Here is a 72,089-nt window from a genome sequence, read left to right on the forward strand (position 1 = left end):
TTATATCTCTCACTCATGCTCTTTAGATTATCCTGAATCTTTTGCCAAATAGATGACAAAGACGAGGAGAATCTGTCCTCATCAGGTAAACCAGAAGACCCCTCTCCCGAGAATTTCCCAAACTGCAGATGAAACCCATATGCACCAAAAAATGGTGACTTATCAGAGGACTCCTGACGACGGTTATTTAAAGCAAACTCAGCAAGGGACAAAAAAGAACACCAATCCTCCTGATTCTCCGCCACAAAACAGCGCAGATATGTCTCCAGATTCTGATTGACGCGCTCTGTCTGGCCATTCGACTGCGGGTGGAAAGCAGAAGAGAATGACAACCGAACCCCCAAGCGAGAACAGAAAGCCTTCCAGAATCTGGAAACAAACTGCGTGCCCCTATCAGAGACTATGTCTGAAGGGATACCATGCAATTTGACAATGTGATCAATAAATGCCTGCACCAGCGTCTTAGCATTGGGCAAGCCAGGAAAAGGGATGAAATGCACCATTTTGCTAAAACGGTCCTCCACCACCAGAATCACAGTCTTCCCCGAGGAACGAGGCAGATCCGTTATGAAGTCCATGGACAGATGTGTCCAAGGACGGGAAGGAATGGGTAAGGGAAGGAGAGGACCTGATGGCCGTGAATGAGGGACTTTGGCACGAGCGCAGGTCTCGCAGGCTGCCACAAAACCCTCAACCGACTTACGAAGCGCCGGCCACCAGAATCTCCGAGCGATGAGATCCACTGTGGCTCTTGCCTCTGGGTGCCCAGCAAGGACCGTATGTTGGTGTTCCTTAAAAATCTTGTGTCTTAAAGCGAGAGGCACAAACAACCTCCCAGGAGGACAAAGATCAGGAGCCTCTGACTGGGCTACCTGCACCTCTGCCTCCAATTCAGGATAAAGAGCAGAGACCACCACACCTTCAGCCAAAATGGGACCCGGGTCTTCAAAATTCCCACCTCCCGGAAAACAACGTGACAGGGCATCTGCCTTCACATTCTTAACCCCAGGGCGGAACGTGACAACAAAATTAAACTTTGAAAAGAACAAAGACGATCTGGCCTGTCTCGGGTTCAGACGCTTGGCTGACTCCAAGTAGGCTAGATTTTTATGGTCAGTAAACACGGTAATAGGGTGTCTGGCTCCCTCTAGCCAATAGAGCCATTCCTCAAAAGCCAACTTGATGGACAACAACTCCCTATCTCCCACATCGTAATTTCTCTCTGCGGAGGAGAGTTTCTTCGAGAAAAAGGCACACGGTTGCCATTTGGCAGGAGAGGAACCCTAAGACAAGACCGCACCCACACCCACCTCAGAAGCATCAACCTCAACTATGAAGGGTAGAGAAATATCAGGTTGTACCAAGATGGGAGCGGAAGCAAAACTCTCCTTGATATAAGAAAAGGCCTTACGCGCCTCTACCGACCAGGAAGAAAAATCTACCCCCTTTCTGGTCATATCAGTGAGTGGTTTAACAACAGATGAATAATTCAAAATAAACTTCCTGTAATAATTGGCAAAGCCCAAAAAACGCATCAGCGCCTTCTGATTCTCAGGAAGTTCCCACTCAAGCACAGCGCGGACCTTCTCGGGGTCCATGCGAAAACCAGAAGCGGAGAGAAGAAACCCCAGAAATTGAATTTCTGGAACCGCAAACACACATTTCTCCAGTTTCGCGTATAATTTATTCTCCCGCAGGATGAGCAAGACCTGACGTAAGTGTTCCTTATGAGTTTTGAAATCAGGAGAAAAAATCTAAATGTCATCCAAATACACTAATATAAATTTTCCCATTAAATGATAAAAAATGCTGTTCACTGAAATGCTGAAAAACGGCTGGAGCATTCATCAAACCAAAAGGCATAACCAAATTCTCAAAATGGTCCTCAGGGGTATTGAAGGCCGTCTTCCATTCGTCTCCTAATCTGACCCTGACCAGGTTGTATGCCCCTCTTAGATCTAATTTGGAAAAGACTTTAGCCCCAACAATCTGGTTAAACAGGTCCGGGATCAGAGGAAGCGGATAAGGGTCACGAATTGTGATACTGTTCAGCTCCCTGAAATCCAGACAAGGTCTTAAAGAACCATCTTTTTTCTTAACAAAGAAAAAACCAGAGGCAACAGGTGACTTTGAGGGTCGTATGTGTCTTTTTCTCAGACTCTCAGAGGTATAAGCACGCATAGTGAGCCTTTCAGGTTGGGAGAGATTGTATAAACGAGATTTAGGCAGCTTGGCGCCTGGGATGAGATTAATAGGGCAATCGTACTCCCTGTGCGGGGGCAAATCCTGAACTCCACTCTCAGAGAAGACATCTGAAAATTCTGAGAGAAAAGATGGTACAGTCTTAGTAGAAACCTCAGAAACAGATGTCGTGAGGCAATTCTCTCTGCAAAAGTCACTCCAACCATTTATTTGCCTCGCTTGCCAATCAATGGTGGGGTTATGTTTAGTGAGCCAGGGTAGCCCCAACACTAGAGGAGTAGGCAATCCGCTAAGAACGAAACATGACACATCCTCAACATGAGCATCACTCACAATTAAACGGATATTGTGAACTATGCCCTTTAATGATTTCTGAGAAAGTGGAGCGGAATCAATAGCAAAAGCAGGAATATCCTTTCCCAAAGTGCATACCAGGAAACCATGAGTTATCGCAAATTGATTATCAATGAGATTGACAGCTGCTCCACTATCTACAAAAATCTTACAAAAAAATGTCTTGCTCTCTAGCGCCACCCTGGCAGGCAGGACAAAACGGGAACTACAAGCAAACGAAAAACCTCCAATTTCCGCCTCAACCCTGCCAATGTTAACAGATGGAACATTTTTAAAGGATTTTTTCCTTTTTGTTTCTTTATTACTCCCAAAAAACTGCCTGAATCTCCTAGAGGGACAAACATTTGCCAAATGATTTATACCTCCACAACAAAAACAAACCTTCCCATGTGGGCTGAATCTTCTATTGTCAGAGTCAATCAACCCCAGCTGCATGGGCTCCTGCTCAGAAGGGGTTGACAGTGACTGAGACCCCTGCGCATTGAATGAGACCGCTGCACTGTCCTGGGATTGAGTATGACAGGAAGGAGTGATCTCTCCTCTCTCTCTAAGACGCCTGTCAATACGAACGGCTCGAGACATGGCAGAGTCCAAGGAGATCGGCCTCTCATGAAAGGCAAATGCATCTTTCAATCCCTCTGAAAGACCATGGCAAAATTGACTTCGGAGTGCAGCATCATTCCAACCAGTATCAGCTGCCCATCTCCGAAATTCTGAGCAGTATATCTCTGCGGATTGTTAACCCTGGCATAACAGATGTAGTCTAGACTCAGCCAAAGCTACACGATCCGGATCATCATATATCTGACCCAGGGCTAAAAAGAATTCATCCACTGAACGGAGGGGCCGTGCCCCCACCGGCAGCGAAAAGGCCCAGGACTGAGCGTTATCCCTGAGCAGCGATATAATGATCCCCACCCTCCGTTCCTCATCACCAGAGGAATGGGGAAGTAGACGAAAATGGAGTTTGCAAGCCTCTCTAAAACGAACAAAATTCTCACTATACCCGGAGAACGTATCCGGAAGCGAGATCTTAGGCTCAGAACAAACTCCATGAACATAAGCAGAAATGGTCACCTCAAACTGAGAGTCAGTTTTCCGGAGATCTTCTACCTCCAGTGAAAGACCCTGCATGCGGTCAATCAAGGTTGAAACCGGATTCATGCTTAAGACGGTTTTGGCAGTTTATAATGTCACGGAAGGTGTACAGGAAACAAGACAACACAAAATAAATATACGACTCACTGGATACAAAACTAAGGAACAAAAAGGAGACCCCTGCATCAGACCTGGCTCTCTCTCTTACTGCTTTTTTTTTTTTTTTATTAACAATTTTTATTATTTTTTATTTTCATCGTACAGAAAAAGCGATGGTCATATACAACATAATTATGATCACAATTGTTCTACACTTTTCAGACCGAATAATCCGACATTTCAATCTACGTTGAAATAAGATACAGCCATTGAGTACATAAAAGAAAACAAACCAAAAGACCATAAAAGAAATACACATTAAAACACAAGGTGGGCCGGAAAGGACCCAACAGGATAGGTATAACAACGTTCAAGAATCCTCTACTTAGACGAGCTTTCTATTTAACTCTCGTGATGAGAAACACTGATGTGAAAGTACTTTTAGGCAATTGCAAGTAAGCAGCCGTATACATGACCAAGTGTAAACACAGAATTGAACAGAAATTCCAATATAGTGGGTTAGTTAGCAACAGCTAAACAAATTTTCTATAGTCTCTCCACGGGGCCCAAATCTGTAGAAAGATGTGCCTAGTACGTAACTCCCAATGTGATATCTCTTCCAAACGATAGATTTGGTCTAGCCTACTCTTCCAATGATCAAGGCTAGGGACCGTTGTAGACAGCCAAAGTTTAGGGATTAGTAATCTGGCAGCTACTATCATGAAAGAGAAGAGCATAGTTTTTATGGGATTTAGATCTTCCTATACCAAGGCTGAGCAGTGAGATCTTAGGAGTGCAGGGGAAGGAGGTCTGACATATCTGATTACTGAGTTTAAATACTTCCGACCACCATGGCTGGATTAGCGCGCAGGACCACCAAACATGGAAGAAGGAGCCCCTTTCTTTGCAGCATCTCCAACAGATATCAGTGTATTGCGAATTATAGAGACAGGTCTTATCTGGGGTCTTGTACCAACGCGACAGTATTTTGTAGCTGTTCTCTTGAATTACAATACATCTGGATATTTTATGTGGGGTTATCAAGATCTGTGTTATTTCAGGGGGGGACAGGGTACGTTGTAGATCTGCCTCCCAAAGCCCAATTATAGCAGGTTTAACAACAGAGGGAGGGGATTTAAGTTGTTTGTAGATATTGGATATGGTTTTGTTGGGGTATTGAGAGGCCCCAATCAGCTTATCAAACCAAAGAAGGCTCTGAGCAGGCGAGGTTTCTTTGGCAAAAAGGAGTGATTCCCTTCTGATAAAGTTCAAGAGGAAAGGGTTTTTGATTGTAACCTTAAGAAGGTCACAAATACTGTGATCAGAAAGGATACCTCCATCATAATTAAGGAGTTTCTCTCTCTTACTGCTTAGCCTATGCGATAATCCCAATGGTAGATGATCGCATATCCTCGTACCTCGACTGTATAACACCTGAACGCCCTATAATAGTAAGGGGACACGACCACCGGCTCCCTACACTAGATACGGAGGGAGTCAGGGTCACCTGGGATCCAGCAAACAGAAAAACACAAAAGGATGCACAACACTTATCTTGTAGAAGAGTGGGAAGTAGAATCAGCATGCACACACACTCCAGGAAGAAATATAAACTGCACACTGATGCAGTATGGGGAGGAATTTAAAGGGATGCAATCAGTCCAACTACATGACAGCTGAGAGAGGCTAACAAGATGAGGAACTGAAAGCAAAACAAAGGAAGCTCAAGAAGGAGGTTCTGAAAGGCATCTGTCAGAGCTTCTCAGATGTCTGGTGGTGACATCTATTTTCCTTTTTCCATACGTATACACACTTTTTCCATATACTGTACTTGCTGTGAAATGTTACAACCGTGCCACATCTTGTGTGTCAAGTGTGCATAAAACATTTAATATGCGCAAGGTGAGCGGTAAGGGATGGGGAAGTGTCTGTGATCCTGATAGTTTACGCAGAGGCAGTGGCCCTGGGCGCATTTAAACTGTGCATGCTGCCAGAGCACAAGAAAAACAATCATCCATGATACCTAGCTTCATGTCCTAGTTTGCAGGGTGTCGCAGGACAAAACTCTTGAAGTTAGACCAGTGCGACAAGGTGGTCGGTTAGATTGAAGCAGATAATAATGCTTCCAGTTGGTTAAGCAACACCTTGTCTTCCACCAAGTCCAGTCTCAGTAGCCAAGAGTCTAGTTACCAGAATCCTCCCCCTGATATTTCTTACTCCCACCATGAATAGTCTGGCCAAACAAGTGATCCCACATTTGGAAATTCTACGGAGCTCTTTTTATCGCCATTACTTGATTTGACCCTCTCACCAAGCACGCTTGAAGAGGGGCATGAGATTTTGTGCCCTGATTCCCAACCTCTTGAGCATCCACAGTAAAAAGAACATGACGGTGGGGAACGGCAATTTGTGTTTAATGAGGTGGATGATGATGAGACACAGTTTCCAATGAGTGAACCGCAATTACTGTCTCAAGACGTTGATGAAGAGGATGATACACAGTTGTAAATCACTGAGGTTGTGGTTAGGTCAACAAATCAAGATGATGATCAGAGTGAGGAAGTGAAAGAGGACTTGGTGGACGATGAGCGAAAAACAAGAATGGCACCGGCAGCATCTCACATCACCCAATATTTTTTTGCGACCTCAAGACAAATACAGCAGCAACATTTCGGCTGAAACTCAGCCTTTCTCAAGCCTAATGACATCAACATCAATACACATATATATACCCCACATAAAAACACACCCCTTCCAATCACCAATGTTAATCACTGTTAATTTCAATCGCTTATGGTCATGTGTTATTACCTTGCACCTGATCAGGAACTCAATATGGCGATGTTGGTCATATCGGCGTTGTCCCATGTGAAGTGCGCAGCCGCGCACAGCTGCACTTACTTGATCGGGTGTATCGACCGTGTCCACGGCAACTGACGGCGCTCATTAGCGCAGCCAATCGGCTATCTCCAAATCCACATGACGCACGCGATCATGTGTCATGTCCGCAGACGTCATCAAAACGCGCCCTTGCGCGTCACATGATCGCATCACGCGGACACTTACGTACCGCGTCATTGCAGCGCAACATCATCAGTGCCATGGTAACGGGGACGCATCCGCAGGAATCAGTCCTGTAACTCAAAAAAGACAGATCAACTTAGATCCATTTATCCAATAATAGCATGGGACAGTTCCGATTATTAGCACCGGTAAAACAATCGCATATTCAACATGGCCATATAGCCTGTAAGGCATACATCGCATAAAGCAACCCCGATTATAATAGGGAAAAAGGTACATGATTAAACACAAATGATGTGTACCTCTAGCATACATTATAGATACATTATATAAAAAACTATATTCTTTGAATTATGACATATCAGTGAATTTATAAACATCTGGCTACCCCAAGAGGTAAGGGATGAATCCTCAAGGATTATTTTACATATACCATTATAAAAACAAGATGTCCCGATACCTAGAGGACATACTAGCTTCTCACCCTAGTCAATGGAAGTGACGTTAAATTCTATATTCAGGCCAAATGGTTGAAGGGACCTAAGAGTGTGAATCCATTTTAGCTCCTTTCTTCTCAGGATTCTCTTTCTGTTCCCACCCCGTCTCAAATATCCTACACTGTCAATGGCACGAAATCTTAATTGATTTATGGAATGATTATGTTCAATAAAATGTTTTGCAACCGGTTTATCTAATGCACCCTTTCTTATTGTACTTTTGTGTTTATTAATTCTCTCTCTCAATTCCATCGTGGTCTCCCCCACGTATATCAAACTGCAGGGGGACTGTATTATGTATACCACATCAGTGGATCTACATGTATAGTGTCCTCTGATTTTAAACAGCTTGCCGCTAGAAGGGTGCACAAAACCGTCGCCTTTCATGATGCCACTGCAGTTGCAGCATGAAAGGCAAGGGAAATTGCCACTCTTCAATGGTGCCAATCTCTTCTGTCTCTCCATGTCTTTAACCCTATATCTGCTTTTACAATTCTGTCACGTAAAATCGGACTTTGTTTATAAGCCATCATGGGGGGAGCTGTGAATTCAATGACATTGGGCAATCCTTTATGCAAGATTTGCCATTCTTGTCTAAGGATGGCAGCAATATTTCTGCTGTCTCCCCCATAGATGGACACAAAGGGAATCTGAGGGGTGTCTTGCTTATGGAGCCTCCTTGTAAAGGTGGAGCTACATTCAGTGGTCACAATTTTCTGTCTAGTGCGTTTAATCAATTTTTTAGGGTATCCTCTATTAATGAACTTACTGCATATTTCATCCACCCTATGCTCAAACTGAGTTTCATCAGATACAATGTGCCGTATCATGAGCAATTGACTCCATGGTAGGGAGTTCACCATACTATGAGGATGGCTACTGTCATACATCAATAAGGTATTTTTATCTGTAGGTTTTTGGAACAGATCAGTTTTGATCTTTCCCTCCTGTACAAGAATTCGGACGTCAAGGAACTGCAGCTCACTGACAGATTGTGTCACTGTGAACTGCAGGTCCTGGACTTCAGAATTCTGGTGTGCGTGGAATTCATCAAGTTCCGATGTGGTACCCATCCAGATTAAAAAGATGTCGTCGATGTAGCGCCACCAGCACAGAACTCTCTAAAAAAATCTGGAGCGATACACCAGCCGATCCTCGACCTCTGCCAGAAAGATGTTTGCGTAGGTGGGGGCCACGTTGGACCCCATGGCCACACCCCGCTTTTGCTGGTAGAAGGTGTCCCTGAAGAGGAAATAATTCCTCCTCAGGACCACCTCCAAGAGGGCGAGGATCAGCCGGCACGCCCCAGGGGAGAGATCTGTGCTGGCCAGGGCCACATCGACAACATTAAGACCATAGGTGTGGTCAATAGATGTATAAAGTGATACACATCGAAACTCACCAACACAAAATCAGCCGGTATGTTGAGTGACCTCAACTTGGTTAGGAAATGACCAGTATCCCTGATGTAGGAGGGGGCCGTGGTCGCATGGATCCGCAAAATTTTATCCAGGAAGATAGAGACAGTGTTGAAGATGGAGCCCCTGCCCGACACAATGGGTCGGCCAGGGGGATCCACTAAACTCTTGTGGATCTTAGGTAATACGTATATCACAGGGGTGACAGGGTGGCCCACACGCAAATAGCTATTCAGATCATCATCGATGATTCCTTGACCCTGGAGACTTTTGTAAAGCCTTTGAAGTAATAAACAACAAATACTCTTTTGAATTAATACTATTGAATATAGACTTTTTGCAGAAGGAGGTTGACAATTTAAAGAAGGCATCAGCTGAACTGGATGCCCAGAGCAAAGACCTCATGAGTGTGGAGGATTATACGGTGTACAAAGAAAAAACTACACAACACATTCTGCGACTAGCGTTGATCACGAATATTCGAATTGCGAATTTTAATCGCGAATATCGGCACTTCTAGAATTCGCGAATATTTCGAATATCGCAAAATATATTCGTTATTGCGAATATTCAATTTTTGTGAAAATACCAGTTCATGCGAATTTTCATGCGAAAATTTGTATGCAAACTTTATGCGAATTTTCGCAATCAAGAAAATATTGCCTGGAGATCATGAATTCGCGAAGATATGGCGAATATTCACCCAAATATTCACGAAATATCGTGAATTTGAATATTGCCCCTGCCGCTCATCACTATCTGCGACACAAAATGGAAGTGGAACGCATAAAAAGAGATAAATGGCATAGAGACTTAGACAATTACCAGTCCGGAAAAATATTTAATTGGCAATCGTCTCAGCCCCAAAGGTTCAATAGACGGAGAAGAGGTAAACGTTTTGACCAAGGCAAATTTGGCTTCACTACAGTTGAATCGGATTCAACGGACGAGTCTGGTACATCCAATATTTTCTAGCCCCAAGCAGGAGAAGAGGAGAAGGGGATATCGAAGGGGCGGTAGGAAACATCACCGATCCAACAAAAACCCTCCCCCCGACATCAACGGAGATACCTGCGTACAAGCAGGGGAGAACCACGAGACGCAGCCAGTGAAAACAGTAAATCTTGTGGTGAACATTTCGTCTTTTCAGCTGAATGATGCACAAATTAATATATTAAGCCGGGGCTTGACCTTTTGCCCAACAATGGCACGGGACTGGTTCGAATTGGAGTTAGATCTCCAGAGGTTTTTTAGACGTCTAAGATTGAAGGCTTTTTTCTCAACTAAAGATAATGATGTATCTGCTATACAATCTAATGTGTCCATTAATGCTTTATCATGTAAAAATTTGGAATTGAGGAACAAAAGCCATTTTGTTCCGCCACAAAATAATCATGTGGTTGAAACATATATTGAATTTGTTAGGAAACGTGTTGATCAATTGAGGGCTGAGGAAGCTTATGTGTACAGACAAAATTTGCCTAAAACTGTCACAACCAGACAGCTGAGAAGCTCTGACAGAAGCCTTTCAGAACCTCCTCCTTGAGTTTTCTTTGTTTTGGTTTTCAGTTCCTCATCTCGTTAGCCTCTCTCAGCTGTCATGTAGTTGGACTGATTGCATCCCTTTAAATTCCTCCCCATAATGAATTAGTGTGCGGTTTATACAGCTTCCTGGAGTGTGTGTGCATGCTGATCCTATTTCCCAGTCTTCTACAAGTTAAGTGTTGTACATTCATTTGTGATTTTCTGTTTGCTGGATCCCAGGTGACCCTGACTCCCTCCGTGTCTAGTGTAGGGAGCCGGAGGTCGTGTCCTTTCACTATTGTAGGGTGTTCAGGTGTTATATAGTCGAGGTACGAGGATATGCGATCATCCACCATTGGGATTATCGCATAGGCTGAGCAGTAAGGGAGAGAGCCAGGTCTGATGCAGGGGTCTCCCTTTTTGTTCCTTAGTTTTGGATCCAGTGAGTCATATATTCATTTTGCATTGTCTTGTTTCCTGTACACCTTCCGTGACAAAAACAGAGAGACAGGCTATTTTTGAGCTGGAACATAACAAAAAATTGACAATTAAACCAGCTGACAAGGGGGGGCGCCGTGGTCGTGATGGATACCTGCAAATATGTTGATGAGATCATCACACAGGTAGGAGACAGTGAAGTGTATGAGATGTTAACAAAGGATCACAAATGGGATATAGCGGATATCATAGGGCTGATATTGGATGAAGTCCTGGGTCAAGGACTCATCGATGATGATCTGAATAGTTATTTGCGTGTGGGCCACCCTGTCACCCCTGTGATATACGTATTACCTAAGATCCACAAGAGTTTAGTGGATCCCCCTGGCCGACCCATTGTGTCGGGCAGGGGCTCCATCTTCAACACTGTCTCTATCTTCCTGGATAAAATTTTGCGAATCCATGCGACCACGGCCCCCTCCTACATCAGGGATACTGGTCATTTCCTAACCAAGTTGAGGTCACTCAACATACCGGCTGATTTTGTGTTGGTGAGTTTCGATGTTGTATCACTTTATACATCTATTGACCACACCTATGGTCTTAATGTCGTTGATGTGGCCCTGGCCAGCACAGATCTCTCCCCTGGGGTGCGCCGGCTGATCCTCGCCCTCTTGGAGGTGGTCCTGAGGAGGAAATATTTCCTCTTCAGGGACACCTTCTACCAGCAAAAGTGGGGTGTGGCCATGGGGTCCAACGTGGCCCCCACCTACGCAAACATCTTTCTGGCAGAGGTCGAGGATCGGCTGGTGTATCGCTCCAGATTTTTTGAGAGAGTTCTGTGCTGGTGGCGCTACATCGGTGATAAGTTTTTAATCTGGACGGGTACCACATCGGAACTTGATGAATTCCACTCACACCTGAATTCTGGAGTCCAGGACCTGCAGTTCACAGTGACACAATCTGTCAGTGAGCTGCAGTTCCTTGACGTCTGAATTCTTGTACAGGAGGGAAAGATCAAAACTGATCTGTTCCAAAAACCTACAGATAAAAATACCTTATTGATGTATGACAGTAGCCATCCTCATAGTATGGTGAACTCCGTACCATGGAGTCAATTGCTCAGGGTACGGCGCATTGTATCTGATGAAACTCAGTTTGAGCATAGGGTGGATGAAATGTGCAGTAAGTTCATTAATAGAGGATACCCTAAAAAATTGATTAAACGCACTAGACAGAAAATTGTGACCACTGAATGTAGCTCCACCTTTACAAGGAGGCTCCATAAGCAAGACACCCCTCGGATTCCCTTTGTGTCCATCTATGGGGGAGACAGTGGAAATATTGCTGCCATCCTTAGACAAGAATGGCAAATCTTGCATAAAGGATTGCCCAATGTCATTGAATTCACAGCTCCCCCCATGATGGCTTATAAACAAAGTCTGAATTTACGTGACAGAATTGTAAAAGCAGATATAGGGGGTAAAGACATGGAGAGACAGAAGAGATTGGCACCATTGAAGAGTGGCAATTTCCCTTGCCTTTCATGCTGCAACTGCAGTGACATCATGAAAGGCAACGGTTTTGTGCACCCTTATAGCGGCAAGCTGTTTAAAATCAGAGGACACTATACATGTAGATCCACTGATGTGGTATACATGATACAGTGCCCATGCAGTTTGATATACGTGGGGGAGACCACGATGGAATTGAGAGAGAATTAATAAACACAAAAGTACAATAAGAAAGGGTGCATTAGATAAACCGGTTGCAAAACATTTTATTGAACATAATCATTCCATAAATCAATTAAGATTTCGTGCCATTGACAGTGTAGGATATTTGAGACGGGGTGGGAACAGAAAGAGAATCCTGAGAAGAAAGGAGCTAAAATGGATTCACACTCTTAGGTCCCTTCAACCATTTGGCCTGAATATAGAATTTAACGTCACTTCCATTGACTAGGGTAAGAAGCTAGTATGTCCTCTAGGTATCGGGACATCTTGTTTTTATAATGGTATATGTGAAATAATCCTTGAGGATTCATCCCTTACCTCTTGGGGTAGCCAGATGTTTATAAATTCACTGATATGTTATAATTCTATGAATATGGGTTTTTATATAATGTATCTATAATGTATGATAGAGGTACACATCATTTGTGTTTAATCATGTACTTTTTTCCCTAATATAATCGGGGTTGCTTTATGCGATGTATGCCTTATAGGCTATATGGCCATGTTGAATATGCGATTGTTTTACCGATGCTAATCGGAACTGTCCCATGCGATTATTGGATAAATGGATCTAAGTTGATCTGTCTTTTTTGAGTTACAGGAATGATTCCTGCGGATGTGTCCCCGTTACCATGGCACTGATGATGTTGCGCTGCAATGACGCCGTACGTGAGTGTCCGCGTGATGCGATCATCTGCGGACATGACACGTGATCGCGTGCGTCATGTGGATTTGGAGATAGCCAATTGGCCGCACTAATGAGCGCCGTCAGTTGCCGTGGACCTGGTCGATACGCCCGATCAAGTAAGTGCAGCTGTGCGCGGCTGCGCACTTCACATGGGACAACGCTGATATGACCAACATCGGCATATTGAGTTCCTGATCAGGTGCAAGGTAATAACACATGACCATAAGCGATTGAAATGAACAGTGATTAACATTGGTGATTGGAAGGAGTGTGTTTTTATGTGGGGTATATATATGTGTGTATTGATGTTGATGTCATTAGGCTTGAGAAAGGCTGAGTTTCAGCCGAAACGTTGCTGCTGTATTTGTCTTGAGGTCGCAATAAAATATTGGATGATGTGAGATGCTGCCGGTGCCATTCTTGTTTTTCTTTCATCATATGGCCTGCTGGATCAAGGGTCAACGGTGAGGCTGTTGCATCGTATTTCCACATCGACCAAAGACCGTTTTGTGCTGCTTCTACCTACATTTTATTGGTGGACGATGAGGTCACTGATGCAACCTGGGAAGGTGGAAAGCCGAGCGAGGACAGCAGTACAGAGGGGGAAGGATCTGCAGCACCGCAACAGGCTGGAATTGGCATTGGGTTGGCAAAAGGGAGTAGGGGGGCCACACCAAACAGGTCCACAACTGTTCCACGGAGCACCCCCTTGCGTAAATCTCCCTTGCCAAGGGGTAGGTGTTCCGCAGCATGGCGCTTTTCCCTCCTTGTGACACAAGGCCGCGCATCAGGGTGAGGGTGCTGGGGGGGGTCATGAAACTGTCCCAGGCCTTGGAGAGTGTTGCCCTGCCTCTGTTGGAACTGCTGTGTGTTCCCCTTGTCTCCCCTCCTCGGTTGCCCAAGAAAGTACGGACTCTGCCGCCAGTGTTGTCAGATGGAAATTTTTGGAGCAATTTTTCAAAATTCTGGAATGACATTCTGGTATTGCACTGTTTTGCTCCTCCTCTCCACCTGAGGAATAAGAAATGACAAGTTATCTATGTTGCGGTGGTCGAGAAGGGTGAACACCCAGAAATCCGTGTGGTCTAAAATGTGTATAACTTGTGGGTCGCGAGAAAGGCAGCCTAACATGAAGTTAGAGTACCAGGAGAAGAAAGAAGGGGGGGGACCCCAGCCCCAAAAAAAGGAGTGTTAATCACAGACTTTCAAAGGAAGAGTCTTTGAAAAACTACCAGGCACCAACAAAGGGAGAGGTATTTGGATAGAATGGGGACTAGAGTATTGAAAGGCTGCCTGAAAGTGTCTGGAACTGCAGTGGAAGGCCACTTCTAGTAGAAATAACATATACTTGGCAAAAGAGAAAAAAAATGGGCCCAGCCAGACTCGAGGGCACCAACCCTATAACTTTGTTTTATTCATACACTACGTTACAGGGTTGGCGCCCTCGAGTCTGGCTGGGCCCACTTTTTTTCTCTTTTTCCAAGTATATGCCAGAGAACCAACAGGCAAGACTGTCCATCTCCTCATCCTCTTCCTCCTCTTCTGCCCACCCATGCTGAACAGATGGAATTACATTTCAATGGGTACTTCTCTCTGTAGAGGAGGCAACCGTCTCCTGCTCCTTCTCCTTTTCCTCCTCCTCATCTTCATAGTCCAATTCGCGCTGAGAAGATGGACAAAGGGTGATCTGGCTATCACCCTGTGTAATGTCTTCTTCCCCCATTTCAACCTCTTCCACATACAAAGCGTCGGCCTTAATTGTGAGCAGCGAGCTTTTGAGTAGACACAGAAGTGGGATGGTTATGCTGATAATAGCGTTATCACCTCTCACCATCTGTGTTGATTCTTCAAAGTTTCTTAAAACCTCACAGAGTTAAGACATCCATACTCACTCCTCACTTCTGATTAGTGCAAGCTGACTGGAAATCTGACAATCATGTAGCAGTTGGTATTCCACTACTGCCCTCTGCTGCTCATAAACCTGGCCAACATGTGGAATGTGGAGTGCATGTTCACGAGGCACAAGCTGATGATGAGTTGCGGAAATGTGCACACACGCAACACTCCTTCACCAGTAGCTTAGGCAAATTGAGGTAGGTTTTGAGAAACCGCTGAACCACTAAGTTTAAGACGTGGGCTAGGCATGGGATGTGTGAGAGCTTGCCGAGCTCCAAAGCAGCTACCAAGTTATGGCCATTATCACACACAACCATGCCTGGTTGTAGGTTGAGTGGTGAGAGCCACAGCTCAGTCTGGTCTCTTATCCTCTGCAACAGCTCTGCAGCGCCTATTGACGCTTCCTCACTGCAGGGCTACAGTGATTCCAGCTACCGGTTGATGGCTGACTGGTGCTGCATGCGGATAATTCGGAGGTGGAAGTGGAATAGGAGGCAGAGGAGGAGAATTTAGAGTTGGAGCCACTAACGTAGGTGCTGGCGGAAACCCTGATAGAATTAGGACCTGCAATCCTCGGCAGCACCTGTACCTGTCACCACCAGACATCTGAGAAGCTCTGACAGACGTCCTTCAGAACCTCCTCCTTGAGGTTCCTTTTGTTTTGCTTTCATTTTCTCATCTCGTTAGCCTCTCTCAGCTGTCATGTAGTTGCACTGATTGCATGCCTTTAAATCCTTCCCCATACTGCATCACTTTGCGGTTTATATTACTTCCTGGAGTGTGTGCATGCTGATGCTACTACTGAGTCTTCTACAGATAAGTTTTGTTCATTCATTTGTGTTTTCCTGTTTGCTGGATCCCAGGTGACCCTGACTCCCTCCGTATCAAGTGTAGGGAGCCGGTGGTCGTGTCCCCTCACTATTATAGGGTGTTCAGGTGTTATACAGTCGAGGTACGAAGATATGCGATCATCTACCATTGGGATTTTCGCATAGGCTGAGCAGTTAGGGAGAGAGCCAGGTCTGATGCAGGGCTCTCCCTTTTGTTCCTTAGTTTTGTATCCAGTGAGTCGGATCTTCATTTTGTGTCTTCTAGTTTTCTGTACACCTTCCGTGACAGTACCATCTTAGGGTATGACTCTCTCCCAGCCTCCACAATGTTCACCCAGTGTGCTGTCAGGGAAATGCAGCGTCCCTGCTGAATGCTCTTGACCATGTGTCCATGGTTAAGTGGACCTTCCCAGTAACTGCATTGGTCAGTGCACGTGTGACGTTTCGGGACACATGTTGGTGTAAGGCGGGCACAGCACACCTTGAAAAATAGTGGTGGCTGGGGACTATGAACTGCGGGACAGCCGCCGACATCAGGCTGTGGAAGACCTCATTGTCCACAAGCCTAAATGGCGACATTTCCAGGGCCAGTAATTTTAAAAGGTGTGCATTTAGTGGTATGGCCTGTGGGTGGGTGACTGGGTATTTGCGCTTGCATTCAAATGCCTGGGGTAATGACATTTGGACGCTGCTCTGGGACAGGGAAGTGGATGTGGTTCCTCTTCCACTTCCTCACTCTGATATTCCTCCTGATTTGTTTACCCAACCACAACCTCAGTAATTTACAAATCTGTATCTTCCTCTTCATCAACCTCTTGAGACAGTAATTGCAGTTGACTCAATGGCAACTATGTCTCATCATCATCCACCTCATTACACACTAATTGCCATTCCCCACTATCATGTTTTTGTGACTGTGGATGCTGTAGAGGTTGGGAATCAGAGCACAAGATCTCATGTCCCTCTTCAAGCATGCTTGGCGAGAGGGCCAAATCAAGTAATGGCAAAGAAAAGAGCTCCTCGGAATATCCGAGTGTGGGATCACTTGTTTGGCCAGACTCTCCATGGTGGGAGGAAGGAGCATCAGGGTGAGGATTCTGTTGACCAGACTTTTGGCTACTGAGACTGGACTTGGTGGAAGACAGGGTGGTGCTTAACAGACTGGAAGCATTATCTGCTGCAATCCAACCGACCACCTGTTCGCACTGGTCTGACTTCAAGAGTTTTGTCCTGCAACGCCCTGCAAACTGGGACATGAAGCTAGGTATTGTGGATGATTGTTTTTCTTGTGCTCTGGCAGCAGGCACAGTTTCATCGCGCCAAGGGCCAAGGCCTCTGCGTGAACCATCAGCATCACGGCCACTTCCTCGTCCCTTAGTGCTCGCCTTCTTCATATTAAATGTTATATGCACGCTCGACACACAAGATGTGGCATGGATGTCGCAGTTCACAGCGAGCACAGTATATGGAAAAAGTATGTAAAAGAATGGAAAAAGGAAAATAGATTTCACTTATATTTTTTCTATCTCTGGCCCTGACACACAGAAGGTATTGCACAGATGTCAGAAGTCACTGCAGACACCCTTCTATAGAAAAAGTATGAAAAGTATGAAACAAATATACTAGATTTCACTTTACTCCTCCTCTCCACTCCGAATCGCGTTTGGTCTGAAGCAAATATTTTCCAGTGCCTTTGGAAGAAGGAATTATAAGAAAACTACCGGTAGTCAACACCTGGAGAAAATACCGACTTAAATGCTGGGCAAGTTTTTCAGAAATTGCTCAAGGACAGTCAGCTACACAAAGTGGAGAGATGAAAGGATACCTGTGATAACACAGTGAGACTTACACACAATTTCGTGATAAAGACGCCACAGATTCGTGGGAAAGGATCAAGTTATATATCAGCAACAGTAGGAGATTTGAATTCAGCGCCAAAACAGACTGAGAGTCAGGACTGCAAAACCGTGAGTACTATACCAACTCTCACAATATTGACTCACAACAGCACTTGAACTGAACATCAAGTTATATAATTGTGCTGGCTTTATTCAAGCGGTCATATCGAAAGTACTCTCTATCCGAAAATATCACTCCATAGGAGTCAGATTGTGCATAGATATAAGATCTTATACCAATTTTTATCTGTAAAAACCGCGAACCAAGTGGCTAGACTGAATTTACCTTCCATTTAAATGACCGCAGTGAACCAAGCGACCATATTGAATTCACCCTTCATCTGAATTATCGCTGCAATACAGTTCGAGTGTGAACATAGGTAAGAACTGAGGAAGCATTCAGCCATTGTGCACCCATATACCCAATATATCTCCTTTTTCCATTCGAAAATATTTTTTCAAAGCAGCTTTTCTATCTGAGTTATTACTCCACCAGAGTCTGATTACGAACTTTTGCAACAAACCAGCGATTATTTTGTACATCAGTATATTGTGACTCATTTAGCTGTTAAGACCCCACGATTGTAGATTCAGGTGGTCCAGTATTTTATATTGTAATTTAGTAATATTGGCCAATCTAGATGTTTTTATGTGTGTTATAGATGTGAATAAATTTTAAATCTGACATTAGTATTTTCTGTGTGACCCTATTATATTGTGAGTGCCAGTCATTCCATTTCTTTCAGCATTTATTAAGTAAACAGGGGTTTACATCTGACCGTGCACCCAGCCAGAATTCCCTACACAAAGTAGAGCCACTCATATCCGAATTTCAATGAGCCAAACACGCGCCATTGAGTGCTATATAGCACCCGATCACGTGTTCTGGCCAGCCAATCACTGTAATGCCAGTAACCAACAAGGCTACGGCATTATAGTGATGGAAGTACTTACCTGCACGTTTATTGGCTGCATAGCAGCCAAGAAACGTTCGGGGAGGAGACTCGAGCATGGCGCTTAAGGACATGCAGTACTCGGCCGAGTACCGCCATGTGCTGAGCATAGCGATGCTCGAGCCAAACAGCAGTTCGGCCTGTGGCAGGTGCAGCACTATGAAGTGCCTTTTGCGCTATGGTATTAGAAGAATTTTGATATCTCTGACTTTTAGTCTAACCAGACTGTCTATTACTCTGTAATTCCTCTAGCGCCGTTCTATGGAAACAGTAGGTTTAAAGAGCACACCAAATACTTCAAATAACTTCTTTATTAACTTCAACTTTTCTTCATATATAACACTGCCGTCTCCGCAGCAGATAGTCCATGTACAAAACACGTGTTGAAAGGATATCACAAAATGGTGGTATGCATAAGATGGTGGTTCAACTGTTTAATCTTGTCATTCAATATAAATTGGTGGATATAGTTCTCTCTTCAGTATCTGTACTGTCACTTTAAGTTATTTAAGCACTTTATGATCTCTCTGAGAGTTATATCTGAGGTCTAACTAATAGTTCTGCTTGGTCAACTTGGTTTGCAGTTTGCAGTATGCATTTGCTTATGATCTGGTATGAGCAGTTCACAGTTTGTATGCAATTTGTATGGAATCTGGTTTGTATGCTTGCAATTTGCAATTTGTACTTTGCAATTGTATGGTTGCAATTGGTGAAACTGCAAGTAAACACATATAACCAATTCAGTATACAGCTCTATTCACACTATTAACAATAGGAACACATTATAACTGTATTAAATACCTATTATGGCCTCTTTGCTTCCATAAAACGGAACTATGGCTGGATCTGTGTGTGTTCAGCCCCTGTCTCTGGTGAATAATTATTCTAGCAGCTCCTGCTAGCGGAATACCCAGACTTGCTGTGTGTGAGGCTGGCAGTGATTGGTGAAAACTCTTGCTGTGTGAGAAGCACGCTGTGATTGGTTTAGACTTCTGCCCAGCAACAACAGATTAACACTATGCTTTCTGTTGTTTCTTCTTTGTCACTGAGCTTACCTTACATTACACAATGAATCTTCAAGGCATATTATCCTTTTCTGCTTCTGTGAACAAAAAATATAACAGTTATATGACATCCAAAACATGATGTCACAGTAAATAACTCTAACGCTTAGGTCTTTAACACATAAACATAGGAACTGTATTAAGGCTATTGGAAGGTCTAGCTGCATACACATATAAGCTATACTAGCAACCTAGGACAGGTCCTAGCTGGCCAGCTACATTGCCGAGCATGCTCGCTCAACACTACTTGCAACGATTGCTGGAAAAGCACAAGCTGATGGTGGCAGGATTATGGTCTGGGGAATGTTTTTGTGGCATTCTCTGGACCCACTAATCCATGTGCAAGGTACTCTCAACTGTACATAGAAATCACTGGGCCCCATAGCAAGAAATGATATGAGAAGTATCAGAATACTGATATGAGAAGAACAAGGTATAATAGTGCAGTGTGTACAGATATATGTGGTCAGTAATATATTACAGTTAGTGTTGAGTGAATCAAATCATCTGACGTTAAATTCAATCCAAAGTTTAGAAAAATATGATTTGTAACAAATCCGAATTTCCTGGCGCTTTGTGGTAGCAAACAAATTTTTCTTAAAATAGCAACTACATGTATTACAAAGTGAAAGTAATCGGCCCAGAAACAAGTGATCACCTATAGTGCAGTGCAGCCAGCCAATCGGCAGATGACCACCCCCTGGGATGTCACAGCCGTATAAAAATCCTAATCCCGCCTGGTCTCATTTTTACAGTGAGCTGAGCATAGGGACAGTGTTTATAAAAATGATAGAATCTTGAATGGGAAGACTGCAGGGACACTGCAGGGACAGTGTAGGGATCATATGGAGAGTTTTTACGAACTATAGGGAGAACATAGGGATAGTGCAGGGACAGTGCAGGCTGTGTAATCTGAAGCTGAAGGCATCCATAGGAAACAGTTCAGTTTGCATCAGTCCCTGCACAGAACAATGTCTACCTTGTTTAATAGATAAGCAATTCTATTACTCCTTGCTTTTCAAATTGGGATGAATAAGCTGTCTAATTTAACTGTTATTGAGATGTCCCCCTTGTTTAATAGATAGGCAGATCTATTATGCCCTGATTCTCAATTTGGGGTGAATAAGTAGTGTAATTTAACTGTTATTGGGATTCCCCCCTTGTTTAATAGATACGCAATGCCATTTGACCTTGATTCTCAAATTCATGTGAATAAGCTTTCTTTTTTTACTGTTTTGGGGTGTCCCCCTAGTTTAATAGATAGGCAGATCTATTATGCCTGGATTCTCACATTTTGGTGAATAAGTAGTATAATATAACTGTTATTGGGGTGTCAACTTTGTTCAGTAGATACGCAGAACTATTATGCAATAATTCTCAAATTGGAGTGTATAAGGTGACTATTTTTACTGTCATTGGGGTGCCCCCCTTGTTTAATAGATAAGCAGACTTAGGATGCCTTGATTCTGAAATTGGGGTGAATAAGTGGTGTAATTTAACTGTTATTGTAGTTTCCACTTTATTTTATAGATAAGTAATTTAATTACACCTTGATTCTCATATTTGGGGGAATAAGTTGCCTATTTTGACTGTTATTGGGGTTTCCCACTTGTTAAATAGATAGGCAGATCTATTACGCCTTGATTCTAAAACTGAGTTGAATAACTAGTGTAATTTATCTGTTATTGCGGTGTCCCCCTTGTTGAATAGATAAGCATATCTATCTTGTCTTGATTCTCAAATTGGGGGAAATAAGTAGTGTAATTTAACTGTTATTGTGGTTTACACCTTGTTTAATAAATATGTAATTCCATTAAACCTTGGTTCTCAAACTGGGATGAATAAACTGTGTAATTTAACGGTTATCGGAGTGTCCATATTGACATTGAACTTATTTTACATATACAGTTACTTTTACTGTACAGTATGTCCAACAGACTGGTACAAGGGCTTTAAGAGGGAACAGGCAGTGGCAAAAATGTTGCCGGGTGAAAATGGGGCTTCATCATCAGCATCATCATCAGGGGGTGAGGGTGGCAGCTTGCCCTTGAGACAGCAGTAGGGTGGCAGGGCGGCTGAGCTGGCAGGGTGCAAGCATGGTGATGAGCCAGCAGGATGGCAGCAGTGTGAGAGCTCTAGCCAAACGTGGCCAGAGTTGACAGTCTGCTACTCAGGAGCCTACTTGTCTGGAAACAACTAGCAGTACATGGCTTCATAGAGGCAGCAGCATGCAGACAGCACTAAGTCGTGAGTAGGGATGAGCGAACCCGAACTGTATAGTTCGGGTTCGTACCGAATTTTGGGGTGTCCGTGACACGGACCCGAACCCGAACATTTTCGTAAAAGTCCGGGTTCGGTGTTCGGCGATTTCTTGGCGCTTTTTGAATGGCTGCAAAGCAGCCAATCAACAAGCGTCATACTACTTGCCCCAAGAGGCCATCACTATTGGCATGGCTGTGATTGGCCAGTGCAGCATGTGACCCAGCCTCTATTTAAGCTGGAGTCACGTAGCGCCGCACGTCACTCTGCTCTGATCAGTGTAGGGAGAGGATGCAGCTGCTGCTGTTAGGGCCAGATTAGGCACTAGACAGAGATTAACTCAGCAAAAACACTTAATGAAGTGATCGATCTACAGCTGTGAATCATTCATCTTCTGCTATTCAATTGCTCACTGTTTTTAGGCTGCCCAGGGTGTTTTTCAGTCACCTTTTCTGGGGTGATCGGCGGCCATTTTGTGTCTTGTGGTGCGCCAGCACAAGCTGCCACCAAGTCCATTTAACCATCAATAGTGTGTTGTTTTTTTTTCTATATCCTACATCAGGGGCTTGACTGTGCTTGCTATTTTATTGAGGGGTGAAATACAATTGCCAAAATAGCAGTACCCTAAATCTGGTGTTTCAGCTGTGGCTAGCCAATTGTAATACTGTCTGCTGTCTGGCAAAGGATATATTATTGTTCTGGGTTGAAATACAATTCCCAACTTAGCAATTCTCTAAATCAGTGGTTTCTGCTGTATCAGGCCAAGTTTAAATCGTTCCATAAAAGGGTATATGAGATTGAAGGTGCTGATAGGGTCATTCTCAATAACTTCACACGCTACCGTGCATTTCCAAGTCTAATTCTGTCCGTAAAAGGGATACCTGTCATCCAGGGCCTAAATACTAGGCCTACAATTTATATTCAGCTAAATCTGTGGTTATTGCTGTGGCTGGTCAAGTTATTTAGTGTCCGTCAAAGCACAGTTTTTGTTCTGGGTTGAAATACAATTCCCAACTTAGCAATTCCCTAAATCAGTGGTTTCTGCTGTATCAGGCCAACTTTAAATCTATCCATAAAAGGGTATATTAGATTAAAGGTGCGGATAGGGTCATCTTCAATAACTTCACACGCTACCGTGCATTTCCAAGTCTAATTCTGTCCGTAAACGTATACCTGTCATCCAGGGCCTAAATACTAGGCCTACAATTTATATTCAGCTAAATCTGTTGTTACTGCTGTGCCTGTATTAGTGTAATACTGTAACTAAATAGATAGCCAGATAGTGTTAGGTGTCTGTAAAAAAAAGGCCTGAATTTGAATTCAATACATTGGGCCAAATAATTTTTTTCTTATTGTGGTGAACAGTAACAATGAGGAAAACATCTAGTAAGGGACGCGGATGCGGACATGGTCGTGGTGGTGTTAGTGGACCCTCTGGTGCTGGGAGAGGACGTGGCCGTTCTGCCACAGCCACATGTCCTAGTGAACCAACTACCTCAGGTCCCAGTAGCAGCCGGAATTAACAGCGATATTTGGTGGGGCCCAATGCCGTTCTAAGGATGGTAAGGCCTGAGCAGGTACAGACATTAGTCAATTGGGTGGCCGACAGTGGATCCAGCACGTTCACATTATCTCCCACCCAGTCTTCTGCAGAAAGCGCACAGATGGCGCCTGAAAACCAAGCCCATCAGTCTGTCGCATCACCCCCATGCATATCAGGGAAACTGTCTGAGCCTCAAGTTATGCAGCAGTCTCTTATGCTGTTTGAAGACTCTGCTGGCAGGGTTTCCCAAGGGCATCGACCTAGCCCTTCCCTAGCGGTGGAAGACATAGAATGCACTGACGCATAACCACTTATGTTTCCTGATGAGGACATGGTAATACCACCTCAGAACGTCTCTGATGATGACGAAACACAGGTGCCAACTTCTGCGTCTTTCTGCAGTGGGCAAACTGAACAGGAGGTCAGGGAGGAAGACTGGGTGGAATACGATGCAGGGGACGATGAGGTCCTAGACCCCACATGGAATGAAGGTTGTGCCACTGACTTTCAGAGTTCGGAGGAAGAGGCAGTGGTGAGACCGAGCCAACAGCGTAGCAGAAGAGGGAGCAGTGGGCAAAAGCAGAACACCCGCCGCCAAGAGACTCCGCCTGCTACTGACCGCCGCCATCTGGGACCGAGCACCCCAAAGGCAGCTTCAAGGAGTTCCCTGGCATGGCATTTCTACAAACAATGTGCTGAGGACAAGACCCGAGTGGTTTGCACGCTGTGCCATCAGAGCCTGAAGCGAGGCATTAATGTTCTGAACCTTAGCACAACCTGCATGACCAGGCACCTGCATGCAAAGCATGAACTGCAGTGGAGTAAACACCTTAAAAACAAGGAAGTCACTCAGGCTCCCCCTGCTACCTCTTCTGCTGCTGCCGCCTCGGCCTCTTCCTCTGCCTCTGGAGGAACGTTGGCACCTGCCGCCCAGCAAACAGAGGATGTACCACCAACACCACCACCTCCGTCACAAAGCATCTCAACCATGTCACACGGCAGCGTTCAGCTCTCCATCTCACAAACATTTGAGAGAAAGCGTAAATTCCCCTCGATCCCTGGCCCTGAATGCCAGCATTTCTAAACTACTGGCCTATGAAATGCTGTCATTCAGGCTGGTGGACACAGACAGCTTCAAACAGTTCATGTCTCTTGCTGTCCCACAGTATGTTGTTCCCAGCCGGCATTACTTCTCCAAGAGAGCCGTGCCTTCCCTGCACAACCAAGTATCCGATAAAATCAAGTGTTCACTGCGCAACGCCATCTGTGGCAAGGTCCACCTAACCACAGATACGTGGACCAGTAAGCACGGCCAGGGACGCTATATCTCCCTAACTGCACACTGGGTAAATGTAGTGGCGGCTGGGCCCCAGGCGGAGAGCTGTTTGGCGCACGTCCTTCCGCCGCCAAGGATCGCAGGGAAACATTCTTTGCCTCCTGTTGCCACCTCCTCCTACTCGGCTTGCTCCTCCTCTTCTTCCACCTGCTCATCCAGTCAGCCACACACCTTCACCACCAACTTCAGCACAGCCCGGGGTAAACGTCAGCAGGCCATTCTGAAACTCATATGTTTGGGGGACAGGCCCCACACCGCACAGGAGTTGTGGCGGGGTATAGAACAACAGACCGACGAGTGGTTGCTGCCGGTGAGCCTCAAGCCCGGCCTGGTGGTGTGCGATAATGGGCGAAATCTCGTTGCAGCTCTGGGACTAGCCGGTTTGACGCACATCCCTTGCCTGGCGCATGTGCTGAATTTAGTGGTGCAGAATTTAATTCACAACTACCCCGACATGTCAGAGCTGCTGCATAAAGTGCGGGCCGTCTGTTCGCGCTTCCGGCGATCACATCCTGCCGCTGTTCGCCTGTCTGCGCTACAGCGTAACTTCGGCCTTCCCGCTCACCGCCTCATATGCGACGTGCCCACCTGGTGGAACTCCACCTTGCACATGCTGGACAGACTGTGCGAGCAGCAGCAGGCCATAATGGAGTTTCAGCTGCAGCACGCACGGGTCAGTCGCACTGCGGAACAGCAATACTTCACCACCAATGACTGGGCCTCCATGCGAGACCTGTGTGCCCTGTTGCGCTGTTTCGAGTACTCCACCAACATGGCCAGTGGTGATGACGCCGTTATCAGCGTTACAATACCACTTTTTTGTCTCCTTGAGAAAACACTTAGGGCGATGATGGAAGAGGAGGTGGCCCAGGAGGAGGAGGAGGAGGAAGAGGGGTCATTTTTAGCACTTTCAGGCCAGTCTCTTCGAAGTGACTCAGAGGGAGTTTTTTTGCAACAGCAGAGACCAGGTACAAATGTGGCCAGCCAGGGCCCACTACTGGAGGACGAGGAGGACGAGGATGAGGAGGAGGTGGAGGAGGATGAGGATGAAGCATGGTCACAGCGGGGTGACACCCAACGCAGCTCGGGCCCATCACTGGTGCGTGGCTGGGGGGAAACAGAGGACGGTGACGATACGACTCCCACAGAGGACAGCTTGTCCTTACCTCTGGGCAGCCTGGCATACATGAGCAACTACATGCTGCAGTGCCTGCGCAACAACAGCAGAGTTGCTCACATTTTAACGTGTGCGGACTACTGGGTTGCCACCCTGCTGGGTCCCCGGTACAAAGACAATGTGCCCACCTTACTTCCTGCACTGGAGCGTGATAGGAAAATGCGCGAGTACAAGCGCACGTTGGTAGACGCGCTACTGAGAGCATTTCCAAATGTCACAGTGGAACAAATGGAAGCACAAGGTGAAGGCAAAGGAGGAGCAAGAGGTCGCCAACGCAGCTGTGTCACGGCCAGCTCCCCTGAGGGCAGGGTTAGCATGGCAGAGAGGTGGAAAAGTTTTGTCAACACGCCACAGCTAACTGCACCACCACCTGATACGGAACGTGTTAGCAGAAGGCAACATTTCACTAACATGGTGGAACAGTACGTGTGCACGCCCCCCCACGTACTAAATGATGGTTCGGCCCCATTTAACTTCTGGGTCTCCAAATTGTCCACGTGGCCAGAGCTAGCCTTTTATGCCTTGGAGGTGCTGGCCTGCCCGGCGGCCAGCGTTTTGTCTGAACGTGTATTCAGAACGGCAGGGGGCGTCATTACAGACAAACGCAGCCGCCTGTCTACAGCCAATGTGGACAAGGTGACGTTCATAAAAATGAACCAGGCATGGATCCCACAGGACCTGTCCATCCCTTGCGCAGATTAGACATTTATAACTACCTCCCCTTAACCATATATTGTTGTACTCCAGGGCACTTCCTCATTCAATCCAATTTTTATTTTCATTTTACCATTATATTGCGGGGCAACCCAAAGTTGAATGAACCTCTCCTCTGTCTGGGTGCCGGGGCCTAAAAATATCTGACAGTGGCCTGTTCCAGTGTTGGGTGACATGTAGCCTGATTCTCTGCTATGACATGAAGCCTGATTCTCTGCTATGACATGAAGCCTGATTCTCTTCTATGGGACCTCTCTCTTCTGTCTGGGTGCCGGGGCCTAAAAATATCTGACAGTGGCCTGTTCCAGTGTTGGGTGACATGAAGCATGATTCTCTGCTATGACATGAAGCCTGATTCTCTGCTATGGGACCGCTCTTCTCTGTCTGGGTGCCGGGGCCTAAAAATATCTGACAATGGCCTTTTCCAGTGTTGGGTAACATGAATCATGATTCTCTGCTATGACATGAAGCCTGATTCTCTGCTATGGGACCTCTCTCCTCTGTCTGGGTGCCGGGGCCTAAATATCTGACAATGGCCTGTTCCAGTGTTGGGTGACATGAAGCATGAGTCTCTGCTATAACATGAAGCCTGATTCTCTGCTATGGGACCTCTCTCCTCTGTCTGGGTGCCGGGGCCTAAAAATATCTGACAGTGGCCTGTTCCAGTGTTTGGTGACATGAAGCATGATTCTCTGCTATGACATGAAGCCTGAATCTCTGCTATGGGACCTCTCTCCTCTGTCTGGGTGCCGGGGCCTAAAAATATCTGACAGTGGCCTGTTCCAGTGTTGGGTGACATGAAGCATGATTCTCTGCTATGACATGAAGCCTGATTCTCTGCTATGGAATCTCTCTCCTCTGTCTGGGTGCCGGGGCCTAAATATCTGACAATGGCCTGTTCCAGTGGTGGGTGACGTGAAGCCTGATTCTCTGCTATGACATGAAGCCTGATTCTCTGCTATGACATGAAGCCTGATTCTCTGCTATGGGACCTCTCTCCTCTGTCTGGGTGCCGGGGTCTAAATATTTGACAGTGGCCTGTTCCAGTGGTGGGTGACATGAAGCCTGAATCTCTGCTATGGGACCTCTCTCCAATTGATATTGGTTAATTTTTATTTATTTTATTTTTATTCATTTCCCTATCCACATTTGTTTGCAGGGGATTTAACTACATTGTGCTGCCTTTTGCAGCCCTCTAGCCCTTTTCTGGGCTGTTTTACAGCCTTTTTAGTGCCAAAAAGTTCGGGTCCCCATTGACTTCAATGGGGTTCGGATTCGGGACGAAGTTCGGGTCGGGTTCGGATCCCGAACCCGAACATTTCCGGGAAGTTCCATGATGACTGGGAACCTGTGATGTTTTCACCGGACAAAGAGACCAGGGCCTGGTTAATTACTTTGAATCATGACTAACTTTGCAACACTTCCGGGCTCCAAGCTGCTTTGTCTTTTCATTGTCTGTAGCCACTGTAGGCCTGTTCATGCAAGGCAGGTTTCTCCCAGAAATATCTTGGTCGATGAGCAGCCAATACTGTACTTGCAGCAATCTTGACAGGATTCGTCTCCAAGTGGATAGGAATTGTTTTCTTTGCATAATTTCTCAATTGCAACACCACGTAGTTGAATAAACAGATGACTGGCTGATTCTCTCCTGTCTTAGGCAACATGTAATGTTTATTAGTAAATTCCTTAAATATTTAATATTAAGTTGAACCAAAACTTGATTAAAATTATAAGAAAGTATACTTAAGTTCGCCAAAACTGACCAAATAACTCAAGTATAAACTCAGCCTTACAAGTCCATGTTAGTGTCAAGAAGAAGCACACTCCTTTTACACCCTTGTCAGCTGATTCAACATAGATGTCTACAGAAGCTATTCTATTAAACTCTTATACAAGTAGAACACCCCCCCCCCCCCCCCCCACCGACACAGTGGAGAGGGTGTCAGCAGTAAGTTTGTATTGCTGTCACTGATTATTTGACCTTCCTCTGATCCGTCAGAACAATAACCCACAAAAAGCGGATCCTGTCTGGGGAGCAAACACCTTCACTCGGTCAGCATTTGCTCAGTAATCCATTAGTATTAGTAATGCCCAAAAAAATACGGAGTGGATCTAAAACAGAGATGACACGTGAAGGTAATAATTACATGTCTTCTGTGTTTTGTACCCACTCCTGCTTTTGGCTACCAAATCATAAGCCAATTCTGATGGGACTATACAGGACTTACAGATTCTACATAGACAGGATCCGTTGTGCGTCTCATTTTTCCTTCCTTCTGACCGATGAGAAGAAAGGTCAAATCAATTGCTATTTCAAGAAGCCCAAACAAGGACAATAGCGACCCCGTCATAGAGTAGGGAGGGTGATAACAGCATGAGAAGTCTACAGAATGGCCCTAAGACATAGTGGTGAGGTGGAAGCAGCATGAGGAGACCACCAAGTGGCACAAAGAAAGGTTCTGGAGGTGGCGGCCGCATCAGGAGCCCACAGAGTGGCACAATGACAAAGTGTGGAGGTGACAGCAGTAGTATGAGTAGGCCACAGAGTGGCAAGGTGACATAGTGTGGAGATGGCAGCAACAGCAGCAGCATGATACCACAGAGTGGCAAGTTGACATAGTGTGGAGATGGCAGCATCAGGAGGCCACAGAGTGGCGTGGTGAAATAGTGTGGATATGGCAGCAGTGCAGTTTCTAGGTAAAATTTCTCTCAGGGCGAGTGTCAAAAAAACTTTTTAATAAGGATCACTATGGACATTATTTAGAATGGAGGCTGCTGTGGGTGTCATTATAACTGAATAATGTCTGATAGGCCTAGTCCTCAGTCATATTACCCTGCCCTGTATAATAATGTACCCTGATACCCCTTATAACTAAGGGGTATCAGGGATGGGTACATTATTATACAGGGCATGGGCAGGGTAATAGAACTCAGCTCAGGACTAGGCCTATCAGACATTATAGTTATAATGACACCCACAGCAGCCTCCATTCTAAATAATGTCCATAGTGATCCTTATTAAACTTTATGTCCCCCACAGTGACAGTGGCCCCCATTTGTATGTCTCCCACAGTGGCCCCCGCCCCCATTGTAATTAATGCCCCCCCCCCCCCACAGACCATCCACAGTGTCACTGTCCCCATTGTAAAAAAAATGTTTGTTTAATTTAACCACATTGCACCCGAGTCGACTCACTGTCCTGGATCTTCACAGCAGACTTCTTTTCAGCAATCAACACTGCTCAGGGGCTCAGGGCGGGCGGTAACAGGCAGGCAGTGCGGCGCTCACTCACTCACTGTACGTCACTCGCCTGCGCCGCCTAGTGGGAGGAGCAGGCGCGTTACGTCAGTAAGTGCCGCCCGCACCACACGTATCGGAGCTGAGTGACTGGACTCGGTACGTACGGACAGAGGACTCGGCCCTCGGGCGCAGGTCGCAGGGCAGGCGAGATCTCAGAGGGAGGTGTAGTGTCCCACTAGGTAGGGGTGGGCACTACACAAGAGTTAATTGGGTCACGTGTTACTTCTGCTCACAAGGGACAGTGATATTATATTTATCTATGCATTTAATGTATTCTCTGTGTGTTTTACATATGTTGTTTCCCTGTTATATGCTCAGCAGGCCTATTTTGGGTGTAGTTAGACATCCTAGACACTAGAGGGAGATAGGGAGCCCCTAGTATAAATGTCCAGGCCCAGACAGGGAGGGGTTAGGTCATAGTCAGGAGTCTGTGGAGACAGAAGTGAGAAGGCACCAGCCAGGGTTATGCTGAGGGCCTCCTCCTGACATGCAGCTAGATAGTCCAGGCTTCTAGTTGCCCAAGGAGGCTAGTGAAGGAGTGCAGCCTGCCTGGAGACCAGTAATCCAACAAGCACAGAAGAAGCAACCCCAGTAGCAGGGATGGTCCTCCTGGGAGAAACCGGCAGCTTCCCTTACCACAGGAACAGAACAACCAGCTCAGTGAAGTAAGCTGAGAGGCAGAGGTACTTTAAGATAAAAGCAAGGGTCAATATTGGAGGAAGAATTATATACCAAGGATTAAAGCCAGCATTTAGGCATCCGGGCCTTGGGATCCAGCCAGCTAGAATAGCTGTGGGGATAGAGCAGCATTGTACTGCAAAACATTAACTGTATACCCTCCAAGTATCTTGCAAGATTTATACCTGCCATATTGTGAAGTAAACCTACTGTGGCATTTGTGATATAAGGGACTGCATCATTATTAGCTGTATGTATAAAGTTGGACTGTTTTCCAAGTAAAGCAACGTTTGGTTCACTATACCATCTGTGTACTCCATTACTACTCCTATAAATCAGTGTGCCACCGTTACAGGCACTGGCGTAACGATCCTTAAAGGGACCTTGCCCCAGGCACTCAAAATACTTGCAACATCCAGGGCACCTCATCCACCATCAGGCCTGGTCCCTATCTACAGAGTGTGCCCCAGAGGAACTTGTGTCTACATCTCCTTCACTGCCGCATGCCTGCCCAGGGTTCTCCTCTAAAAAGTGAGTAACCCTTGATTGCCCATAACCGTGACCTCACTATCGCAATACCCTGCAGGTCTGGCGTGCTGCAGAGGGAGCCAGGGGGGCGCACGGCACGAGAGTAATAACAGGCAGAGAAACGACAAGAGGGCTCTGATACCACATTACTGGCCGGGCAGGCCAATTGCGGCCAGAAATCCAGTTTGGCTGCCCAGTAGTCCAGTGGATCTTCTATGACAGCTGGTAGGGTGCTGTAAAAGTATGCCACCACCTGGCTGGTTCAGGTCCTGCTTCAGGTCTACCTGCTGCTGCTGGTGAGTAGTTTCTTCATTATGCAGGTGAAGAAAGCTGCTCATCAGCGACTCTAGACCCAGGCTTCTGGTGCTGCTGTCACTTGCGACAAAATCAAAGATCCAGTCAACCAATCAAAAACAGCTGGGTTGCTGGTTAAGACACGACCGCTAGCTGACATGTAGGGCTTAGGCCTCAGGAAGAAACCCCTGCTGCCACGCCCCCTTACTCACCTACGACCTGTGCCTGACCCAGAATCATTTACGTCTCTGACACTCCCCTGTGCAGGGCTTGGCACCAGTGGCGTAGCGTGGGTTGCCAGCACCCGGGGCAAGCCAAAAATTGTGCCCCCCCCCTACAGGCACGTCCCTTTTAACAGATACTGTAGTAGATCACTAGCAGTCCTATGTAACACCACAGATAACACAGTGATAACTCTGAGTACAGATAATGTAGTAGATGGGTGTAAGCCCCCAGAATTCAGAACACACACAGTGTGACCTGAAGTCTGGGGCCCAATGCGGCAGGGTGGGCCATATTCTCAATCTCCTCCCCCAACCCTACTGTGAAACAGATATGTGCATGGACATTATTATTACAGTATAATACCGCCCCATACCTGTTACATCCAGTGACGTCTCCTGTGATGTAGACTCTCCTCGACGTCTTCATTCAGAGATAAGACCGCCATGATACTTTCTTTCAGCCGCTTCTCGTCTCTGCAGAGTTTCACATAATTTTTTTTAGGTTCCTCACTTTACTCTCATCCTCTCCTTCCTGGTGTCTCAACAACTCATCCTGCTGCCCCCCAATACTGTGCTAGAGCCAGATAGTCCCCCATTCCTCATAAAATTATTTCCCCCTGTATATTATAATGGCCCCCTCTTTATTATTAATATAATGGCCCCCTCTTTATTATTAATATAATGGCCCCCTCTTTGTTATTAATATAATGGCCCCCTCTTTATTATTAATATAATGGCCCCCTCTTTATTATTAATATAATAGCCCCCTCTTTATTATTAATATAATAGCCCCCTCTTTATTATTAATATAATAGCCCCCTCTTTATTATTAATATAATAGCCCCCTCTTTATTATTAAGCGCTCGGCTATTTTCAGCGGCTCCATAGAAATGAACGGAGGGCGGCTACGCATGCGCAGTGCGCCCTCCTCCACTTTCTCTGCTCCGTTCTCCTTGTAGGTGCGGGTCCCAGCGGTGGGACCCGCACCTATCAGACAATGGGGGCATATCCTTGCGATATGTCCCCATTGTCTAAGATGGGATAACCCCTTTAATATAATAGCCCCCTCTTTATTATTAATATAATAGCCCCCTATTTATTATTAATATAATAGCCCGCTCTTTATTATTAATATAATGGCCCCCTCTTTTTTATTAAAGAGGGGGCCATTATATTAATAATAAAGAGGGGCCAGTACATTAATAATAAAGAGGGGGCCAATACATTAATAATAAAGAGGGGGCCAATACATTAATAATAAAGAGTGGCTATTACATTAATAATAAAGAGGGGGCCATTATATTATTAACAAAGAGGGGGCCATTATATTAATAATAAAGAGGGGGACATTACATTAATACTAATGTATTGGCCCCCTATTTATTATTAATATAATGTCCCCCTCTTTGTTATTAATGTAATGGCCCCTCTTTATTATTAATATAATGTCCCCCTCTTTGTTATTATTTTAATGGCCGCCTCTCCCCTCCTCTCACCTAATTACACAGGGTGGGACTCTGCACTCAGGGACAGTCACTGACTCAGACTGTCACTCACTCTGGGTCGCTTGAATTACTCTCTGCCTGGCCTGGAGTCTGGACTTCTGCATCTTCATTCATGCTCCGGCTACTGGCTCTGCACCGCCTTTCCCGCCTGTAAGGTCGGTGGGGCCTATCGGGAACTGCCGTGCATGCCCCGCCCCCTCTCCCCTCCTCACTCTGCTCTGCAGCCGGACGCTGTGTGAAGAAAAAAAAAACACAGCGTCAGGCTCGATTTAACTTGTGCCAGCCCAGCGGACAGCCGCGCCCCCCTGCAGTGTGGTGCCAGGGGCAATGGCCCCCCCGGCCCCCCCCCACGCTACGCCCCTGCTTGGCACTTCTGTGTCTGACATACTTTTAGCTGAACTTAATAAATTAAAAGCAAATTAAAACACCCCTTTAATTGCCAAATATATATATTTTTTTCTACTGAGATAGGTAACTAAAGGATTTCAGCGTAAATAACAGCAAAAGTGAACTGCATACTGTATATATTTCTCGTATTGGACTAAAATAGGCCACTGAACGATTTCTAAGTAAATAACAGAAAAAGTGAACTGCGCATATTTTTCTCTTTTTCTACTGAAATATGACAATAAGCGCTTTTAGTGCAAATAACACCAAATGTGAACTCCATCTATTTTTCTCGTATTGGAGTGAATATTGCAATAAACGCTTTTAGCTGAAATAACACCAAATGTGATTTGTGTCTGTTTTTCTCGTATTGTAGTGAAATATGATAAGTAATGCTTTAAGCGCAAATAACAGCAAATATGAACTTAGTCTATTTTTCTCTTTTTCTCTAGAAATATGTCAATAAACGCTTTCAGCGCAAACAACACCAAATGTGAGCTGCGTCTGTTTTTCTCGTATTGGAGTGAAATATGACAATAAACGCTTTTAGTGCAAATAACACCAAATGTTAACTGCATCTTTTTTTCTCGTATTGTAGTGAAATATGACAAGTAATGCTTTTAGCGCAAATAACAGCAAATATGAACTGCTGTTATTTATCTCGTATTGCAGTGAAATATGACAACAAACACTTTTAGCGCAAATAACACCAAATATGAACTGTGTCTATTTTTCTCGTATTGGAGTGAAATATGGCAATAAACGCTTTTAGTGCAAATAACAACAAAAGTGACCTGCATATATATTTCTCGTATTGTACTGAAAAATGACACTAAATGATATCAGCGCAGTTAACAGCAAAAGTGGCCTGTGTATATATTTATCTTTTTCCACAGATAAAAGCCACTAAAGGCTTTTCAACATAGCACTTGCACCCCAATAACTAATTGCTGGAATGAAAGAGCTGTATTATGATTATCTGGATCTCCAAGTAATGCTTCCCTACACTTGTAAAATGCTTTTTTTTTCACAATTAGGTTTTTCCTATGACTTTCCCTAGCATCTGCACACGTCTCTTCCTGCCTGTATAATGATTCCTCTATCCTTTCCCTGCACTAGTAAAACACTTTTTTCCTTTTTTTATTTTTTATTAGGTTTTATTTCACTCTCCCTAGTGCCTGCATACACGTCTGTCCCTGAACAAGGCACGATGGTGAATGGCAGAATCTAAGATGGCCGCCGTATTTATATGGGTGTGACATCACCGGGCTGGCTAGCTGCTGATTGGCTGAATTCATGGCATTATGGGTCATCCCGCCTTCCCAGAGTTCCTTGCCCCATGTCCTTACACATGTAGCCGCCATTGTAACCTCCATGTCAGGAAAAATTGTGATTCATTACCACGAAGTGCGAGGAAATTAGCATTCGCTCAGAATCTAATTTCCTGAAATTCAGAACAAATTCGACTTTCGTCAGCTTCGATTCGTTCATCTCTAACGCTGATAAACCTGGCTGGCGAGGGGACATGAGACATGGCACCTACATCTCATGGCCATCTAAGTTCTGTGGGGGCTGAAATGGAGGAGGAAGAGCAAGAACGCCCATGAAATGTATACAGAAATTGGTGCACAAGCAACAGTTGCAGAAGGAGCTAGAGGGCGATGAGGAAGACCAAGCAGATGACCCCGACAGACCATGGCAGTGGCAGAGAGTCCCTCCGAGTCCCTTGCGTAAATTGCCAGATGCTGAATCGCATTAGCACCATTCTGCAGAAGGATGACTACTGGCTCTACACAATGTTAGACCCTTTTTTACACCTGCGGTGAGGGATGATAAACTCAAGCACTGTGAGAACATCCAGTGTAGTCAGTGAGTTGCTGCCCATGTGTGCCATTGCCCATCCTCACGAAGGTCTGACCGGAGGACCCTCTGCGCTTACGCGCCATTGCTAATCCATCAGACTAGATCATTCTGGCAGTAATGTTCTGACTGCAGTGTGCTGCCACACCAGAACATTGTTAATGATGGTCTGTTACTTTTGGCTATGTACTTCAGCCACAAGCCTGATGCCACATAGCTGCTGCCTCTGCTGCCATATTCTCCTACTGCCACCATCTTGTGCTGTTACTTCCACTGGACTGGCCACTGTGTTGACTCATCATGCTCTTGCCACGTTCAGCACTCTGTGACTGGGCCACTGTGTTGAATCATCATGCTCTTGCCACGCTCACCACTCTGTGACTGAGCCACTGTGTTGACTCCTCAAGCTGCTGTAACCCTCACCAGTCTGTTCTCCTAATCCGTCAGAAGAACAAAAACAATTAAAAATGAAACGGATCTTGTCTTTTGAGGCCCCCATAAGGCCTCTATCACATGGTCAGCATTTTGCATCAGGATTTGATCATGATTTGGAAGCACAAAGCAGGAGTGGGTCCAAAACACAGAAGACATGCAAATATTTCCATTATGTGTCTTCTCTGTTTTGGACCCGCTCCTGTTTTTGCCTTACCAATACTGATTAAATACTGATGCAAAAAAATGACCAAATACTGACCATGTGAAAGAAGCCATTAAAATCTTGCAGGCAGGACTGCTTTTCCATCTGAGTAAAAACTGATGTCAGTTGCAAATGATTTCATCATGATTTGGAAGCAAAAATCAGGAGCCTGTCCAAAACACAGAAGACATGCAAATATATCCTTCACATGTCATCTCTGTTTTGGACCCATTATGGTTTTTGTCTTACCAATATTGATCAATTACTGACCAAATAATGACTGTGTGAAGGTGGATACTCAAAAGACAGGATCTGTGTTCTGGATCAGAAGGGAAAAATAAACATTGACATCAACAAAAACTTACTGCTGACACCCTCCCCACTCTGTCATGGGGCCACTAATTGTATCAGAAGGTAACAGAACAGGTCCTCTAGAAATCTATGTGAAAACAGCAGACAGTGTAAAGTGAGACCCCTCTTTGACTCTATAGTAGAAATTTGGGCCACTGCAAACATCCTATAAGGCTGAGTTCACACCAGTTTATTTGGTCACTAATTCCAGCAGTTACTGTATGGTATGGTGAGCCAAAATCAGAACCCCATCCTACTCTCAGATAAGGTATCATGCAAATATGTGCACCTGTTCTGTGTTTTGGACCCGTAATTGACCACATAAGCGATGTGTGAACTGAGCTTAATAGTGCCGCATGCCGATGCGCACATCCATATATACACATAATAAGTTGAAAAAACTGCTGCGCTCACCTGTACACACACAAGGAGACACGGAATGACTTGACCTGGACACGGCCACATAGAAACTTCAAAAGAAAAATGAATTCCAGCTATTCATAAAAGATAATATTTATTAACTTTGGATAAAAAGTAAAAAACCAGACATCATCAAGGTAGAAAGAAAAATAATTCACATTCAAGGTAATATTTATTAACTTCGGATTAAAAAACAGACATCATCAAGGTAGAAAGAAAAATAATTCAAAGTAGTGAATTATTTTTCTTTCTACCTTGATGATATCTGGTTTTTAATCCGAAGTTAATAAATATTACCTTTTATGAGGAGCTGGAATCCATTTTTCTTTTAACACATCCATATATAGTATGTGACCTGCCTGTCTACTGATGCACAGTAACAGTTTCACTACCAGAAAGGATTAGCTATGCATGTTGCTGCAATACACAGTGATGTACACCAAGATACACTCTCCCTGAAGGATGGGATATAGCAGATTTAATGCACTTTGTGACTAATTAATTCAGAAGAAAGCTATTTTTTTGGTAAAATTTGGCAAAGCGCCCGAATCTAATTTTTGAAAACTTTTCTCATTTGTAATTATGGTTATTGTGTGTGATACTTGAGGTATTAGTGATTATAACTGTACAGTACTATAAATGTGTGCTATGAGTTAAAATAGGGAATGGGGTGCAAATGAAGAGAAAGGAGAAGGGCCACCTCTTACCACTCCATTATAGTCTCAGTGGAGAGCTCATCCTGCAGTTATTATCCATGCTTTTGGTTTGAAGGACCTGTGTTTACTAGATGTACAGGACCTGTGATGCTTAAGATGATGTCATCACAGCAGGTCCTGGCAGATGCTCCTATCTAACCTGGGAACTACACCATTCTTTGTGCAATTCCTTTACTAGATGTACAGAACCTGTGCCAGGGACTATCCATAGTATTCAGTATATTGGGCAGACTAGATGGGCCAAATGGTTCTCATCTGCCGACACATTCTATGTTTCTATGTTTAACTTTCTCAACTGATAGTAGGGGTAATATACTGGTGCTGGACAATAATGCGTGTACTTAGGGGCAGTGGTTTACTGTGTGCCCCTTCTCCCCTAGGGCCCTGTAGAAGCTGGGTGGTATTCTTTAATTGGAGGTACGCCCCTGCAATTAAGCTTCTGTGGGCCCATTTTGGTCATGGTGTTTGCTCTATGTATCCTCCCCCACTTACCCTCCAGGTGCTGTGGGATGCTCTGCAGTCAGCATGGCTCTAGATACCTGTGATAACCTACAAGGACCTTATTCAGTAACTCTCCGGCCATCTAGCTGTGGTCCATGCTTTTGGTACTCTGGATATTAGCTGGCGGTAATAATAATGTGACTTGACTGTGCATGTATAGATATTCTGTGGGGGTCATTTATTAAGACCGATGATTTATATGCCGTCTTAATCCCCATGTGCTGGCAGTGGATACGCCAAAGTTAAGTAGAAACCCAGGCCTCTACATAACTTTGGCACTTGGTTCTGCTAGCCGTGCAATATGATTTAAACTATGCCAGCTCCTTTTCTGACGTGGTTAAGACCATTTTCCACACTATAAACTGGCATACAAAATGGTAAATTAGACGGGTCGGCTGGCCCGCCCTCTTCCCCATGGAAAAGTAGCATGAGCAGGAAAAAGTTGCAGATTTTGCGGCAAAATCCCTTTTAGACAAAATCTGACCCTTAAATAAGCCAAAAAGTTACATATGTTTCTTAATAAATGTTGATTTGTTAAAAAACACTTTGTTAATGCTTTTTCTATACAGCTTTAAAATGTATGAGCTCCGTGTAGCCAAACTTCGCCTCTGCCCGTAAATTAATTAATACTGTAATACTGAGTATTTAAAAATATTTAAAAATAGAAATCTGGTAACATTTAATTCTTTGTGTGTTATTAGTTTAAGCAGACTGTGATTGTCTATTGTTGTGACTTAGATGAAGATCACATCACATTTTATGACCAATTTGTGCAGAAATCCATATCATTCCAAAGGGTTCACATACTTTTTCTTGCAACTATATGAGGTGGTGGATTTATAAACAATCTATCAACTCCAACATTCCCCCACCCTAACCACCACCCAAACTAGAGAAAGCAGTGTATAGTGGAAATGATGCTGAGTTCATTGCACAGAGAGAACTCCTCTTTGAGTCCTTTTCATTATGTCGGTGACATATTGACATGTCAGGAGTCCTCACAATTGATTTTACTGCTGGTTTGTCAGAGCACAACATCAGAATATATGTGAATATGAAAATAAAAATGACATAACTGGATTCTGCTCACTTACACCATACACAGCTTACTCTAGTTTGGAAGGGTGTTTCTAAGTTGACAGATTCCCTTTAAGAGTTTTTAAGAAAATTTCAGTCCTCCTGGACCTTAATCTGAAGACCTGCAGGAGAGCTGGGGGAAGAGTTCCTCCTGGTGCTAATATGTGGCATGTAATTCATCAAATTACTTTCACTTGGCAGTCAGTGTTTCATTTTCTCTGCATTATCTCACATATCAAATTGATTCCACTGAAAACATCAGACTGTTCTAAATACAAAGTGAGTCTTCGTCTCTAATCAAACTGTTCTTTTGTAACCAACATTCCCCCCCAGGGTCTCACATATCCATGATTTAAGATATTCTGAGGCAGATGTTCTGCAATCTTTAGCTGTGACCTATTTAGATTTTGAATACTGCAATAATTGAAGCATTTATGTCTTCATTTCCTTACAGTTTTGTTCTCTGCCGCTTAAGTCTTGTAAGTGATGTTTATTTATGGTTATACTAATTAAGGCAACAGAGCTGACGATATTGTTCCAAGGAACAAGTAGAGAAGAATCTGCGACTTCCTAATTTTTCATTTAATTAAAAATTGTTCAAAGACAGGACATTATTTCAAAGTGAGCTGTAGACGCGGATTAATAATGCATTAAGATGAATATGTTTTTCTTACTGATTTCAAAATCCATATTCGTGAAAGAAGGAGGAACTATATTTTACGGTATTATTGCAGAACAAAGAAACCTATGCAAGTAGACATTCAAAAGCAAACATCTGCCAAACCTTTTAGGGTTTTTCCAGAGATGATAAAATACAATGTTTAGTTGTTATTATTGCCATAGACATGCACAATACCTTGCTGTCTGAGTTCAATTCATGGCCTTGTGGGTTCTAGATCTTATAAAATGTCTGATCTTTTTTTTTTCCTGCCGTTCTCTGGTGGCAAAGTTGCTTCTTTGGCAGCTTGGGCCTAGAATCTGCAGGAACTCTTCACACATCCTTTTCTTTAGCTTTCCTCAGACTACACTTCTTACTCTCACTAACCAGGTTGCCTATACAGTACAATTGAGTTCACATAAAGCACTGTGAATCATAACATTTTATTTAAGATTATTACATTAGCCCCTTGAATCCAAGCGTTGTACATGTACGGCAGAAGGCAGACCCAGCACCATGGCGACTGGGTCTCTGCTGTTTCATACACCAGAGGCCCGGGTGCTAATGCCTACAACTGGTGAGAATGCCGATCTCACACATTTAACAGACTTGACCAAGGCATCTAAATGCTGAAGACTTATAAGCTTGCATTTCCAGGGCAGAGACGGCTCCCTCATGTAACGACCAAGATCATAAACATACAGATCATGAGAATTGCCACATCCTAAAATTCCTGAACTATTAAGATATAAAACACATTTAGCCCATATGAAAAATGGCACAACTGGAAAAAAAATCTAAATGTCCGATTTGTCACTTAACTTATGAATAAAAACTACAGATTGATGATATCCCAAGGAACTTCGATGATATAACTATAAAAAAGTTATAGGGTCTGAATATGGCAATGAAAAGAAAAAAATATATATTTTCAAAGTTTTGTTTCATTATCAAAACACATGAAAAACCCTACAAATGTGGTATCATTGTAATTGTACTGACCCAGTGAATTAAGGGAATACAGTAGGTCAGTTTTTCCGCAATGGAGAATGCCATATAGACAAAACACATAAAACTGAGGTGGAATTTTGTTTCCAATTCCACCCCATTTGGAATTTATTTCCAGCTTCGCACTATATTTTGTGCAATATTAAGTGGTTCCATTGGAAAATAAAAGTTGTTTCACCAAAGACAAGCCCCAGTACAGCTATCTCAATGTAAAAATAAAAAAGTTATGGCTCTGGGAAGGCAGGGAGAAAAAACAAAAATGCAAAAAAAATTAAAAAAATCATTTTTTTATTTGTATTAGTTGGATTCACAAATTGTGCTCCCTGTCACTCTCTGCTGCAATGATTATCATTTGCAACAGCCATAGTTACTGCCTCAAGAGAATATGTGATGCACACCTTGTAGGACCCTGCATCACAGGTCCTCTTGCTGCTGTGACTATGACTGGAGAAAGCAATAAGCATTGCAGCAGAGCAGGGAGCGAGGAGAGTATTACTTGTGCACCCAGTGCTGCCATCCCCCTTCCCCAGAATACATGCATGCAATAGATTTGCAGACTGTATAATTGCTCATGGGAGCCCGGACAGCTCCAGTAAGGTCCATATATCGACAGTTGTGTCAATGGGGAATCCTGCAGTGCTCTCCTGAATGTAGATGCCCAATGGCATAGGTAGGTTTAGAGTAGGACCTGCCTGACTGAGACCACCTTGGCAATGGTAGGTGGGCACAGATAAGTTTTGATCAAAATATATTGGCTGAGAGTCTCAGATTTTATCATATTAGAGTGAGGGCTTAGTCCATATATAATGTTTGCATCTATTGTGTTTTCACATGTACCCCAAGCTTATATAGTGGAATACTTTGCAGCTTTCTGTCAGACGTATATGCCGGGAGTCCTCCCAACATACATCTTTGATGGAAAGCTCATAATCTGATGTGAGATTCTTACATAATCTACAATTCTGTTTAACATATACTGTATGTGGTTGAGGAAAACAACCAGTCACAACACATTATTTTCTTGTGGAAGGTTTTACAGTGGACTGACTGGCGGCAGAATTTACACCAGACTGTAGATTGACTAGCAGCAGCTTCTATGCAAGACCGTGGACTGACTATAGCTTTCACGCTAGACTGTGGACTGAGTGACTGCAGTATTTTAAATTAGTTTGAGGAGTTACAACATTTACACTAGACTGTGGACCAACTGGCAGCAGTGTTTACACTAGATTGTGGACAGCCCAGCATTGTTTATACTAGATTGTGGACAGACTGGCACCAGCATTTATATTTTACTGTGGATTGACTGGCAGTATTGTTTACAGTATACTGGGGACTGACTGGCGGGAGCATTTACACTAGACTATAGACTGTCTGAATGCAGTTTTTACAGTAGATTGTGGTCTGACAACTGCAGCATTTACACTAATGTAGACTGACTGCCGGCAGTGTTGGCGCGAGAAACTCAATTGTATAGTACGCCATATTAATTTCAGTGGTTTCTGAGCAGTGTCCTCATCCTGTATTAATATGTATTGCTCTGTAAAGCTGAGTATGTTGCATAGTTACTGCATTAACTTCAATGGTGTGACTTTTAGGCTACTTTCACACTAGCGGCAGCCTTCTCCGGCATGTCGTAGTTTTATTTTGACCGCCTCTTGGCATGTTTTCCGTGCTGCTGCCGAAACTCTGCCCCACCCCCATTATAGTCGATGGGGCTGAAGCGGACCTCCGGCGGCACATAGCGGCAGCACGGATCCGGCAGGTTGTTCCGGCGGTTGAGAAGGCTGCCGCTAGTGTGAAAGTAGGCTTAGACATAAATTTTGCACACTAAATAATTCTCCTTAGTTTGTCATCTAACATATCAACTAATTAGTGTAGGAAGGGGAGAGAAAAGTAAGCAGGATGGGGGGCAGGTCAATCTTTGCTTTGGTTTGGAAGAAGCAAATGCCACAATTTTTCCCCCCAGAATTTTAGTACAGAAAGAGAGCTGCTTTTCACATATGATAATCGATGGGTGTTGCCTATGATTGTTGTCACATATGATTATTTACAAGAGAGAAAATAATCTATATCACAAGAACAGAATATAACTTATAACAAACAACACATAGATGACAAAAGGTTCTTATGGGTATGAGCTTCTTTATCACCATGTGTCTGCTGTCTGCATCATTGTTTGTATCACTTATTTTTACAAAGATTTAATTTGGAAGTACAAGTAAATCTTAGTAACTGACCTCTTGAAAGCCAAGTGCGAGACAAGTAATGGAGGATCACAAATAAATAACACAGACATAGCCATCAACTAAATTGAAATACGGCAGTGTAACCCTATATTCTCTATAGGTATACATACGGTCTTGTCTAGAAAACTGATTTATAACTTACAGGTGGGAATGGTGATTCTCCTGTTTTTAACAATCTGATAATCCTCTCTGACACCTCTGCTAGAGGGGTGCACTCTGACCCAGCCTCTCCACAGACCTGCACAGAGATGGTTTCGTTCTCACACGCAACCTCTAGAACCATGGTAGTGAGGCACCTAATGCCACCCATTTCTCAGAAGCTTCCACCATCTCTGTTTGTGAGAAGACTCTGTCTCTAACTGCTGCCATCATTACATATGTGCCACTCTCTACCTGTATGCATTCTCAAATTTTGCTGTGTTACTTTTCCAAAACCCTACACAGAGGCACTCTTTGTCGACAGGTTGGCAGCCCTTTTCAGTCCACTTTCTTGAGCAATGTGACTTACCTATGCATTATTACCTTTCTAAGGCCTAGCCAACATGACTTCCCAAACAGCCATGGCACCCAGCCATACTTCTCATTGCCATCCAATACTGGGCACAGGCAAACTAACACTTGTTTCTAAAGAGACATCAAAACCAATGCAATAAATGAAATGAACAATATATTATGACACAAAAGTACAGTCACTGAAGTACTGGTTACAAAGAAGCAACAAGCAGTAACAGAACTGAACATGTTCCAAAGCAGTTACTATACCACTTTATACATACAATCAAGTACTATATCTGTTGTTTTGATTTTGCCTGTCTATTAGTTGTTAAGGCTGTTGCTATGTTCCTGATTGGTTAGCATTGAGTTGAGCGGACACCTGGATGTTCGGATTCGACCGTTTCGGACGAACTTCACAAAAAAGTTCGAGTTCGGGACCCGAACTTAACCCCGAACCCGAACCTCATTGAAGTCAATGAGGACCCGAACTTTGGAGCATTAAAATGGCTCTAAAAAAGTAATGGAAAGGTCTAGATGGCTGCAAACGGCAGCAAAATGTGGTTAAGAGCATGGCAAGTGCTATGCAAAAAAATATGGATATGTAAATGACTAGGGATGAGCGAACTCGAACTGTATAGTTCGGGTTCGTACCGAATTTTGGGGTGTCCGTGACACGGACCCGAACCCGGACATTTTCGTAAAAGTCCGGGTTCGGGTTCGGTGTTCGTCGCTTTCTTCGCGCTTTTGTGACGCTTTCTTGGCGCTTTTTGAAAGGCTGCAAAGCAGCCAATCAACAAGCGTCATACTACTTGCCCCAAGAGGCCATCACAGCCATGCCTACTATTGGCATGGCTGTGATTGGCCAGAGCACCATGTGACCCAGCCTCTATTTAAGCTGGAGTCACATAGCGCCGCCCGTCACTCTGCTCTGATTAGCGTAGGGAGAGGTTGCGGCTGCGACAGTAGGGCGAGATTAGGCAGATTAACTCCTCCAAAGGACTTGATTAACTGATCGATCTGCAGCTGTGGATCATTGAGCTGCTGATCCTCAATTGCTCACTGTTTTTAGGCTGCACAGACCGTTTGTCAGTCTCATTTTTCTGGGGTGATCGGCGGCCATTTTGTGTCTTGTGGTGCGCCAGCACAAGCTGCGACCAAGTGCATTTAACCCTCAATGGTGTGGTTGTTTTTTGGCTAAAGCCTACATCAGGGTGAAGCTGTCACACCAAGTGCATTTAACCAGCAATAGTCTGTTCATTTTTTGGCCATATACAAAATCAGGGGCAAGCTGCGCCTGTCACCAAGTGCATTTAACCCTCAATGGTGTGGTTGTTTTTTGGCTAAAGCCTACATCAGGGTGAAGCTGTCACACCAAGTGCATTTAACCAGCAATAGTCTGTTCATTTTTTGGCCATATACAAAATCAGGGGCAAGCTGCGCCTGTCACCAAGTGCATTTAACCCTCAATGGTGTGGTTGTTTTTTGGCTAAAGCCTACATCAGGGTGAAGCTGTCACACCAAGTGCATTTAACCAGCAATAGTCTGTTCATTTTTTGGCCATATACAAAATCAGGGGCAAGCTGCGCCTGTCACCAAGTGCATTTAACCCTCAATGGTGTGGTTGTTTTTTGGCTAAAGCCTACATCAGGGTGAAGCTGTCACACCAAGTGCATTTAACCAGCAATAGTCTGTTCATTTTTTGGCCATATCCCAGTCTAATTCTGTCACTAAATCCATACCGGTCACCCAGCGCCTAAATACTAGGCCTCAAATTTATATCCAGCTAAATCTGTCCCTAGTGCTGTAGCTGGGCGAGTTATTTAGTGTCCGTTCAAGCACATTTCTTGTTCTGGGTTGAAATACAATTCCCAATTTAGCAATTTCATAATTTAGTGGTTCCTGCTATATCAGAGCTCTTTGAAATCTATCCCAAAAAGGGTATATAATATTGAAGGTGCACATAGGGTCATTCAGAGTAACTTCACACACACCCGCTACTGTGTATTTCCAAGTCTAATTCTGTCACTAAATCCATACCGGTGACCCAGCGCCTAAATACTAGGCCTCAAATTTAATTCCCTCTAAATCTCTCGTTACCCACCGCTGTACTGTTGTTGCTGGGCAAGATATTTAGTGTCCGTCAAAGCACATTTTTTGTTCTGGGTTGAAGTACAATTCCCAATTTAGCAATTTCATAATTTAGTGGTTTCTGCTATATCAGAGCTATTTGAAATCTATCCCAAAAAGGGTATATAATATTGAAGGTGCACATAGGGTCATTCAGAATAACTTCACACACACCCGCTACTGTGTATTTCCAAGTCTAATTCTGTCACTAAACCCATACCTGTCACCCAGCGCCTAAATACTAGGCCTCAAATTTAAATCCCTCTAAATCTCTCGTTACCGTTGTCCTGTTGTAGCTGGGAAAGTTATTTAGTGCCCGTCAAAGCACATTTTTTGTTCTGGGTTGAAGTACAATTCCCAATTTAGCAATTTCATAATTTAGTGGTTCCTGCTATATCAGAGCTATTTGAAATCTATCCCAAAAAGGGTATATAATATTGAAGGTGCACATAGGGTCATTCAGAATAACTTCACACACACGCTTCTGTGCATTTCCAAGTCTAATTCTGTCACTAAATCCATACCGGTGACCCAGCGCCTAAATACTAGGCCTCAAATTTAATTCCCTCTAAATCTCTCGTTACCCACCGCTGTACTGTTGTTGCTGGGCAAGATATTTAGTGTCCGTCAAAGCACATTTTTTGTTCTGGGTTGAAGTACAATTCCCAATTTAGCAATTTCATAATTTAGTGGTTTCTGCTATATCAGAGCTATTTGAAATCTATCCCTAAAAGGGTATATAATATTGAAGGTGCACATAGGGTCATTCAGAATAACTTCACACACACGCTTCTGTGCATTTCCAAGTCTAATTCTGTCACTAAATCCATACCGGTGACCCAGCGCCTAAATACTAGGCCTCAAATTTAATTCCCTCTAAATCTCTCGTTACCCACCGCTGTACTGTTGTTGCTGGGCAAGATATTTAGTGTCCGTCAAAGCACATTTTTTGTTCTGGGTTGAAGTACAATTCCCAATTTAGCAATTTCATAATTTAGTGGTTTCTGCTATATCAGAGCTATTTGAAATCTATCCCTAAAAGGGTATATAATATTGAAGGTGCACATAGGGTCATTCAGAATAACTTCACACACACCCGCTACTGTGTATTTCCAAGTCTAATTCTGTCACTAAATCCATACCGGTGACCCAGCGCCTAAATACTAGGCCTCAAATTTAATTCCCTCTAAATCTCTCGTTACCCACCGCTGTACTGTTGTTGCTGGGCAAGATATTTAGTGTCCGTCAAAGCACATTTTTTGTTCTGGGTTGAAGTACAATTCCCAATTTAGCAATTTCATAATTTAGTGGTTTCTGCTATATCAGAGCTATTTGAAATCTATCCCTAAAAGGGTATATAATATTCAAGGTGCACATTGGGTCATTCAGAATAACTTCACACACACACGCTTCTGTGCATTTCCAAGTCTAATTCTGTCACTAAATCCATACCGGTCACCCAGCGCCTAAATACTAGGCCTCAAACGCAGCCGCCTGTCTACAGCCAATGTGGACAAGCTGACGTTCATAAAAATGAACCAGGCATGGATCCCACAGGATCTGTCCGTCCCTTGTCCAGATTAGACATTAACTACCTCCCCTTAACCATATATTATTGGACTCCAGGGCACTTCCTCATTCAATCCTATTTTTATTTTCATTTTACCATTATATTGCGAGGCTACCCAAAGTTGAATGAACCTCTCCTCTGTCTGGGTGCCGGGGCCTAAATATATGCCAATGGACTGTTCCAATGTTGGGTGATGTGAAGCCTGATTCTCTGCTATGACATGCAGACTGATTCTCTGCTGACATGAAGCCAGATCCTCTGTTACGGGACCTCTCTCCTCTGCCTGTGTGCTGGGCCTAAATTTATGAAAATGGACTCTTACAGTGGTGGGTGACGTGAAGCCTGATTCTCTGCTATGATATGAAGACTGATTCTCTGCTGACATGAAGCCAGATTGTCTGTTACGGGACCTCTCTCCTCTGCCTGGGTGCTGGGCCTAAATATATGCCAATGGACTGTTGCAGTGGTGGCTGACGTGAAGCCTCATTCTCTGCTATGACATGCAGACTGATTCTCTGCTGACATGAAGCCAGATTGTCTGTTACGGGACCTCTCTCCTCTGCCTGGGTGCTGGGTAGTGTTGAGCGCGAATATTCGAAAAGCAAATTTTTTTCGCGAATATCGCAACTTCGCGATTTCGCGAATATTTCGAATATAGTGCTATATATTCGTAAAAACGAATATTCGTTTTTTGTTTTTTCCCCCCCCCACAAAATTACAGTACACATATAATTGATTGTTTCCCAAAGGTCCAACAGCTCAGATCTTACTCACATTGCCTAGAAAGTGATTGAGGCGCGAATCTTCGTAAGGCGATTTTATTAGCGCACATGCGAATATCGGCACGTCCCAGAACAGAGGCAAAGGGCTTTGCATTCATACATTAGTGAATTGAGTTGCGAATCTTCGTAAGGCGATTTTATTAGCGCACATGCGAATATCGGCACGTCCCAGAACAGAGGCAAAGGGCTTTGCATTCATACATTAGTGAATTGAGTTGCGAATCTTCGTAAGGCGATTTTATTAGCGCACATGCGAATATCGGCACGTCCCAGAACAGAGGCAAAGGGCTTTGCATTCATACATTAGTGAATTGAGTTGCGAATCTTCGTAAGGCGATTTTATTAGCGCACATGCGAATATCTACACTTGTCCCAGAACAGAGGCAAAGGGCTTTGCATTCATACATTAGTGATTGAATTGAGCTGCGAATCTTCGTAAGGCGATTTTATTAACGCAAATGCAAATATCTACACTTGTCCCCAGAACAGAGAGGCAAAGGCCTGTGCATTCATATAGTATAGCACCATATTCGCGAATACGTAGAACTTCGTAAAATTCGATTTACGAATATTCGTATTTTTTATTTTACTTTCCACCTTACAGATTACATTGATCTGTACTCTGTCAACTACTGTCATCACCCCCCACTGTATCTCGATTGATTCCCAAAAGTCTCACATTCCCTAGAAAGTGATTGAGTTGCGAATCTTCGTAAGGCGATTTTATTAGCGCACATGCGAATATCTACACTTGTCCCAGAACAGAGGCAAAGGGCTTTGCATTCATACATTAGTGATTGAATTGAGCTGCGAATCTTCGTAAGGCGATTTTATTAACGCAAATGCAAATATCTACACTTGTCCCCAGAACAGAGAGGCAAAGGCCTGTGCATTCATATAGTATAGCACCATATTCGCGAATACGTAGAACTTCGTAAAATTTGATTAACGAAAATTCGTATTTTTTATTTTACTTTCCACCTTACAGATTACATTGATCTGTACTCTGTCAACTACTGTCATCACCCCCCACTGTATCTCGATTGATTCCCAAAAGTCTCACATTCCCTAGAAAGTGATTGAGGTGCGAATCTTCGTAAGGCGATTTTATTAGCGCACATGCGAATATCTACACTTGTCCCAGAACAGAGGCAAAGGGCATTGCATTCATACATTAGTGATTGAATTGAGTTGCGAATCTTCGTAAGGCGATTTCATTAGCGCACATGTGAATTTTGCATAGCATATGTATTATGCGATGCGAAAATTCGAATTATCGCATATGCGAAATAATAACGAATTTGAATAATCGCGAATATTTTACGAATATTCTTTCGAATATTCACAAAATTTCGCGAATTCGAATATGGGACATGCCGCTCAACACTAGTGCTGGGCCTAAATTTATGACAATGGACTGTTGCAGTGGTGGGTGACGTGAAGCCTGATTCTCTGCTATGACATGCAGACTGATTCTCTGCTGACATGAAGCCAGATTGTCTGTTACGGGACCTCTCTCCTCTGCCTGGGTGCTGGGCCTAAATATATGCCAATGGACTGTTGCAGTGGTGGCTGACGTGAAGCCTCATTCTCTGCTATGACATGCAGACTAATTCTCTGCTGACATGAAGACAGATTCTCTGTTACGGGACCTCTCTCCTCTGCCTGGGTGCCGGGGCCTAAATATCTGAGAATGGACTGTTCCAGTGGTGGGTGACGGGAAGCCAGATTCTCTGCTATGGAACCTCTCTCCAATTGATTTTGGTTAATTTTTATTTATTTAATTTTTATTTTTATTCATTTCCCTATCCACATTTGTTTGCAGGGGATTTACCTACATGTTGCTGCCTTTTGCAGCCCTCTAGCTCTTTCCTGGGCTGTTTTACAGCCTTTTTAGTGCCGAAAAGTTCGGGTCCCCATTGACTTCAATGGGGTTCGGGTTCGGGACGAAGTTCGGATCGGGTTCGGATCCCGAACCCGAACATTTCCGGGATGTTCGGCCGAACTTCTCGAACCCGAACATCCAGGTGTTCGCTCAACTCTATAAATGACTTAACATGAAATACGTAAAAATAAAAAATAATAATCTTGATCTTGGAGGACGAGGTCCATATGGGGTAGGAGGTTGAGGAGTGGGTGGATGCGACAGTGTAGTTGGAAGCGGCGGTGGTGGAGGGGGGGTAGCCAGAACTATTTTTTGTTTTTTCTTTTTTTTGTTTAAATTAGGGTGCACCCCAAAACATTGTGAAATATATAATGTGATAACCCCCTCCAGCCATGCTAAACAAACATTCAGACAATACACTGGCTGCAGGGCAGGTCAGCACCTCCAAGGCGTAAAGGGCAAGCTCAGGCCATGTGCACAATTTAGAGACTCAGAAGTTGAAGGGGGCAAACCCATCATTCAGTACGTGTAGGCGTGTGCCAACAGACTGCTCCACCATGTTGGTGAAATGCTGCCTCCTGCTAAGACGTTCCATATTAGTTGGTGGTGCTGGTTGTTGTGGCGTGCTGACAAAGATTTTGCACATTTTGCCCATGCTAACCCTGCCTTCTGAGGTGCTGGTGGTGCCCCAGCTGTGTTAGCGACCTCTTCCTTCAACTCTGCCTTCGCCTTGTACTTCCACTGTGCCCCTTTTGTCAGGTGGGAATGCCACCAGCAGCGCGTCTACCAGCGTGCGCTTGTACTCACGCATCTTACGATCACGCTCCAGTGATGTTGTCCTTGTAACGGGGATCCGGCAGCGTGGCCACCCATTAGTCAGCACAAGTTAGAATGTGGGCATCTCGGCGGTCGTTGCGGAGACACTGCAGCATGTAATCGCTCATGTGTGCCAGGCTGCCCAGAGGCAACGAAAAGCTGTCCTCTATGGGAGGTGTATCGTCTGTGTCCTCTGTATCACACCATCCACGCACCAGTGATGGCCATGAGCTGGTTTGGGTGCCACCCTACAGTGAACAAGGTTCCTCCTCCTCCATCTCCTCCTCCTCATCCTTCAACTCGTCATCCTCCAGAACTGTGCCCTGGCTGGACAATTGTGTACCTGGCGTTTGTGGGTGCAGAAACCCACCCTCGGAGCCACTTGTGAATGACTGGCCTGAAACCCACTGAAATGATCCCTCTTCCTCCTCCTGTGCCACATCCTCTTCCATTATCGCGTTTTTTCAAGGAGGCATAAAAGTGGGATAATAATGCTGAGTACGGCATCATCGGCACTGGCCATGTTGGTGGAGTACTCGAAACAGCGCAACAAGGCACACTGGTCTATCATGGAGGCCCAGTCATTGGTGGTGAAGTGGTGATGTTCCGCAGTGCAACTCACCCATGCGTGCTGCAGCTGAAACTCCACTATCGCCTGCTGCTGCTCGCACTGTCTGGCCAGCATATGGAAGGTGTAGTTCCACCTTGTGGGCACATTGCATATGAGGCAGTGAGCGGGAAGGGTGAGAACGCCAAAAGCTCGCACAGACAGCCCGTACTTTTTGCAGCAGCTCTGACATATGGGGGTAATTTTTAAGGAACCTCTGCACCACCAAATTCAGCACATGCGCCAGGCAAGGGATGTGCGTCAAACCGGCTAGTCCCAGAGCTGCTACAAGATTTTGCCTATTATCGCACACCACTCGTGCTTTGCACTGAGATGTCTGGTCATGCAGGTTGTGCTCAGGTTGAGAACGTTTATGCCTCGCTTCAGGCTCTGATTGCACAGCATGCAAACCACTCGTGTCTTGTCATCAGCACATTGTCTAAAGAACTGCCACGCCAGGGAACTCCTTGGAGCTGGCTTTGGTGTGCTCGGTCCCTTGCTGCGTTGGGCAGTAGTAGGCGTACTGTCTAGGGGACAGCCGCTCCATTTTTGCATCCTGCTCCCTCTTCTGCTGTGCTGGTGGCTCTGTTCGACCCTCGCCTCTTCCTCCAAACTACACAGGTCACTCGCATGACCTTGAGTCCATGTGGGATCGAGGACCTCATTGTCCTCCACATCATCTTCCACCCAGTCTTTACCCCTGCCCTCCTTGTCGGTTTGCAGACTGCAGAAACCCACAGCAGTTGGCACCTGTGTTTCGTCATCATCTGAGATGTGCTGCGGTGGTCCTCCCATGTACTCATCTTGAAACATAAGTGGTTAGGCACTCAATCTCTTCCACTTCTGGGGCAGGGCTATGTGGATGGCCCACGGAAACTCTGCTAGGAGAGTCATCAAAAAGCAGAAGAGACTGCTGCATGACTTGGGGCTCAGACTGCTTGGCTGATTTGCAAGCGGGTGAGGTGAAAGACTGATGGACATAGGCTGCAGGTGCCAACTCTGATCTTTCAGCAGGAGACTGGGTGGGAGACAATGTGAAGAAACTGGAGGCACTGTCAGCAGCACAATCTACTATCACCTGTACATGTTCTGGCCTCACCATTCGTAGAGCTGCATTAGGCCCGACCAAATAACACTGAAGGTTCTGTCGCCTACTCACACCTAAAGAAGGTGTTTCACTTGTGCGTGTAGCTGGCACAGATCAACCACATCCTCTTCCTGCAACAGTAGCTCCACCAGCAGCACGACGACCGGGGCCACGTCCCTTATTTGACACTCTCCTCATTCTTCGCAAATTTAGAATCTTGCCCAAAATGGGTGTTTGTTTAATAGCAGAATATAACAGCAGTTTCTAAAGCGTGTATTTATACTGACAGATGCAGCAAATTTTGTATTTTGCCCAAAATGGGTGTTTTTTAAATAATAAAATATTATTGCAGTATTTCAAGCTTATATTTCACACTAACAAATGCTGCATAGGCCCAAGATGTAGGCTATTGCCAAAAAATTGTGTTTTTTAAAACACAGAATATTATTGCAGTATTTCAAGCTTGTATTTCACAATAACAAATGCTGCATAGGCCCAAGATGTAGGCTATTGCCAAAAATGGGTCTTTTTTTAATAACATAATATTATTGCAGTGTTTTAAGCTTGTATTTCACAATAACAAATGCTGCATAGGCCCCAGAGGTAGCCTATTGCCCAAAATGGGTGTTTTTTAAAACACAGATTATTATTGCAGTATTTCAAGCTTGTATTTCAAACTGACAAATGCTGAAAAGGCTCCTGATGTAGATTATTGCCAAAAATGGGTGTTTTTTTAAAACACAGAATATTATTGCAGTATTTCAAGCTTGTATTTCACACTAACAAATGCTGCATAGGCCCCAGATGTAGGCTATTGCCAAAAATGGGTGTTTTTTAAAACACAAAATATTATTGCAGTATTTCAAGCTTGTATTTCACACCGACAAATGCTGCAAAGTCACCAGATGTGGATATTCCCAAAAATGGGTGTGTTTTTTTAAACCCAGAATATTATTGCAGTATTTCAAGCTTGTATTTCACACTAGCAAATGCAGCAAAGGCCCCAGATGTAGGGTATTTATTGCCAAAAATTGGTGTTTTTTTAAACCCAGAAAATTATCCAGAAAATTATTGCAGTATTTCAAGCTTATATTTCACGCTGACAAATGCTGCAAAGGCCCAAGATGGAGGGTCTTGCAAAGAATGGGTAATTTTTTTGAACCCAGAATATAATTGCAGTATTTCAAGCTTGTATTTGACTGTCACAAATGCACATATGCTGTGCTGGTGCACTGAACTTGCATAAAATGGCCGCCGACGCCCACCTAACTGCACCCCTATTCTCTCACTCACAGCACCAGCATCATATCCCTACACTAATCAGAGCAGAGTGACGTGCAGTGCTACGTTACTCCAGCTTATATAGAGGCTGGGTCACATGCTGCACTGTCCAATCACAGCCATGCCATTAATAGGCATGGCTGTGATGGCTTCTAAGGGCACACAAGTTAAATGCCTGTTGATTGGATGCTCTGCAACCTTTCAAAAAGCGCCATTGACTAGCCGAACACTGAACCCGAACCCGATCTTTTACTGAAAAGTTTGGGTTTGGGTCCAGTGTCCAAAAATCCTAAAGTTCGGTTGCATGTTACTCATTTTTGGCTAAAAATATGTTAAATTATCCTTTATAAAAAAATATTGAGCTGTTTTGTCACTAAGAGTTAACTGTTTTTCTATCTGTGTGACTGGTACTTTCACTTTGACTTTGTGCCGCTCTTCTAATGAGCCTTATCTCTAAAGTACTGAGAGTTCATAAAAACTTATTTAAACCCACATTCTTATCAGTAACATAAGAACTGAGCTCAAAATATAAGGAAAAGAGGGTTTTCAGCTCGCCAACTGTTCTGCTTTGCCGTGCACAGATCCTGGACCAGGAATGGAGCAAAACAGTAGAAAAGGCTGACCAGACAGCCTATGAATTTTATAATGAAGAAATAAAGAAATTGGATTTTATCCTGAGCCTGCTGCTGAAAAGAACTGAGCTATAATGAGTGTTAATAATGTCAGAGAACAGAGATAAGGAGCCTGTTTGCTCCTGGTCTGACAGAAAATCCAAAGTGTGCTACTAGATCATGTGCTACTGTGCTACTAGATCATGTCAGCTCTGTACAGAAAAAGAGGATGTCATATTTTTAAAAAAGACCCATTAAAAAATTATTTTTAGCTCAAAATGCAATAATGCAAAATGCAATAATAATTAAAAAAAAAATACACCAAAGATGTATATAGCCTTTAAGCTCTGTAAATGTAATACCAGTAATCCTTGTATATTTTTAGAATCTTGTTTCTTGTCTAGTTTTCTTCCTGTCAGTGTAGCTTGGCTCTTATTTTATATTATTCTAGTCCATTCCTTGCTTTAGAGTCTTGTGGTTTATTTTCTCAATGTTTGAATCTCAGCTCTGCTCACTTTACGTTATTTGTGTATGGGTCTTAGTGCTGTCCTGTTTTTTGTGTTAGGGTCAGTATTGCAGATTAGGAATTTCAATATCTTTAGGGACAGTGGGGGTCGTTGGTGTTTGGTGTTAAGGCCAGAGTCTAGGGATAAATCAAGGATAAGAATCAGGGAGAGTTAGTGTTAGGTGTCTATTTTGTTCATCCCTATTCATTATTCACTGCTCCATTTCCTGACTTTGATCACTATCATCCGTTTGGGCCATCATCCATTTACCATCACTGTACAGGTCCTATCATTTATTAGTGAGATCCAAATTTCTTGCATTCTTGTTGCTTCATTTTATTGTTAATGCGACTGTTCAGCTGTCAAATAATGCAATACTATACATCCTAGGGTTAGCCGAGTACTAGGAGACACTGTTAGTACCTGAGAAAGTGGACAGCTATAGCTTAAGTCCAGTTATGATGTCTAGTGAGCAAACAATAACATTCCAGATGCCTAGAAAAAGTTGAAAGGGTTAAAAATCTTGTACAAATCCACATAGTAAAAGTACTGAGAATATTCTTTCATAAGTCTTGGATTTCTTTATTTACTGATGTTCTCTAAGGCGACTACTCATTGTGAGGCTATTTTATTCATTTGCCAATAAATTGAATTACGTGTAACACTAGGATTACATATATTTGTGTTTTGTCTCAGTTCATAATATCCTTCTAGCCTAAGTAAAGCTGATAAGTTACAAAGGACAAAGATGTATTGATTCTGCTGTCATTACTGAGGAACTTCAATGCTTTGTTGGTTAATTTACTCATTTTTTTTATTTTATTTTACTTTCAATTAATGTCTTCATTGCATCACTATAATTTTTTCTAATTTTCAATTATTATTATTTTAACTTCCGTCACTGCCATCAATATATCTCATCTATCTATCTATCTATCTATCTATCTATCTATCTATCTATCTATCCCAGGGTTTCAGTACATAACACTGGAATTAATATAAAAACGGTATAATCACTTTTAAATGTCCCTATTTTTTTTTAAGAAAATCACTATTGTTACATAGTAACATAGTACATAAGGCCAAAAAAAGACACTTGTCCATCCAGTTCGGCCTGTCATCCTGCAAGTTGATCCAGAGGAAGGCAAAAAAAAAAAACTGTGTGGTAGAAGCTAATTTTCCTCACTTTAGGGGAATAAAAAATTCCTTCCCGACTCCAATCAGGCAATCAGAATAACTCCCTGGATCAACGACCCCTCTCTAGTAGCTTAAAGCCTGTAATATTATTACACTCCAGAAATACATCCAGGCCCCTCTTGAACTATTTTAGTGAACTCACCATCACCACCTCCTCAGGCAGGGAGTTCCATAGTCTCACTGCTTTTACGGTAAAGAATCCTCTTCTATGTTTGTGTACAAACCTTCTTTCCTCCAGACGCAGAGGATGTCCCCTCGTCACAGTCACAGTCCTGGGGATAAATAGATGATGGGATAGATCTCTGTACTGACCCCTGATATAGTTATAAATAGTAATTAGATCTCCTCTCAGTCGTCTTTTTTCTAAAGTGAATAACCCTAATTTTGATAATCTTTCAGGGTATTGTAGTTGCCCCATTCCAGTAATTACTTTAGTTGCCCTCCTCTGTACCCTCTCCAGCTCTGCTATGTCTGCCTTGTTCACTCGAGCCCAGAACTGTACATAGTACTCCATGTGTGGTCTGACTAGCGATTTGTAAAGTGGTAGGACTATGTTCTCATCACGGGCATCTATGCCCATTTCAATGCAGCCCATTATCTTATTGGCCTTGGCAGCAGCTGTCTGACACTGTTTTTTGCAGCTTAGTTTGCTGTTTATTAAAATTCCTAGATCCTTTTCCATGTCAGTGTTACCGAGTGTTTTACCATTTAGTATGTACGGGTGACTTAAATTATTCCTTCCCATGTGCATAACTTTACATTTATCAGTGTTAAACCTCATCTGCCACTTATCTGCCCAAGCCTCCAATCTGTCCAGATCCCTCTGTAGTAGTATACTGTCCTCTTCAGTGTAAATTACTCTACACAGTTTAGTGTCATCTGCGAAAATTGATATTTTACTATGCAAGCCTTCTACAAGATCATTAATAAATATATTGAAGAGAATAGGGCCCAATACTGACCCCTGAGGTACCCCACTAGTGACCCAATCTGAGTATGTACCATTAATAACCACCCTCTGTTTTCTATCATTGAGCCAGTTACTTACCCACTTACAGACGTTTTCTCCCAGTCCAAGCATTCTCATTTTATATACCAACCTTTTATGTGGTACAGTGTCAAATGCTTTGGGGAAGTCCAAATACATGACATCCATTGATTTGCCGCTGTCAAGTCTAGAACTTACCTCCTCATAGAAACTGATTAAATTAGTTTGACATGACCGATCCCTCACGAAGCCATGCTGATTTGGCGTTATTTGCTTATTTCCGTTAAGATGCTCTAACATAGCATCCCTTAGAAAACCTTCAAACAGTTTTCCCACAACAGATGTTAAACTTACCGGCCTATAGTTTCCAGGCTCTGTTTTTGGACCCTTTTTGAATATTGGCACCACATTTGCCATGCGCCAATCCTGCGGGACATTCCCTGTCAGTATAGAATCTGCAAATATCAGAAATAAGGGTCTGGCTATGACATTGCTTAATTTGCTTAGGATACGGGGGTGTATGCCATCCGGTCCTGGCAATTTGCCTATTTTAATCTTTTTAAATCGCTGTTGTACCACTTCCTGGGTCAGACAGGACACTTTTAATGGGGAATTTATTTCAACATTCAGCATTTCATCTGACAGTTTATTTTCCTCAGTGAATACATTGGAGAAAAAAAATATTTAACAGCTTTGCTTTCTCCTCGTCGCTCTCTGCGACTCCCCCCTTATTACTCTTTAAAGGGCCGACACCTTCAGATTTATACTTTTTAACATTTATATAATTGAAGAACTAAACAAATTGTGAATAAAAACTGAATGCAATGATGTGGAGATGGCAAATGTCAATATTTTATTTGTAATAGAACGTAGATGACAGATCAAACGTTTAATCCGAGTAAATGTATCATTTTAAAGGAAAAATACGTTGATTCAAATTTTCACGGTGTCAACAAATCCCCAAAAAGTTGGGACAAGTAGCAATAAGAGGCTGGAAAAAGTAAATTTGAGCATAACGAAGAGCTGGAAGACCAATTAACACTAATTAGGTCAATTGGCAACATGATTGGGTATAAAAAGAGCTTCTCAGAGTGGCAGTGTCTCTCAGAAACCAAGATGGGTAGAGGATCACCAATTCCCACAATGTTGCGCAGAAAGATAGTGGAGCAATATCAGAAAGGTGTTACCCAGCGAAAAATTGCAAAGACTTTGCATCTATCATCATCAACTGTGCATAACATCATCGGAAGATTCTGAGAATCTGGAACAATCTCTGTGTGTAAGGGTCAAGGCCGTAAAACCATACTGGATACCCGTGATCTCCGGGCCCTTAAACGACACTGCACCACAAACAGGAATGCTACTGTGAAGGAAATCACAGAATGGGCTCAGGAATACTTCCAGAAACCATTGTCAGTGAACACAATCCACCGTGCCATCCGCCGTTGCCAGCTGAAACTCTACAGTGCAAAGAAGAAGCCATTTCTAAGCAAGATCCACAGGCTCAGGTGTTTTCACTGGGCCAGGGATCATTTAAAATGGAGTGTGGCAAAATGGAAGACTGTTCTGTGGTCAGACGAGTCACGATTCTAAGTTATTTTTGGAAATCTGGGACGCCATGTCATCCGGACCAAAGAGGACAAGGACAACCCAAGTTGTTATCAACGCTCAGTTCAGAAGCCTGCATCTCTGATGGTATGGGGTTGCATGAGTGCGTGTGGCATGGGCAGCTTGCATGTCTGGAAAGGCACCATCAATGCAGAAAAATATATTCAGGTTCTAGAACAACATATGCTCCCATCCAGACGTCATCTCTTTCAGGGAAGACCCTGCATTTTTCAACAAGATAATGCCAGACCACATTCTGCATCAATCACAACATCATGGCTGCGTAGGAGAAGGATCCGGGTACTGAAATGGCCAGTCTGCAGTCCAGATCTTTCCCCTATAGAGAACATTTGGCGCATCATAAAGAGGAAGGTGCAACAAAGAAGACCCAAGACGATTGAACAGTTAGAGGCCTGTATTAGACAAGAATGGGAGAGCATTCCTATTTCTAAACTTGAGAAACTGGTCTCCTCGGTCCCCAGACGTCTGTTGAGTGTTGTAAGAAGAAGGGGAGATGCCACACAGTGGTGAAAATGGCCTTGTCCCAACTTTTTTGGGATTTGTTGACACCATGAAATTCTGATTCAACATATTTTTCCCTTAAAATGGTACATTTTCTCAGTTTAAACTTTTGTTCCGTTATTTATGTTCTATTCTGAATAAAATATTAGAAGTTGGCACCTCCACATCATTGCATTCAGTTTTTATTCACGATTTGTAAAGTGTCCCAACTTTTTTGGAATCCGGTTTGTACTAAGTCCAGTATGGCCGTCCCTCTAGTTGGGTCCTGAACCAGTTGGGAGAGTTAATTGTCTTTGGTTATTGCCAAGAACCTGTTTCCTTTATGAGATATACAAGTTTCAGTTTCCCAGTCTATATCTGGGTAGTTGAAGTCCCCCATAATAACCACCTCATTATGATTTTCCGCCTTGTCTATCTCATTTCGGCCTCATGCACACAACAGTTTTTTTTCACGGTCCGCAAAAACGGGGTCCGTGGGTCCGTGATCCGTGACTGTTTTTTCGTCCGTGGGTCTTCCTCGATTTTTGGAGGATCCACGGACATGAAAAAAAAGTCGTTTTGGTGTGCGGAGCCAAACGGATCCGTCCTGAATTACAATGCAAGTCAATGGGGACGGATCCGTTTGACGTTGACACAATATGGTGCAATTGCAAGCGGATCCGTCCCCATTGACTTTCAATGTAAAGTCAGGAGTCCCTTTACTTTCACACTTGCGTTCATATAATGCAGACGGTGGCTCCGTTCAGAGCGGATCCGTCTGCATTATATTGTTAAAACATTTCTAAGTGTGAAAGTAGCCTCAGACTGATCTGTCCAGACTTTACATTGAAAGTTAATGGGGGACGGATCCATTTGAAAATTGAGCAACAGTGTGTCATCTTCAAACGGATCCGTCCCCATTGACTTACATTGTAAGTCTGGACGGATCCGCTTGCCTCCGCACGGCCAGGCAGACACCCGAACATAACTTGAAGCGTCCCCATCACCATGGGAACGCCTCTATGTTAGAATATACTGTCGGATATGAGCTACATCGTGAAACTCAGATCCGACAGTATATTCTAACACAGAGGCGTTCCCATGGTGATGGGGACGCTTCAGGTTAGAATATACAGAAAAACTGTGTACATGACTGCCCCCCTGCTGCCTGGCTGCAAGATCCGTCTGCATAAAAGCTTTCAGATCTAAGTTTTCACTTCGTGAAAACTCATATCCGACAGTATATTCTAACACAGAAGCGTTCCCATGGTGATGGGGACGCTTCTAGTTAGAATACACTACAAACTGTGTACAAGACTGCCCCCTGCTGCCTGGCAGCACCCGATCTCTTACAGGGGGCCGTGATCAGCACAATTAACTCTTTAGGTGCCGCACCTGAAGGGGTTAATTGTACTATCATATCCCCCTGTAAGAGATCAGGACTGCCAGGCAGCAGGGGGCAGACCCCCCCCCACCCAGTTTGAATATCATTGGTGGCCAGTGCGCCCCCCCCTCCCTCTATTGTAATAAATCGTTGGTGGCACAGTGTGCGCCCCCCATCGCCCCCCCTCCCTCCCTCTATTGTAATAAATCGTTGGTGGCACAGTGTGCGCCCACCATCGCCCCCCCCCTCCCTCCCTCTATTGTAATAAATCGTTGGTGGCACAGTGTGCGCCCACCATCGGCCCCCCTCCCTCTATAGCAGTAACAACATTGGTGGCAGTGTGCGGCCTCCCATCTCCCCCCCCCTGATCATTGGTGGCAGCGTAGTTCCGATCGGAGTCCCAGTTTAATCGCTGGGGCTCCGATCGGTAACCATGGCAACCAGGAAGCTACTGCAGCCCTGGTTGCCATGGTTACTTAGCAATAGTACAATAGTAGAAGATTCATACTTACCTGCTTGCTGCTGCGATGTCTGTGACCGGCCGGGAGCTCCTCCTACTGGTAAGTGACAATTCTTTAGCAATGCGCCGCACAGACCTGTCACTTACCAGTAGGTGGAGCTCCCGGCCGGACACGAACATCGCAGCAGCAAGCAGGTAACTATGAATCTTCTACTATTGTACTATTGCTAAGTAACCATGGCAACCAGGACTGCAGTAGCGTCCTGGTTGCCATGGTTACCGATCAGAGCCCCAGCGATTAAACTGGGACTCCGATCGGAACTCCGCTGCCACCAATGATCGGGGGAGGGGGGGAGATGGGAGGCCGCACACTGGCCACCAATGTTGTTACTGCTATAAAGGGAGGGGGGCCGATGGTGGGTGCACACTGTGCCACCAACGATTTATTACAATAGAGGGAAGGAGGGGGGGCGATGGTGTGCGCACACTGTGCCACCAACGATTTATTACAATAGAGGGAGGGAGGGGGTGCGATGGTGGGCGCACACTGTGCCACCAACGATTTATTACAATAGCGGGAGGGAGGGGGGGGCCGCACTGGCCACCAATGATATTCAAACTGGGGAGGGGGGGGTCTGCCCCCTGCTGCCTGGCAGCCCTGAGCTCTTATAGGGGGATATGATAGTACAATTAACCCCTTCAGGTGCCGCACCTGAAGGGGTTAATTGTGCTGATCACGGCCCCCTGTAAGAGATCGGGTGCTGCCAGGCAGCAGGGGGCAGTCTTTTACACAGTTTGTAGTGTATTCTAACTAGAAGCGTCCCCATCACCATGGGAACGCTTCTGTGTTAGAATATACTGTCGGATATGAGTTTTCACGAAGTGAAAACTTAGATCTGAAAGCTTTTATGCAGACGGCTCTTCGGATCCGTCTGTGTGAAAGCAACCTACGGCCACGGATAACGGACACGGATGCCAATCTTGTGTGCATCCGTGTTCTTTCACGGACCCATTGACTTGAATGGGTCCGTGAACCGTTGTCCATCAAAAAAATAGGACAGGTCATATTTTTTTGACGGACAGGATACACGGATCACGGCCTCGGCTGCAAAACGGTGCATTTTCCGATTTTTCCACGGACCCATTGAAAGTCAATGGGTCCGCGAAGAAAAAACGGCACAACGGCCACGGATGCACACAACAGTCGTGTGCATGAGGCCTTCGTAGTAGATTTTCTGTGGACTCTGGTATATTAGGTGCTTTATAGTAAACTCCTATTAGTAATTTATTATTGTTTTTAGCTCCATGTATTTCTACCCACATTGACTCCACATGTTCATGTCCCTCACTTATATCTTCACGGAGTTTGGGCTTTGGAAAATACTTTACATAAAGGCAGACCCCTCCCCCTTTCCGGTTTTGACGATCCTTTCTAAACAGCCTGTAACCTTGTACATTAACTGCCCAGTCATAGCTATCATCCAGCCATGTCTCAGTTATTCCCACTATGTCATAGTCCTCCTCACACATAACTAATTCCAGCTCCCCAGTTTATTAGTCAGGATTCTGGCATTAGTATACATACATTTGAGAGGTTTATGTATTTTTTTTACCCTACACCTTTCCTTAGGAACTGTTCTAGATCTTCCTTCCATTCCTCCCCCAGTCCCACTACCTTGCCCCGGTCTCTATTCTGCACTATCTTCCCCTCCTATAATGTAATTTCCCTCCCCCCCAGTACCTAATCTGTTGTTAATTAAAATAACATTTAAGGTGTCCATAAGCATACCACTGACATTGTCTGAACCTGCCAATCTCAGCATTTTTCAGCAGTAATCTCATCATTAAAGGCAGTTTTACAGTAAAAGGTATCACTAGAGATGAGCGAATCGAAGCTGATGAAGTGGAATTCGTTAGGAATTTCAGGAAAAATTTGATTCGCACCGAATGCAAATTTCCTCGCACTTCGTGGTAACGAATCACGTTTTGCCTAAAATGGCTGCTGCACGTGAGAGGACATGGAGAAAGGAAGTCTGGGAAGGCGGGATCACCCACACTGACATGCATGAAGCCAATCAGCAGCCAGCCAGCCCTGTGATGTCACAGCCCTATAAACAGGGCAGCCATCTTAGATTCTGCCATTTACCAGCGTACTTAGTGCAGGGAGAGACGTGTCTGCAGGTGCTATTTACAAGTGCAGGGAAGGATTATTTAAGGTATAGGGAAAGGATAGGGAGGAATAATTCCACTGCATTTCTGTCAGTTGAGTTGGGGAGGTGACAGCCTGGGTAATAAGAACAATCCTATTACACCTTGCAGCGCTGACTGGGGATCCAAATTGCCATAATACAGCTCTGTAATTCCAGCAAACCCTTCTTATTAGGGTGCAAGTGCTGTTTGATACAGGCATTAATAGTGTTTATTACAAAGAAATATTTCAAAAATGTTTTGCCCTTGTACGGTGCAGTTATATGTTCTAAAGCATTTTTTGGCTTGTATTAGTGGGAAAAAAAGGACTTATTAGCCGTTGTGTGGTGAAGTGGGAAAATTACAGCCCTTTTTGTTGTGTATTAGTGGCAAAAGTAAATTGTATTTGCTGCTCCGCGGTGCACTTATCTCTTTTAAAGACCTTTTTTCCATGTATTAGTGTAAAAAGAAAAAACATATTTGCCACTCAGCGGTGCAGTTACGGAATCTGTTTTAAAGCCCTTTTTTGCTTGTATTAGTGGAAAAAGGAAAAATATCTTTGCCGCCGAGCGGTGAAGTTATCTGTTTTAAAGCTTTTTTTTGCTTGTATTAGTGGAAAAAGGAAAAATATCTTTGCCGCCTAGTGGTGAAGTTATCTGTTTTAAGGCCCTTCTTTGCGTGTAGTAGTGGAAAAAGAAAAAATATATATTTGCCGCTCAGTGGTGCGGTGAGATATTTTACAGCCCAGTTTGCCGTGTATTAGTGGCGAAATATAACTATATTAGCCTTTCATCGTTGCACTTAGGCTACTTTCACACTTGCGTTCGGTGCGGATCCGTCTGGTATTTGCACAGATGGATCCGCACCTATAATGCAAACAATGGTATCCGTTCAGAACGGTTCCGTCTGCATTATATTTCAGAAAAAAATCTAAGTCTAATTTTTAGTAAGACGGATCCGTCCTGACTTTGCATTGAAAGTCAATGGTGGACGGATCAGTTTGAAATTGCACCATATTGTGTCAACGTTAAACGGATCCGTCCCCATTGACTTACATTGTAAGTCTGGACGGATCTGTTTGGCTCTGCACAGCCAGGCGGACACCAAAACGCTGCAAGCAGCGTTTGGGTGTCCATCTCCTGAGCGGAATGGAGGCGGAACGGAGCCATACTGATGCATTTTGAGTGGATCCTTATCCACTCAGAATGCATTGGGGATGTACGGATCCGTTCGGGGCCGCATGTGAGAGCCTTCAAACGGAACTTACAAGCGGAACCCCGAACGCAAGTGTGAAAGTAGCCTTATCTGTTGAAAAGCCTTTTGTGTAAAAATTGAAAAAATTTGTCTAATTGTCGTTCTGAGATATTTTACAGCCCAGTTTGCCGTGTATTTTGCCATGTATTACCATGTATTACCGGCGAAATACAACTATATTCGCCTTTCATTGTTGCACTTATCTGCTGAAAAGCCGTTCTGCTGTCACGGTGTGGAGTGGGGGGAAACTCCACAACGTACAATGTAGGTTGATGGGATATGCCACTAGGCCTGGAAACAGGAATAAAGGGAGCAGGTCACCTTCTAACACATCCCTGACCACCTAACTGTATGAGCAAACTCTAATGGTGGGAGAGCTCATACCCGGAACCTCGGGCCCTACTTACCCTAGAGATCCCTGGTAATAATGTCAGGGCTAGGAGACGACCTGTTCATCCACGACACGGATGAACCAGAGTCTCCAGCAGGCCTAGCAACAAGAAAGGAGCAGACAGTGCACAGCTAAAGAATCGTCAGGTAAGAGCCCAGAAACAACACGTTGTTACCTGCCACGGCAGCAACGACAACCGGGGCCCCACACTGACTTGTGGTTCCCCCTCCGGTAAACCCTGACAACAGATAGATAGGGGGTATGTCTAGCAAACATGCTGGAGAACAAACACCACCAGACATGTAACAATGACTAGACATCAAACAACAACCCATACCAACAACACCACACATAGAAACATAGTAGGAAGGGAAGGTGACACAAGGATACATAGGGATGACATTGATGTCCCACTTGGTGGCCCTCACACTTGAATATAGCAAATACAGACCAGGAGCATACCTCCAACACACCAAGGCTGGAGTACAACTGATAAGAAGCACCTAGTGACCACACCCAGCCAGGTGGTTAACCTTAACACACCAGCCAGGGAAGGAACAGGGAAACAGGAGCAGATCACACAAATTCCAATAACCACACGTTACCCCTGATGCACAGCAATGTGTCACGGCGCACCACACCGAGACCGTGACACTCTCTCCCCTCAAAGCCGTACCACAGCTGAAATGGGGAAACTAGGTGGGATTCCCACAACAACAGGGGGGGAAGTAGAAGACCAGCATCAGTGCAAGCAAGTCTCCCCAAGACTGCCGCCAGCACGCCGGAACTACCAGCAAGGAACCGGCCAGCCAGCCAACAAACAGCTCAGAGAGACCGCACTGAACGCTGCGTCCACCTCAGACACAGTTCACACAGGAACCACTGAGGATGGACAAGGATAAATTCCATCATCTGCCGGTCCTGATGCTCCTGCTCCTCCTACTCCTCGTCACGCATTCCGTGGGGGCATTTTTTTACACCCGCTGAGAGGGAGGACAAACTGAATTACTATAAAGACATCCTATGTACTCTACCTATCTGTGCTATCGTCCATCCTCTCGCAGGTCTGACCAGAGGGGCCCATTTGCGCTCACGTTACACTGCCATGGCTGCTGAGCTAGCTAGCTAATAGTGCCACAGAAGTCCTTTTAAGGACTGGTATAGGTGTGCTATTGATAGGTGTGACATACTGAGGGGTGTAATATACTTATAATCAATATCGGACTGGGGTACCTCGGGACCACCAGTAAATTTTATTTTGGGAGCCCACCGTACGGATACATTCAAATATAACAAATAATCTAAGTTTTTTATATGAACATAAGCTGGTTGAGGTGCTGTACATTGAATTTATGTATGTAGTGTACTAAATCTAATGTGTTATGTGCCACTTGTGCAGGGGGTGGGAGACTAGGGGCCCACCTTGCTCAGGGGCCCACTGGGGGATTCCCCTGTAACCCTGTGGGTCAGTCCGAGCCTGCTTATAATATACAGGTCCTTCTCAAAAAATTAGCATATTGTGATAAAGTTCATTATTTTCTGTAATGTACTGATAAACATTAGACTTTCATATATTTTAGATTCATTACACACCAACTGAAGTAGTTCAAGCCTTTTATTGTTTTAATATTGATGATTTTGGCATACAGCTCATGAAAACCCAAATTTCCTATTTCAAAAAATTAGCATATTTCATCTGACCAATAAAAGAAAAGTGTTTTTAATACAAAAAAGGTCAACCTTCAAATAATTATGTTCAGTTCTGCACTCAATACTTGGTCGGGAATCCTTTTGCAGAAATGACTGCTTCAATGCGGCGTGGCATGGAGGCAATCAGCCTGTGGCACTGCTGAGGTGTTATGGAGGCCCAGGATGCTTCGATAGCGGCCTTAAGCTCATCCAGAGTGTTGGGTCTTGCGTCTCTCAACTTTCTCTTCCCAATATCCCACAGATTCTCTATGGGGTTCAGGTCAGGAGAGTTGGCAGGCCAGTTGAGCACAGTAATACCATGGTCAGTAAACCATTTACCAGTGGTTTTGGCACTGTGAGCAGGTGACAGGTCGTGCTGAAAAATGAAATCTTCATCTCCATAAAGCTTTTCAGCAGATGGAAGCATGAAGTGCTCCAAAATCTCCTGATAGCTAGCTGCATTGACCCTGCCCTTGATAAAACACAGCGGACCAACACCAGCAGCTGACATGGCACCCCAGACCATCACTGACTGTGGGTACTTGACACTGGACTTCAGGCATTTTGGCATTTCCCTCTCCCCAGTCTTCCTCCAGACTCTGGCACCTTGATATCCAAATGCAAAATTTGCTTTCATCCGAAAAAAGTACTTTGGACCACTGAGCAACAGTCCAGTGCTGCTTCTCTGTAGCCCAGGTCAGGTGCTTCTGCCGCTGTTTCTGGGGAATGCGGCACCTGTAGCCCATTTCCTGCACACGCCTGTACACAGTGGCTCTGGATGTTTCTACTCCAGACTCAGTCCACTGCTTCCGCAGGTCCCCCAAGGTCTGGAATCGGTCCTTCTCCACAATCTTCCTCAGGGTCCGGTCACCTCTTCTCGTTGTGCAGCGTTTTCTGCCACACTTTTTCCTTCCCACAGACTTCCCACTGAGGTGCCTTGATACAGCACTCTGGGAACAGCCTATTCGTTCAGAAATTTCTTTCTGTGTCTTACCCTCTTGCTTGAGGGTGTCAATGATGGCCTTCTGGACAGCAATCAGGTCGGCAGTCTTACCCATGATTGCGGTTTTGAATAATGAACCAGGCTGGGAGTTTTTAAAAGCCTCAGGAATCTTTTGCATGTGTTTAGAGTTAATTAGTTGATTCAGATGATTAGGTTAATAGCTCGTTTAGAGAACCTTTTCATGATATGCTAATTTTTTGAGATAGGAATTTGGGGTTTTCATGAGCTGTATGCCAAAATCATCAATATTAAAACAATAAAAGGCTTGAACTACTTCAGTTGGTGTGTAATGAATCTAAAATATATGAAAGTCTAATGTTTATCAGTACATTACAGAAAATAATGAACTTTATCACAATATGCTAATTTTTTGAGAAGGACCTGTACTTTCTAACATACAAAGTATATTATAGTGCAATTGTATTGTGCAGCAGTTTTGTGCGGTTCTGCTGCGATACTGCAGCCACACAGAGTGCCAAACACTATTGGAAAAATATATTTCTAGTGGTATGATTAACCAGTTCCCCCCAAAAAAACTGATTGAAGCAGGGGTTTTATATACCAATAATATACGTTCGATATAGTGCATTTAGGTAGTGCAGCATTTATCTGCGGTTTTGCTGTGCTACCGCATCTACACAGAGTGAAAAACACTATTTGAAGAAATAATTTCTACTGCTGTGATTTACCAGTTGCCCACCCAAAAAACTGAATGAGGCAGGGGTGTGATATACCTTCTTCCACAAATACTGCTGTTCTAGAGAGACTTTTGTCACAGGGTCATTTTGAAAATGACAGTCAGAGGGAGAGGCAGGACATTCCGCAGGGCTGGTAGGGGTTGGGCAGATGCACCAGGCCGGAGCCTAAGTGGGAAGTTGCAGAAGGTATGTGCGATTACGTCAAAGGATGCACAAGACTTGATGAAAAGTTTGTAATGGGGGTCACTCAATATAAGGCAAACACACGGTGATTGGTATCCATATAAATTCTTTATATATTATATATAGGCTTCAAACTATGCAAATAAAACAATATACATAAAACATTTCATAAAAATTGAATGAATAAAATATACTATACGTTTAAAACGCCGCACAAAAGACCTCTAGCTCTGTAATTCAATATATGGAGTCTCTCAAGAGCTATTTTCTATTGACCCTGATTCATGTCCGGGGACTATAACTATTAGCAGGTAGGTACGGGTTCAATATCAATGTTCCAAAGATGGCAATGATGATAAGAACATTGAATTTCCCAATTGTGTTAGAATGTACTTTACCACTCCTGCAGTAGATCCACATAAGCGTCCGATTTCAGCAGAATGTATTGCTGTAAGCTGTAAGGACCTGTTGGTAGGCTCTGTATATGAAGTTCCCCACGCCGTTAGTAGCGATGCAGCTTGGTGTTGCCGCTCTGACCTTCCAGGACCTAGGTGGCGTCCCACGTGGTTTACTGGGCGGTCACGTGATCTGTATTTCCAGGCGGGGTTTTCAAACTTCTTTAACGCGAATTCATGTAGATATGCGTTTGTAGAGTCTTTTCTTTAGTTGTCCCTCACTGTCATTCACCAGACGCGTTTCGGGGTAAAAGGGACCCCTTCCTCAGTGGTTTGAAACTACTGAGGAAGGGGTCCCTTTTACCCCGAAACGCGTCTGGTGAATGACAGTGAGGGACAACTAAAGAAAAGACTCTACAAACGCATATCTACATGAATTCGCGTTAAAGAAGTTTGAAAACCCCGCCTGGAAATACAGATCACGTGACCGCCCAGTAAACCACGTGGGACGCCACCTAGGTCCTGGAAGGTCAGAGCGGCAACACCAAGCTGCATCGCTACTAACGGCGTGGGGAACTTCATATACAGAGCCTACCAACAGGTCCTTACAGCTTACAGCAATACATTCTGCTGAAATCGGACGCTTATGTGGATCTACTGCAGGAGTGGTAAAGTACATTCTAACACAATTGGGAAATTCAATGTTCTTATCATCATTGCCATCTTTGGAACATTGATATTGAACCCGTACCTACCTGCTAATAGTTATAGTCCCCGGACATGAATCAGGGTCAATAGAAAATAGCTCTTGAGAGACTCCATATATTGAATTACAGAGCTAGAGGTCTTTTGTGCGGCGTTTTAAACGTATAGTATATTTTATTCATTCAATTTTTATGAAATGTTTTATGTATATTGTTTTATTTGCATAGTTTGAAGCCTATATATAATATATAAAGAATTTATATGGATACCAATCACCGTGTGTTTGCCTTATATTGAGTGACCCCCATTACAAACTTTTCATCCACATTCTTCTCCAGCATTTGGGAGTGCTGTGGGGTTGTGCACCACTCCAGAAGTGAAACAGTGAGAGAGCCACCATTTCTTTTCTATTGATGCACAAGACTTGGTTGAGTGGCTCACTCAGCCTTCCACTTCTGCACCCTCCTCATCCTCTCTTTCTAAACCCTCTTCACCCTCTTCACTCTCCACCCCCAAGGACACCACCATAACCACCATATCCCCTCAAGTCAGAGGAATTATTTCCCAATACATTCCTAGACTTACCGATGTGCAACCATTCTTGGCATCGGATCAGGAAGAGGAGGTATCAACAGTCGCATCTGGCGCTCCCAGGACGCCGGCACATGGCTCCGCAGTGTGGGCTTTTTTAAATGTGTCTGCAGGTGACAATAGTGTTGCCATCTGCAGCCTGTGCTGTCAACGCATAAGTCGCAGTAAGCCCAATACTCACCTAGGGACGACCGCATTAAGAAGGCCTCACCGTCCTGCTTCTCCTTCTCCTCTCTTCTCCCAGTTATCCTCAACTCCACCTTCCACTGTGCCGTCATTGTGTTCATCTGGCAAAAGGCAGGCTTCCTTGCCCCAAATGTTCGAGCGAAAAAAAGATGATGACGCCGGATAACCCTCTTTCCCAATGGCTGACCGCTGGCTTGTCAGAACTGCTAGCCCGCCAACTACTGCCATATAAACTGGTGGACTCGGAGGCCTTTAGAAAATTAGTGGCCAATGGAACACTGCAATGGAAGGTCCCCGGAAGAAATATTTCTCCCAGAAGGGCATCCCAGAGCTATATGGCCACATTCAGCGGCAAGTGAATGTATCTCTGGCACACAGTGTTGGTGCCAAGATACATCTGACCACAGACACGTGGTCTAGCAAACACGGGCAAAGAAGGTACATAACTTTTACTGGCCACTGGGTGAACCTTCTGATGGCCGTCAAGCATGCAACCCGTGTAGATTTGGTGTTACCATCATGGATTGCATGCAGGCCTGCCTCTTCTTCTCCTCCTCTTACTCCATCCTCCCTCTTCTCCTCGGCTGACTTCTCCTTTTCCGCTGCTACCGTCTCTTCCGCTGCGCCCTCAAGATCCCCAGAACCTATTCGACGTGCCAGGTGAGACGTTGCCATGCTGTGCTGCGTCTGTTGTGCCTGGAAGCCAAGAGCCGCACCGGTCCTGCACTCCTTTCAGCTTTGCGGTCACAGGCAGATCAGTGGCTAACCCTGCTCAATTTGACAGTTGGTACCAGGACGTCTTGCAGCAGGCCAGGAAAATCTCTGGCCATTTCAGATCTTACACGGCCGTGGCTCGTCTTGCTGACATTCAGCGGCAACACCACTTGCCCGTCAGACATCTGATTTGTGACTGCCCGACCGAATGGAACTCCACCTTGTATATGCTTTATAGGCTGCTCCAGCAGAAACGTGCAGTTAATGACTACCTGTACGAACTCTGTGGCAGGACAGGTTCTGGGAGCTTGTTTTTTGTTCACCGCGCCAGTGACTGCTCATACGCAACGCATGCAGACTTCTGCGGCCATTTGATGAGATCACCAAACTGTTCAGTCCGTTGAATGCCTAAATTTTTAGGCCTGTACTGGCCGACAGTTACATATTTATCCTGTGACTGCCTAATGTACCTCCAGCCACAGAATCCAAAGTTCTTTGCTGTCAGGTGAACACCTATTGGCTAATTTTTGGGGCCTGCAGTGGCCGACAGTAGAATTTTTATCCTGTGACCGTCTAATGTACCTTCAGCCACAGAATCCAAAGTTCTATGCTGTCAGGTGAACGCCTATTGGCTAATTTTTGGGGCCTATACTGGCCTATAGTTACTTAGTTATCCTGTGACCGCCTAATGTACCTCCAGCCACAGAATCCAAAGTTCTATGCTGTCAGGTGATAAATATGTCGGACAGTACAGGCCCCAAAAATTAGCCAATAGGCGTTCACCTGACAGCAAAGAACTTTGGATTCTGTGGCTATCATGAAACCTTATAAAATGTGAAGTTGTGTGTACCGCGAAAAAATGAATCGCATCATTAGGGATTTTCGCAATGGCACTTTCTTTAAACACTCAATCTGCATATACAGTGATTGTTATAACATGCATGTGAAATCAAATACACTGCTTTAATGTCAAATTACTTACAGTGATCAGAAATTCTTCCTCGATGTCGCAAAAATTGTTGCCAACCATCTTTTCTGATCGCATCC

This window comes from Bufo gargarizans, chromosome 3 (assembly GCF_014858855.1).
Source record: "Bufo gargarizans isolate SCDJY-AF-19 chromosome 3, ASM1485885v1, whole genome shotgun sequence".
Taxonomy (NCBI): Eukaryota; Metazoa; Chordata; class Amphibia; order Anura; family Bufonidae; genus Bufo; species Bufo gargarizans.